This window comes from Bombina bombina, chromosome 3, assembly GCF_027579735.1.
Source record: "Bombina bombina isolate aBomBom1 chromosome 3, aBomBom1.pri, whole genome shotgun sequence".
NCBI classification, from domain to species: domain Eukaryota; kingdom Metazoa; phylum Chordata; class Amphibia; order Anura; family Bombinatoridae; genus Bombina; species Bombina bombina.
The window spans coordinates 241,552,619-241,624,707 of record NC_069501.1 but is presented as its reverse complement, the minus strand read 5'-3'; positions in this window follow the sequence as shown (position 1 = coordinate 241,624,707).

Sequence of the window (72,089 nt, the reverse complement as noted above, 5' to 3'; positions counted from 1 at the left end):
ATTAACCCCTAAAGCTAAGTCTAACCCTAACACTAACACCCCCCTAACTTAAATATAATTTACATCTAACGAAATAAATTAACTCTTATTAAATAAATTAATCCTATTTAAAGCTAAATACTTACCTGTAAAATAAATCCTAATATAGCTACAATATAAATAATAATTATATTATAGCTATTTTAGGATTAATATTTATTTTACAGGCAACTTGGTATTTATTTTAACTAGGTACAATAGCTATTAAATAGTTAAGAACTATTTAATAGTTACCTAGTTAAAATAATTACAAAATTACCTGTAAAATAAATCCTAACCTAAGATATAATTAAACCTAACACTACCCTATCAATAAAATAATTAAATAAACTACCTACAATTACCTACAATTAACCTAACACTACACTATCAATAAATTAAATAAACACAATTGCTACAAATAAATACAATTAAATAAACTAGCTAAAGTACAAAAAATAAAAAAGAACTAAGTTACAGAAAATAAAAAAATATTTACAAACATAAGAAAAATATTACAACAATTTTAAACTAATTACACCTACTCTAAGCCCCCTAATAAAATAACAAAGCCCCCCAAAATAAAAAATTCCCTACCCTATTCTAAATTAAAAAAGTTACAAGCTCTTTTACCTTACCAGCCCTGAACAGGGCCCTTTGCGGGGCATGCCCCAAGAAGTTCAGCTCTTTTGCCTGTAAAAGAAAACATACAATACCCCCCCCCAACATTACAACCCACCACCCACATACCCCTAATCTAACCCAAACCCCCCTTAAATAAACCTAACACTAAGCCCCTGAAGATCTTCCTACCTTGTCTTCACCATACCAGGTTCACCGATCGGTCCTGGCTCCGATATCTTCATCCAACCCAAGCGGGGGCTAGACATCCACTGAAGAAGTCCAGAAGAGGGTCCAAAGTCTTCCTCCTATCCGGCAAGAAGAGGACATCCGGACCGGCAAACATCTTCTCCAAGCGGCATCTTCGATCTTCTTCCATCCGGTGCGGAGCGGGTCCATCTTGAAGCAGGCGACGCGGATCCATCCTCTTCTTCCGATGTCTCCCGACGAATGACGGTTCCTTTAAGGGACGTCATCCAAGATGGCGTCCCTCGAATTCCGATTGGCTGATAGGATTCTATCAGCCAATCGGAATTAAGGTAGGAATTTTCTGATTGGCTGATGGAATCAGCCAATCAGAATCTAGTTCAATCCGATTGGCCGATCCAATCAGCCAATCAGATTGAGCTCGCATTCTATTGGCTGATCGGAACAGCCAATAGAATGCGAGCTCAATCTGATTGGCTGATTGGATCAGCCAATCGGATTGAACTTGATTCTGATTGGCTGATTCCATCAGCCAATCAGAAAATTCCTACCTTAATTCCGATTGGCTGATAGAATCCTATCAGCCAATCGGAATTCGAGGGACGCCATCTTGGATGACGTCCCTTAAAGGAACCGTCATTCGTCGGGAGACATCGGAAGAAGAGGATGGATCCGCGTCGCCTGCTTCAAGATGGACCCGCTCCGCACCGGATGGAAGAAGATCGAAGATGCCGCTTGGAGAAGATGTTTGCCGGTCCGGATGTCCTCTTCTTGCCGGATAGGAGGAAGACTTTGGACCCTCTTCTGGACTTCTTCAGTGGATGTCTAGCCCCCGCTTGGGTTGGATGAAGATATCGGAGCCAGGACCGATCGGTGAACCTGGTATGGTGAAGACAAGGTAGGAAGATCTTCAGGGGCTTAGTGTTAGGTTTATTTAAGGGGGGTTTGGGTTAGATTAGGGGTATGTGGGTGGTGGGTTGTAATGTTGGGGGGGGGGGGTATTGTATGTTTTCTTTTACAGGCAAAAGAGCTGAACTTCTTGGGGCATGCCCCGCAAAGGGCCCTGTTCAGGGCTGGTAAGGTAAAAGAGCTTGTAACTTTTTTAATTTAGAATAGGGTAGGGAATTTTTTTATTTTGGGGGGCTTTGTTATTTTATTAGGGGGCTTAGAGTAGGTGTAATTAGTTTAAAATTGTTGTAATATTTTTCTTATGTTTGTAAATATTTTTTTATTTTCTGTAACTTAGTTCTTTTTTATTTTTTGTACTTTAGCTAGTTTATTTAATTGTATTTATTTGTAGCAATTGTGTTTATTTAATTTATTGATAGTGTAGTGTTAGGTTAATTGTAGGTAATTGTAGGTAGTTTATTTAATTATTTTATTGATAGGGTAGTGTTAGGTTTAATTATATCTTAGGTTAGGATTTATTTTACAGGTAAATTTTTAATTATTTTAACTAGGTAACTATTAAATAGTTCTTAACTATTTAATAGCTATTGTACCTAGTTAAAATAAATACCAAGTTGCCTGTAAAATAAATATTAATCCTAAAATAGCTAAAATATAATTATAATTTATATTGTAGCTATATTAGGGTTTATTTTACAGGTAAGTATTTAGCTTTAAATAGGATTAATTTATTTAATAAGAGTTAATTTATTTCGTTATATGTAAATTATATTTAAGTTAGGGGGGTGTTAGTGTTAGGGTTAGACTTAGCTTTAGGGGTTAATACATTTATTAGAATAGCGGTGAGCTCCGATCGGAAGATTAGGGGTTAATAATTGAAGGTAGGTGTCGGCGATGTTAGGGAGGGCAGATTAGGGGTTAATACCATTTATGAGAGGGTTAGTGAGGCGGATTAGGGGTTAATAACTTTATTATTGTAGCGCTCAGGTCCGCTCGGCAGATTAGGGGTTAATAAGTGTAGGCAGGTGTCGGCGACGTTTTGGGGGGCAGATTAGGGGTTAATAAATATAATATAGGGGTCGGCGATGTTAGGGCAGCAGATTAGGGGTACATAGGGATAACGTAGGTTGCGGCGGTTTACGGAGCGGCAGATTAGGGGTTAAAAAAAAATATGCAGGGGTCAGCGATAGCGGGGGCGGCAGATTAGGGGTTAATAAGTGTAAGGTTAGGGGTGTTTAGACTCAGGGTACATGTTAGAGTGTTAGGTGCAGACGTAGGAAGTGTTTTCCCATAGGAAACAATGGGGCTGCGTTAGGAGCTGAACGCTGCTTTTTTGCAGGTGTTAGGTTTTTTTTCAGCTCAAACAGTCCCATTGTTTCCTATGGGAGAATCGTGCACGAGCACGTTTTTGATGCCGGCCGCGTCCGTAAGCAACTCTGGTATCGAGAGTTGCATTTGCGGTAAAAATGCCCTACGCTCCTTTTTTGGAGCCTAACGCAGCATTTGTTTTAACTCTCGATACCAGAGTTAAATTTATGGTGCGGCCAGAAAAAAGCCCGCGGAGCGTTAACAGCCCTTTTACCGCCGAACTCCAAATCTAGGCCTTAGATTGTTATAAAAAAAAAATCTCCCATAAATGCTTGTAAGAATAATTGAATCATTACATCTTAACAATTATTTAATAAAATATATGTTGACGAATCTGTTGATTACCATATATGGTTGTAAGCAATGGTTAATATAATATTTAAAATATTAGCTTTCAACAATTGTTTAATACTATATATGGTTATTGGTTAGGGACTTCATATCCACCATATATGGTAATGGCAGTGAACAATTGTTGTAATGATTCAATTATTGACTTTCCCATTGTTTATCACTATATATGGTTTTACAACTATTGCTTGTAAATTATGTGTATTTGAACACTCATTAAGAGCACAAAAGACTTGTTACATGTATGCTAGCCTTATTTTATAGTCATAGATTACCAGACAATCACAAAAACATTTGTTAACATGTATTAATAAAAGAAAATCATTTTTCACACTCATGAGTGTTGCACTTATTTATTTCTTTATTTTCATTACATACAGTATACTGTTTAGTTTATATAATATTCATTTAGAAGGAAGTACATTTTATAGAATAAATTAAGGATATATGATGTACTACATCTATTAGAACATTATTTTGGGACATTTATTTCAAGGAACACAATAGTTAAAATGAAATGTGCATATATGCTTTTCAAATTTAAAATAAGTTTTATTTTAAAATATTCTTCAATTTTCAAAATATGTTTGCATGAAATTTTATTACTGTTTAGCATCATATACACATATCCTGTGGATGGCCTCCACAACTTTTAAACAAACACCACACATGTATATAGAGTTACCACCAGTGGCTTATTTAAAGGGACAGTCAAGTCCAAAAAAAACTTTCATGTTTCAAATAGGGCATGTAATTTTAAACAACTTTCCAATGTACTTTAATCACCAATTCTTTGTTCTTTTGGTATTCTTAGTTGAAAGCTAGACCTAAAAAGGCTCATATGATGATTCTAAGCCCTTGAAGGCCGCCTCTAATCACATGCTTTTGTATTTGCTTTTCACAGCGGGGGGGAGCTAATTCATGTAATCCCTATTGATAACATTGTGAGCATGGCCGTGGATTGTGGCAGACACTGCACTAATTGGCTAAAATGAAAGTCAAAAGATAATAAATAAAATGTCATATGATCAGGGGGCTGTCAGAAGATGTTTAGATACAAGCTAATCACAGAGGTAAAAAGTATATTATTATAACTGTGTTGTTTATGCAAAACTGAGGAATGGGTAATAAAGGAATTATCTATCTTTTAAAACAACAAAAATTCTGGTGTTGACTGTCCCTTTAATGAAAAATGTAGTTGTTCTTGAAAACTATAACACAGGGTATGCACAGAATACATGTGAGTGTATGCCACTAATATAGAATTTATTATTGTAATTTCAGATAATACAAAATTTCTATTGCAAATAATAGGACACTTGCACATGTTTAAAGGGACATTAAACACAAAATAAATGCTATATGGAATGATGCAGTCAAAGAAAAGATTAGTCTGAGAATAACATGTAGATTTATTTTTTAAAGTTTCATTACCTGTTTAAATATTGACAAAATAAGTGTAAAGTTTGAATGTCTATAAAGCAATGGGAGCTGCCATGTTGGAACTTAGGTTGCCTTCTCTGCTGTGGCCAATTAGGAACAGTTATAATTAGGTCACTAGAGTGTTCAGCCAATGGCTGTGTGGAATATAACAGTGGCCTGCACTTCCATTTCTAACATAAACTGAAAGCTCACAAAATAAATAATTAAAGTATATTGCAGAGTGTTTTCTGTATTTATGATTTATCATTTTATATTACCATCTCAAAGTGTTTAATGTCCCTTTAATATATTGAAGCATATTTATTTTTATTGATGTTTCAAAGAGGACTACAAAAACTGCTTTACAAACTCCAAATATCAAACAATCAAACATTTTTTTTTTATATATATTTTATTTTTCCAGTACAGTTTACAGTAACAAGTAGTATACAATAAAAACAACTTTTGCAACATATAACAGTAAACATCATCACTACAACCGCACTGGGTTTTATGTTTTTCCTTTTCCCCTCCCTTTGGACCCCTCTAGGTCCCCTTAGCTCTCCTACTCTCTTTACTCTCACTCTCCTCCCACTACTGCTCTAGGTCTGCATAACAAGGAGAAAGATAGGGTAAAAATTGTGTCCTTCCACCAACTTTGGTGTACTCCTTAGCCGATTGTCTCTCTCCTCCTCCTACAATAATATCTCAATGTTCCGTGCTGAGTTCTCCACGGTATTCTCGTACCTTTGAGAGATTGTAACATGTCCTTGACATAACGAAACAGTGCATTTCAACTAGTAGTGATTCCTTGTGTACGTAACTATTAAATCGTAACAATGCCCTCTCCTCCTCCTTACCTCTCTCTCTCTAAAACAACTGAACTTCTCGGTCTCATCTTGAGGCGTCACCCCAAGACCTTCATCTACCCACTCGTCTCATCCTGTTCAGGGTTAAGTAGCTTGTTTAGTCTCTTAGGAGAAAATATTCCACTTCCCACGCAATTGGACGGTCAGAACATATTCAGAGTCTTTAAATGGGTAAATGATCTGTTTTTGGTGCGTGAGGTCTAATCTGTTGATGAGGGGTTCCCACTTAGTCAGAAATTGTTTTGTCCTTCGTGTTATGTCTCCCTGCATGTCAATTTGCTCATATACCATCTGTTTTTGTAATGTTTCTTTGAGTTGTGACAGACTCGGTGAAGTGGCCATCATCCATTGTTTTAGGATGAGTTTCCTAGCTTGTAATATTACGTTGTGAATGAACCGTGTATGGTTTCTTATCTCTGACTGCGAGTATAAAAATACTATCATTTCTACTGTTAGTTTAAGTTTTTCCCCAGTAATGTTCTCGACCCATCTCTGTGTCATGCCCCAGAACCTTGTTAGCCCTGGACACTCCCACATCATATGTAAATAATATTCTGGTTAGATTGTGAACATTTTGGACACAGACCAGAAGTTTTCGGGTTCCATTTTTGGAACATTTAAGGTGTTATATATGTGTTGTGTACTAATTTAGTGTGTGACTCTCGTATTTCATTTGACAGTGAAGCTCTTCTCACTTTCGCAAAGCTCTGTTCGATACATTGTCCTATTACTATCCGTCCAGTCAGTGTGTTCCAAGTGTTATGAAGGTGAGTTTTGATGGCATTGTTGGGTGTAGTTTGAAGAGCGTTATAAGTTTGAGAAATAGAGGTCATCCCCCCTCTTGTCAGTGTTAGTAGTTTATAGATCTCACAATTGGCACTTGGCATGATTCCAGTTCTTAGAAGACTCTGAACATAATGCCTCATCTGTAGATAGGCAAAGTGGTGAGTGTTGGGTATGTTGCAATCATTTTGCAGGTCTCTAAAGGACCTGATTGTGTTCCCATTCTCTGACAGGACCTGCCTGAGTGTCGTCACCCCCCCCACCCCTCCCATTGTTTAAAAGGTTTAGTAGTGAATCCTGCCGGGAAGTCTGGGTTTCCCTGCAGAGGTAGGTAGATAGTGTGTCTATTTGACACACCCATAGCTTTGCAAATCTTCCACAATGCCCTTATGGGGTGGTAGAGGAGGCCTGCACCCCCAGCAATGGTCTCCACTTGTGTGCGCGTCATGTGCGATAACATCTTCAGTGACCATGGTTTGATGATCTCTGTTTCTAGTGCTCTGTTGGTAAACCGGTCCCTGTCTAACAGCCAATCCATTACATATTTAGCCAATGCTGCCCAGTTGTAATGTTCAATGTTTGGGAGTCCAAAGCCTCCCATCACAGGCTGGCATGTCATTTTAAGACAGCTTATTCTGTGCTTTTTCCCCCTCCACAAGAAATGGAGGATGTCTCCATTCAATGTTTTAAGATCTTGCTTGTGTACGAGTTCTGGGAGCATTTGCATTGTGTATAGCAACTTGGGGAATAGTATCATTTTAATTAGCCCTACCCTGCCTGACAAGGTTAGCGGTAAGTTGGTCCAGCTTAACAACATTCGTCTTAAGTCTTTTATGAGTGGTTTAATGTTGGCTCCATACCATTGGTTGGGGTTATTAGTCAGGGTAACGCCTAGGTACTTGAAAGTGTTGGTGATTATTTTGAAATTATCCTGAAGGGGCATGGAGGGGTCATTATTTTGCAACCATAGTAACTCCGATTTATCTTTATTCACCCGATATCCCAAAAATGTCGCTAAACTCCGCTATGATCTGCATTATATTATGGATGTGTCGCCTAGGTTCTCGCGTATACAGGACCATGTAATCGGCAAAGAGAGACAAGTGGATAACCTCTTTGCCTATGTTTAGGCCCACTGTGTCTCTTCTAATTTTGACCTCTAGAGGCTCCAGCACAAGGTCAAAGAGGAGTGGGGAGAGGGGGCACCCCTGTCTCGTGCCTCTCAGAAGTGTGAATGGTTTGGAAGGTGTTCCGTTTATCAGGATTGCTGCCTGGGGTTCATTATAGATAGTGTTTAAGGCTTTCATGAAGGATCCCCGTATACCGAATTTCCCCAAAGTAGTGAATAAGTGGTCCCACAATATCTTATTGAATGCTTTCTCAGCATCGACTAGTATTAGACAGGCTTCCTCAGCGTTTTTGTTTGTATCGTGGTTACCCTGTCCCCAGAAATGTGTAAGCACTAGCTGTAGTTTTCTCATGTTTTTAACTGCAGATTGACCCTTTACAAACCCAGTTTGGTCGTCATGTATTAAAAGGGGAAGTAACCCTGCCAGTCTATTGGCTAAAATTTTAGTAAATAGTTTGTAGTCCGAGTTTAGTAGGGAGATTGGTCTATAAGATGATGTTAATAGCGGGTCTCTGTCCTGTTTGGGGATAACTGTCACATTTGCTTCCATAAACCTGCTAGATAGGTTTGCCCTTCCCTCTAGGATTGTGTTGTATAGCAATGTGAGGGTATCTGAGGCCTCCTCCCTAACCATTTTATAAAATTCCCCTGGTAATCCGTCGGGTCCCGGGGTTTTTTCTAGGGGCAGTGTGTCAATTGCCTGGGTTGGATTGGGGCATTTAATTTTTGAATTTGTTCTTCATCTAGCTGGGGGAGGTGAAGATCTTTCCAAAAGTTGTCTTTTGTCCCTTCATTTATTTCTTGGGAACTGTAGAGACTAGAGTAGTATTCAGAAAATGCTCTATGTATTTCTGAGTCATGTGTGAGAAGTCTATCCTTCTCTCTGATAGCTACAATAGTGTTTGGTTTTCTATCAAGTTTAGTGATTTTTGCTAGTAATTTCCCTGTAAGATTCCCATATCGGTAAAATTTGGCCTGTAGTCTATTTTGGGCATTGATTGAGGTCTGTATTAGGTATGTATCTCTAAGATTCTTAGCCTCCCTAAATTTAACTCTACTCTGCTCTGTCGGGTTTCTTAAATATTGGTTTCTAGCATTTAGGAGCTGTCTTAAAAGTAACTCTCCCCTCAATTTGCGGGTTTTCGTTAGTTTAGCCATGTATGCTGTCACTACCCCTCTCATTACCGCCTTCGCTGACTCCCAGAACAGTGAGACATTATTCAAGTGTTGGATATTTAGTTCCTTGTACACTAACCATTCCCCAACCAAATGTTTGCGTAGGTTTAGATTGTGGTAGAGATCTATGAGCCTGTCTGTGAGGTGCATTAGTGTCTATTTTTAAGGAAACTGGAGCATGGTCCGAAATAGCAATGGGATCTATTCGTACCTCTGTGACTCGGGGGCAGAAATATTTGGTGATTAAAAAATAGTCTATACGGGAAAGTGTTGTTTTAGATGGGTGTAGACAAGTGTAGTCTCTTGCTTCTCGGTTTCTGTCTCTCCAGACATCCGAAAGAGACAAAGCATTCCTGAAATTCTTCAGGATTAATGTTTCTCTCTTCGAGCCTGGCCATAGCTGGTGTCTCTGTGTAGTAAGGTCTGGATTTCGGTATCTATCCACTGGTGTGTGTGGTGCAATATTGTAGTCACCCCCTACTATGATGGGGAACTCTGAGAACTGTATGAGCTGACTCTGTAAATTATTTTTTTTTTTAACCCCTAATCTGCCGACCGCCACCTACGTTATACTTATGTACCCCTAATCTGCTGCCCCTAACACCGCCGACCTCTATATTATATTTATTAACCCCTAACCTGCCCCCCACAACGTCGCCGCCAGCTACCTACAATAATTTACCCCTAATCTGCCGACTGCCACCTACGTTATCCTTATGTACCCCTAATCTGCTGCCCCTAACACCGCCGACCCCTATATTATATTTATTAGCCCCTAATCTGCCCCCCTCAATGTCGCCTCCACCTGCCTAAATTTATTAACCCCTAATCTGCCTAGCGGATCTCACCGCTACTATAATAAAGTTATTAACCCCTAATCCGCCTCACTCCCGCCTCAATAACCCTATAATAAATAGTATTAACCCCTAATCTGCCCTCCCTAACATCGCCGACACCTAACTTCAAACATTAACCCCTAATCTGCCGACTGGAGCTCACCGCTATTCTAATAAATGTATTAACCCCTAAAGCTAAGTCTAACCCTAACACTAACATCCCCCTAAATTAAATATAATTTAAATCTAACAAAATAAATTAACTCTTATTAAATAAATGATTCCTATTTAAAGTTAAATACTTACCTGTAAAATAAATCCTAATATAGCTACAATATAAATTATAATTATATTATAGCTATTTTAGGATTTATATTTATTTTACAGGTAACTTTGTATTTATTTTAACCAGGTACAATAGCTATTAAATAGTTAAGAACTATTTAATAGCTAAAATAGTTAAAATAATTACAAATTTACCTGTAAAATAAATCCTAACCTAAGTTACAATTAAACCTAACACTACACTATCAATAAATAAATTAAATAAAATACCTACAATTACCTACAATTAAACCTAACACTACACTATCAATAAATTAATTAAATACAATATCTACAAATAAATACAAACTAAGTTACAAAAAATAAAAATTTTTTACAAACATCATAAAAATATTACAATTTTAAACTAATTACACCTACTCTAAGCCCCCTAATAAATTAACAAAGATCCCCAAAATAAAAAAATGCCCTACCCTATTCTAAATTACAAAAGTTCAAAGTTCTTTTACCTTACCAGCCCTGAACAGGGCCCTTTGCGGGGCATGCCCCAAAGAATTCAGCTCTTTTGCCTGTAAAAAACCCCACATACAATACCCCCCCCCAACATTACAACCCACCACCCACATACCCCTAATCTAACCCAAACCCCCCTTAAATAAACCTAACACTAAGCCCCTGAAGATCTTCCTACCTTATCTTCACCATACCAGGTTCACCGATCGATCCAGAAGAGCTCCTCCGATGTCTTGATCCAAGCCCAAGCGGGGGGCTGAAGATGTCCATGATCCGGCTGAAGTTTTCATCCAAGCGGGAGCTGAAGAGGTCCATGATCCGGCTGAAGTCTTCATCCAAGCGGGAGCTGAAGAGGTCCATGATCCGGCTGAAGTCTTCATCCAAGCGGGAGCTGAAGAGGTCCATGATCCGGCTGAAGTCTTCTATCAACGGCATCTTCAATCTTCTTTCTTCTGGATCCATGTTCATCCCGCCGACGCGGAACATCCATCTTCACCGACGACTTCCCGACGAATGAAGGTTCCTTTAAGGGACGTCATCCAAGATGGCGTCCCTCGAATTCCGATTGGCTGATAGGATTCTATCAGCCAATCGGAATTAAGGTAGGAAAATTCTGATTGGCTGATGGAATCAGCCAATCAGAATCAAGTTCAATCCGATTGGCTGATCCGATCAGCCAATCAGATTGAGCTCGCATTCTATTGGCTGATCATGGACATCTTCAGCCCCCCGCTTGGGCTTGGATCAAGACATCGGAGGAGCTCTTCTGGATCGATCGGTGAACCTGGTATGGTGAAGATAAGGTAGGAAGATCTTCAGGGGCTTAGTGTTAGGTTTATTTAAGGGGGGTTTGGGTTAGATTAGGGGTATGTGGGTGGTGGGTTGTAATGTTGGGGGGGGGTATTGCATGTGTTTTTTTTACAGGCAAAAGAGCTGAATTCTTTGGGGCATGCACCGCAAAGGGCCCTGTTCAGGGCTGGTAAGGTAAAAGAACTTTGAACTTTTGTAATTTAGAATAGGGTAGGGCATTTTTTTATTTTGGGGGTCTTTGTTATTTTATTAGGGGGCTTAGAGTAGGTGTAATTAGTTTAAAATTGTTGTAATATTTTTATGATGTTTCTAAATATTTTTTTATTTTTTGTAATTTAGTTCTTTTTTATTTTTTGTACTTTAGTTAGTTTATTTCATTGTATTTATTTGTAAGAATTGTATTTAATTTATTTATTGATAGTGTAGTGTTAGGTTTAATTGTAGATAATTATAGGTATTTTATTTAATTAATTTATTGATAGTGTAGTGTTAGGTTTAATTGTAACTTAGGTTAGGATTTATTTTACAGGTAAATTTGTAATTATTTTAACTATTTTAACTATTAAATAGTTCTTAACTATTTAATAGCTATTGTACCTGGTTAAAATAAATACAAAGTTACCTGTAAAATAAATATAAATCCTAAAATAGCTATAATATAATTATAATTTATATTGTAGCTATATTAGGATTTATTTTACATTTAAGTATTTAGCTTTAAATAGGAATAATTTATTTAATAAGAGTTAATTAATTTCGTTAGATTAAAATTATATTTAATTTAGGGGGGGTGTTAGTGTTAGGGTTAGACTTAGCTTTAGGGGTTAATACATTTATTAGAATAGCGGCGAGCTCCGGTCGGCAGATTAGGGGTTAATACTATTTATTATAGGGTTAGTGAGGCGGATTAGGGGTTAATAACTTTATTATAGTAGCGGTGCGGTCCGCTCGGCAGATTAGGGGTTAATAAGTGTAAGCAGGTGGAGGCGACGTTGAGGGGGGCAGATTAGGGGTTAATAAATATAATATAGGGGTCGGCGGTGTTAGGGGCAGCAGATTAGGGGTACATAGCTATAATGTAGGTGGCGGCTGTTTGCGGTCGGCAGATTAGGGGTTAAGTATTGTAGGTAGCTGGCTGCGACGTTGTGGGGGGCAGGTTAGGGGTTAATAAATATAATATAGGGGTCGGCGGTGTTAGGGGCAGCAGATTAGGGGTACATAAGTATAACGTAGGTGGCGGTCGGCAGATTAGGGGTTAAAAAATGTATTCGAGTGTCGGCGATGTGAGGGGACCTCGGTTTAGGGGTACATAGGTAGTTTATGGGTGTTAGTGTACTTTAGAGTACAGTAGTTAAGAGCTTTATGAACCGGCGTTAGCCCCGAAAGCTCTTAACTACTGACTTTTTTCTGCGGCAGGAGTTTTGTCGTTAGAATTCTAACGCTCACTTCAGCCACGACTCTAAATACTGGAGTTAGAAAGATCCCATTGAAAAGATAGGATACGCAAATGACTTAAGGGGATCTGCGGTATGGAAAAGTCGCGGCTGAAAAGTGAGCGTTAGACCCTTTTTTGAGTGGCTCCAAATACTGGCGGTAGCCTAAAACCAGCGTTAGGAGTGTCTAACGCTTGTTTTCACGGCTACCGCCAAACTCCAAATCTAGGCTTAAGTGTTTGCAATGTGGGGGGATGGTGGTTTAGGGGTTAATAGGTAGTTTATGGGTGCTAGTGTACTTTGTAACATTTTTATTATTAGTTTTGTGAAACATTTTTGTTTTGCAAAATCCCTTATTACTGGTCTTTGATAGTGGAATAGATTGTGGCGGTATAAGCTATAACGCTAGCAGAAATGCCGAACCGCACAACCTGTAATACGGGTAAGCTGAATATTCCACACTCAAAAGCCATTTTTTGAGTGCGGAATGGAGAGTCGCGGTATAGGCTAAAATGCTAGCGATATAGCCGTACTGCCGCGACTTGTAATACGGGTAAACTGAATATTCCGCTCGCAAAGGCTAATTTTTCAGCGCTATAGCCGTACTGCAATACTTGTAATCTAGGTGAATATAATTTCTGGTTAAATAGCTCTAAACTAAACAAATTTACCATTTTTTCTCCCTTTAATATGTGTTGCTTTTGTACATTTAATATAGTGGACCCATACTTAAGCTTCACACATTTTGATTAATAGCCTCTACAAAATACCATAGATACAAAAGAAAGTAGAATTGATTTAAATCCATTTGATAAATAACACCCTATCATTTTTTATTTTATTGCTCGCAAAATAAAGGGTTTTTTACACCTGTACCCTGAATGCCGTCCAATATTTAATTTGTGCCTATAATAATTCAACCTGTAAACAAAAATAAATAACATATCATATTTCAATTAGTCTGATGTAGGTATATTAACCCTGGATCAGTTCCCATGACAGCTTGAGATCTTATATGAGTGACTCTATATATTTGTGCCACCAAAACATCAATTGTATATTTTATGTGACAAACAAAACTGGAAAATAATATGATGACATGGTCAGTGCTTTATAATAAAAACAACATTGTTTTTGTTTATGATACAGCACAAAACATTAACTGAACCATTCCGTGTGCATTGTCTGACACAAAGAATTAATTGTAATACCAGTGATAAGAGATCCATGCAAGCTCAATGAATATTAGAAAGACAAAAACCTTTGACTATAAGATTGCAATATGTACATGGTATTATCAACAGCAAAGATAGGATAGAAAAAGGCATGGGGATTCAGCTCCTCTGCAAATGGCTCTTCTCCAAAACCAAGCTTTCCCTCGTCCCTGCCCTAAGCCTCACTAAAACTCTTCCATATACTATTCTCACAAAAGCACTGTTATTTTACCCCATGATATTTATGTCCATACCTTAGTGATTGTATCTCCACATACAAACACATACAGTTATGCATACTTTAGTACATGCACACACAAATACATACTCATAGCAATACAAACATAGGCATATGTATGACTATGCACGCAAACACACAGGCATGCAAACACACACATAAACTTACAAATACACATGCATACACATATACAGACACACATACACACACACACACACACTCACAGACATATGCACATATGCAAACACAGACCCATACATACACAGATAAAGACACACGCACGCACACACACAGACATATACATACACAGATACAGACCCACACATATACTGTACATACATAAAAATACACAGATACAGACACATGCAAACACAGAGACATATGCATGCACACATGAAAACACACAAATATAAATACATAAAAAAACATATATACACAGATACAGACACAAGCACGCACACACACACAGACAGATGCATACATGCAAACACACATATACATACAAATACACATACATACACAGATACAGACACATGCATGCACACACACATACACATACATACAAACAAATACACATACATACACATAAATAGTGATGTCGCAAACAGAAAATTTTCCGTTCGCAAACGGCGAACTTGACCTTCCGCAACTGTTCGCAAACGGGCGAACCGGGCGAACCGCCATTGACTTCAATAGGCAGGCGAATTTTAAAACCCACAGGGACTCTTTCTGACTACAATAGTGATGGAAAAGTTGTTTCAAGGGTACTAACACCTGGACTGTGGCATGCCGGAGGGGGATCCATGGCAAAACTCCCACGTAAAATTACATAGTTGATGCAGAGTCTGGTTTTAATCCATAAAGGGCATAAATCACCTACCATTCCTAAATTGTTTGGAATAACGTGCTTTAAAACATCAGGTATGATGTTGTATCGATCAGGTAGTGTAAGGGTTACACCGCTTCACAGTGACAGACCAAACTCCCCGTTTAATGCACCGCAAACAACCGCAAACAGTCCATTTGCATAACCACGAGATGGATAGATTTGATAGATAAATAGATACATAGATTAGATAGATAGATCAACAGATGCAATATACATTTGATAGATAAAAGATAGATTTGATAGATAAATAGATAGATTTGATAGATAGATAATTTCCCAGACAGAGAATTACAAGACGTGCAGTCTGTGACCCATGGTAAGGTTCCCAGAGGCAGCTGCGGTGCCAGGGGACGTGTATATGGCATGGATTTTAGGAACCGGGAGATGGAAAAAGATGCTTGGTCGGTCCTCCTACTTCAAATTTGGGGCACTGCGCGTGCAATCTACTGTGCCTGACACAAAAAAGCAGACTGATGTTTCACAGTCCAAAAAGTTTTTTTTGTTTTTAAATGAACACTTACACTACTATTAAACAAGATATGAGTGGTGGCACTGGGCAAGTGGGCACAGTATACGCTGTGAGCCTGACACAAAAAAGCAGACTGATGTTTTACAGTCCAAAAAGTTTTTTTTTTTAAATTTACACTACTGTTACACCAGATATGAGTGATGGCACTGGGCAAGTGGGCACAGACAGTATACGATGTGAGCCTGGCACACACGCTGGCCGGCAGGCAACTGCAATTAGCTTACACTAGCAGACTGATGTTTCACAGTCAAAAAAGTTTTTTTTTTAAATTTACACTACTGTTACACCAGATATGAGTGGTGGCACTGGGCAAGTGGGCACAGTATACAATGTGAGCCTGGCACACACGCTGGCAGGCAGGCAGGCAACTCTAATTAGATTACACTAGCAGACTTATGTTTTACAGTCAAAAAAAATTTTTTTTTTTAAATTTACACTACTGTTACACCAGATATGAGTGGTGGCGCTGGGCAAGTGGCTTGGCAGGCAAGCAACTGCAATTAGATTACACAAGCAGACTGATGTTTCACAGTCAAAAAAGTTGTTTTTTTTTAAAATTTACACTACTGTTACACCAGATATGAGGCGGCACTGGGCAAGTGGCTTGGCAGGCAAGCAACTGCAATTAGATTACACAGGAAAAAAAATAAAAAATAAAAAAATGATGTTCTAGCCCTAAAAAGGGCTTTTTGGGGTGCTGTCCTTATAGCAGAGATCAGATGAGTCCTTCAGGACTGTAGTGGACACTGAATACACTAGCCTAGCTATCAATTTCCCTATAAAATCACCAGCAGCTACACTGTCCCTCCTCTCACTAAGAATGCAGCTTCCGAATGAATCTAAAATGGCTGCTGTCCAGGAGCTGGGAGGGTCTGGGAGGGAGTGTCTGCTGCTGATTGGCTGGAATGTCTCTGCAGACTGTGAGATACAGGGTCAAAGTTTACTCAATGATGACGAATAGGGGGCGGATCGAACATCGCATATGTTCTCCCGCCGCCAGGAACTATTCGCCGGCGAACAATTTGCGACATCACTATACATAAACAGGGGGATATTTATCAAAGCCTCAACTATGCTGCATTCGCCGGCACCAATACGCTCGCCTAACATCGTGGCCGCGGACCTGAATACGATCTCCATATTTATAAAAAAAGCCGGCAAAGCCATGCACCAAGTATGGGGCGATGAGCATCGGACTGTTAACTAACAGTCATTGATCTTGCTGCTATTCGGTTTTTTACCAACTTTATTTATACCCTGTCACTAAACGCCGCCACTATCCTAAAATTTTTAACCCCTATCCCGCCGCTCCCAGACCCAGCGGCAACTTTAATAAAGTTATTAACCCCTATCCCGCTGCTCCCCGACACCGCCGCAACCTAAATAAAATTTATTAACCCCTATCCCGCCGCTACCGGACCCCACTAAATAAACGTATTAACCCCTAAACCTCTGGCCTCCCACATCACTACCATTAACTGAACCTATTAACCCCTAAATCGCCAGCCCCCCACATTGTCATAAACTAAATTAAGCTATTAACCCCTAAACCTAACAACCCGCTAACTTTACATTAAAATTACAACATCCCTATATTAAAATAAATTTAAACTTACTTGTAGAATTAAAAGAAAATAATTTTAAAATATTAATTAACCTACCCTAAATATTATACTAAAATTACAATAAACTAGCAATTAAAATAACTATATTACATATTTAAAAACCCTAACCCTACTCAAATTATTTAAATCTACTATTAAAAATGACTAAATTACCAAAAAAAATAAACGCTAAGTTTAACGCTAAGAAAAAGAAAAAAAAACACAGTATCAAAAATAAAAACGATTTACACCTAATCTAATAGCCCTATCAAAATAAAAAAGCCCCCCAAAATAAAAAAAAACCCTGGCCTACAATAAACTACCAATGGCCCTTAAAAGGGCCTTTTGCGGGGCATTGCCCCCAAAGAAATCAGCTCTTTCACCTGTAAAAAAAATACAAACACCCCCCAACAGTAAAACCCACTACCCAACCAACCCCCCCAAATAAAAAGCCTAACTAAAAAACCTAAGCTCCCCATTGCCCTGAAAAGGGCATTTGTATGGGCATTGCCCTTAAAAGGGCATTAACTCTTTTACTTGCCCAGACCCTACTCTAAAAATAAAACCCACCCAAAAAACCCTTAAATAAACCTAACACTAACCCCTGACGATCCACTTACAGTTTTTGAAGTTCCACTTGAAGGATCCATCCAGCCGGCAAGAAGGCTCCATCCATCCAGTGGCCTCTTCCATCTTCATCTATCTGGCGAAGTCTTCATCCATGCGGCCTCTTCTATCTTCATCCATCCGGCGTGGAGCAGGTCCATCCTGAAGACATCCGACGCGGAGCTCCTTTTCAATACGGCCGCCGCCGTAAACTGGAACTTGAATGCAAGTGACGTCATCCAAGATTCCAGGGTATTTGCGGTTGACGGCTTGATAAATATCCCCCACAGACACATTCACACACACAGACAGATGCATGCAAACATGCAAACTCACAAATATACATACATATACATACAAATACACATACATACAAAGAGACAGATGCATGCACGCAAACACACATATAGATACAAACACACATACATACACGGATACACATTCACATATACATACACATGCACGCACACATACTTATGTATACAAGCAAACACACACATATACATACATACAAATACACATACATATACAGACACATGCACACACACATATAAATACAAACACACATACATACACGGATACATACACATGAACACACACACATACATATGCATACATGCAAATACACACATATACATACATACATACAAATACACATACATGCACAGATACAGACACATGCACACACAAACACACAGACATATGCATGCACACATACATACAAATACACATACATACACAGATACAGACGCATGCACACACACACAGATATATGCATACATGCAAGCATACACATAAACATACAAATACACATACATACACAGATACAGGCGCATGCACGCACACACACAGACAAATGCCTACATGCAAACACACATTTACATACATACAAATACACATGCAAACACAGATACAGACACATGCACACACACACATATACATACATACAAATACACAACCATACACAGATACAGACACATGCAAGCACACACACATATATATACATACATACAAATACACAACCATACAAGGATACAGACACATGCACACACACACACATATATATATATATATATATACATACATTCATACATACATACAAAAACACATACATACACCGATACAAACACATGCACGTACACACACACACAGACATACGAATGCACAAATGCAAACACATATATATACATACATACAAATACACAACCATACAAGGATACAGACACATGCACACACACACACATATATATATATATATATATATATATATATATATATACATACATACATTCATACATACATACAAAAACACATACATACACTGATACAAACACATGCACGTACACACACACACAGACATACGAATGCACAAATGCAAACACACACATGTAAATACATACAAATACATATACAAACATTCATGCAGACACAAACACAGTCACAAACACAGACAGACTGCTGCCCATGAAATTTAAAACCTGCTCCAGTCTGCAGTGACAACTTGGTACTACTCTGGGAGTTATAAATAAGACCAAGGGCTATACAGCCCTGCACTCCGGGCTTTAAACCCAGCTCCCCTAGTGCTGCCAATGGTATTTATATCATCATATAGATCTATACAAGCTCAAGGCATTTAACAATTAATAAAAAAAAAAAATGATTGCGAAACTGTAATATGTATATGGTCCTATTGACAACATAAGGTGGCTAAATACCACTGTAAAGATCAGGGTTTTTTTCCCATTCCATAAGAGTTATAACAATGTTTTAAAATTAATTGGAATAGTTTTGAACTAGAAAACTTTATAATAAAGAAATACAGCACAGTGATTAATTGGTATGGGACCTCCAGGTGAGCTCAGTACACAACTTTGGTACACAAATTAAAGCCATACAAATCTTTTAAAATGTGCAGGAAAATAACACTAATTTTTTTAGTAAATTGTCTGTGATAAGTACAAAAATATTAAGCTAATTACATGACTTTTGGAGCATTATTTTACTCACTTGATAAATGGTTCCCAAGACCTCTATTGAGCATGGGTTACTTAGTGTATTTTAGGCATCCTGAAAGTTGTGCTCACAACAGCTTGTATTTCTGGCTGTACAATTCGGCCAAGCTGCCTGCTGCTGACAAAAACCTTGTTTAGAGGATGCCTGTGATCAGGGAAAGAGAAGGAGAAGAGAGGCTGCCTGGGGATACCTCATTATATGATCCCAGCCATATTTAAATCCCCATTACACGCTGAATATGTTTCCAAAGTGATCATAAAATTGCAACCAGTCATTGGCAGCTCTCCAGTGCTAGAGGAAATGCCGGAGAGCTGGTCCAGCTGCCATTTGCTATAACTCTTCTCACCAGATGGAGATTTAATTCACTTAATCAACTCCCATAAATGTATAGACTATCTTAAGAATGATCAGTTCATGCCCTGCACATTACATGTCCAATATACAATGGATAAAGTATAGTCTTGCAAAAGAGTCCTTTTTATTAGCTATTTTAATGTTTTTACAAAGAAAGAGAATTGTATCTTTTAATGAAATAATGGCTGAAATGCGTTAAAGTACCACTGTAGGCAGCGAAATGCAAATTACTGACAAATTCCTAAGTTGATCCATTTTGATGTATTCAGTAAAGACATTTTATTAAGCAACGATATTGCTGCAGTTTTGCACTCACAACCAGACTGACAAATCTAATTAAAGGCCAGATTATGAGTGGAGTGCTAAAACAGTTGCAAGCAATCGATATCGGGTTTATTGTGGATGTTGACTCATGTCGGAAGAAGCGCATGTATTACAAGTTGAAAGTAGCTTTTGAGAGTCAAAAAAGTATTACAAATTTACATTAAAAATTAAATTACAGTTACAAGTCTAATAACACTATCTTAAAAATATATATAAAAAAGGCACAAAAAAGTTATAAGGGCTCAAAGATATGAGTGTTAGGGGAAAAAACAAAGACTGCAAATGTCTTTAACATAGAGATACATACATATATAAATATATTACAGACATATATACATATATAAACACATAATTACATATGTATACATATATAGACATATATATATATATATAGTGCAATTGGAGCCCTTTGCAGTCAAGTAGCTGAAAACATATAAAATCATATTTATGCAATATTCACATTTAAAAAAGTATTTATATATAGATATAGATATATATTTTACCAAAATACCACTATATATATATATATATATATATATATATATATATAAATTGAACATATTCTGCTATGTGAAGAACATTGGAATGTGAAATATTAGGGCTATATTACAAGTGCCGCTGTATTTTTTTTTTCTGCGATCGCAAAAACTCCAGGTTGCGTTCATTTTACAAGTTCCAAAAAAATTATTTTGCGCTAGCATTAACCCGAATAGTGCAAAGAAACTAACAAGTTTTAATGTCAGCATGCGTGTATTCCCCCATAGAAATTAAAAAGGTGGAAAATACCTAACACACAAGATTGTGCAAATGCCGTCGAATTTTTGCATTCTGCATAAAATTCAACGGAGAAAATAAAATTGTTGAAAAAAAAAACCCACCCATCGTGCAAACAACATTGCACATTTACATTAGAAAATGTGAAATATTTACAGTAAATATATAGTTAAAATCCTTATTAAATATGAATATTGCATATATATGTTTTATCATGTTTTCATCTACTTAATGGCAAAGAGCTATAATGCATTTATATATATACTAGTCCTAAAGCCTGTGTACACGGTCCATTTTTTGCAGTACAGCACTCCCACCCCTTGCTCTCTCTCTATATCCCCTCTCTTTTACTCTCTCTTTCTCCCCTCTCATTTGCTCTCTCTCCCCCTCTCTTTTGCTCTCTCTTTCTCCCCTCTCTTTTCCCCCCTCTCTTTTGCTCTCTCTCCCCCCCTCTCTTTTGCTGTCTCTCTCCCTCTTTTGTTGTCTTTCTCCCTCTTTTGCTGTCTCTCTCCCTCTCTTTTGCTCTCTCTCTCCCCCTCCTCTCTTTTGCTGTGTCTCTCCCTATTTTGCTGTCTCTCTCCCTCTTTTGCTCTCTCTCTCCTTCTCCCTCTCTTTTGCTCTCTCTCTCCCCCCTCTCTTTTGCGCTCTCTCTACCTCTCCCTTTTGCGCTCTCTCCCCCCTCTCTTTTGTGCTCTCTCCCCCCTCTCTTTTGCACTCTCTTTCTCCCCTCTCTTTTGCTCTCTCTCTCCCCCCTCTCTTTTGCTCTCTCTTTCTCCCCTCTCTTTTCCCCCTCTCTTTTGCTCTCTCTCTCCCCCCTCTCTTTTGCTCTCTCTTTCCCCCCTCTATTTTGCTCTCTCTCCCCACTCTCTTTTGCTATCTCTCTCTCTCTTTTGTTGTCTTTCTCCCTATTTTGCTGTCTCTCTCCCTCTTTTTCTCTCTCTCTCCCTCTCTTTTGCTCTCTCTCTCCCTCTTTTGCTCTCTCTCTCCCTCTCTTTTGCTCTCTCTCTCCCCCCTCTCTTTTGCACTCTCTCCCCCTCTCCCTTTTGCACTCTCTCCCCCCTCTCTTTTGTGCTCTCTCCCCCTCTCTTTTGCTCTCTCTTTCTCCCCTCTCTTTCTCTCTCTCTCTCTCCCCCCTCTCTTTTGCTCTCTCTTTCTCCCCTCTATTTTCCCCCTCTCTTTTGCTCTCTCTCTCTCCCCCTCTCTTTTGCTCTCTCCCCCCCCCTCTCCCTTTTGCGCTCTCTCCCCCCTCTCTTTTGCGCTCTCTCCCCCCTCTCTTTTGCGCTCTCTCCCCCCTCTCTTTTGAGCTCTCTCGCTCTATTTTGTGCTCTCTCCCACCTATCTTTTGTGCTCTCTCCACCCTCTCTTTTGTGCACTCTCCCCCCTCTCTTTTGCTCACTCTCCCCCCTCTCTTTTGCTCACTCTCCCCCCTCTCTTTTGTGCACTCTCCCCCCTCTCTTTTGCTCACTCTCCCCCCTCTCTTTTGCTCACTCTCCCACCTCTCTTTTGTGCTCTCTCCCCCCTCTCTTTTGTGCTCTCTCCCCCCTCTCCTTTGCTCACTCTCCCCAATCTCTTTTGCTCACTCTCCCCCCTCTCTTTATCCTCCTCTTCTGCTCTCACTATCCCCTTCTTTTTAGAGCTCTCTGTCTTATGATTCACTCACTGTGCACAGCCACACACCCGGCACCTGGCCCCGCCCGCGTCATGCTCGGCCCTGCCCGGACCCGTCCATGTCATGCCCGGCCCTGCCCGGCCACGCCCATGTCACACCCGGGCCCCGTCCACACCACGTCCACCGGCCACTCCACCACACGCGACTCCGGGGGAAGTCATCAAGACAGTTAGAAGGCCAGGTGTGTTTGTCCTCGTGCGCAGTCTCTACTGCGCATGACAGCTTCAGACAAACACACATGGCCTTTTATTATATAGGATATATATATATATATATGTCTGTATATGTATACATGTAAAATAATGTTTTATATGTGTGTATATATGACTGTAAATACATATATACACTAATAAATACATTAATGTATAAGTCCACATATATAAACATATATATATATATATATATATATATATATATATATATATATATACACATCAAAATAACAAGAGTATTGCATTGAGCAATGATACTTTTTTATTGGACTAACTATACATTTATAAGTTGACAAGATTTCGGAAGAGTTCCTTCCTTTATCAAGTCTGAAGCAATACTGACCAATTCAATGGAATTTACAGATTGTATCTTAAAACACAGCATAGCTAAGAAGACAGTGCAGGGAGAGGAGGAGGTGTCGTAAAAATCATGAGGGGGGCTTAGGTAACAGGCAGACAGTGTCCAGTGTAGGAGAACAGACAGGGGAAATATATAGCTATACATAGAGCATATACTGACATAAAGTTATATATCAACATGTATATATGCTGTGTTTTAAGATGCAATCTGTAAATTCCATTGAATTGGTCAGTATTGCTTCAGACTTGATAAAAGAAGGAACTCTTCCGAAAGCTTGTCAACTTATAAATGTATAGTTAGTCCAATAAAAAAGTATCATTGCTCACAACTTGTAATACGAGTGTTGTGTATCACGGCTGTGCTATCCACTGAAAGTATTGGTACACTAAAGGGATGTCAGCCATACTGAATATTCTCTGATAATTCTGTTTTACCATTTACTTGTAATACCAGATTGTGCACTAATCCTAGCGCAGCCCTGCAAATATTGGCAGTGCACCCTGCTCCACTTGAAATCTAGGCCTCAGAGCTCAAGGCCCCTTAATACCACTGGAACTATTAAAGAGGTTTAAGTTTTTAAAAAGCACTATGAATTTTCTTGATTTATACCAGATTACAAGTCCTTCAGCAGGTTGCAGGCATGGGAGTAAATGTTTATGCTACTGCCCAGGGATCAGTTATTTTTGTAAGAAAATAATAAATACAAATTTGGAGAGGATATGAGTAGTGTCTTGCCAAGGCTGGATTGGCCTACCAGGATACCAGGAGATTTCCCGGTGGGCTGCAGTAGCTGGGGCTGGAAAGCTACAATTTAAAGGGGTGATTAATGGATGCAATTGGGCTTTAGAGTGCATATAACAACAATCTGGAACTTTTTTTTTTTAATACAAACTAATACAATACAATTCTGCAACAAAATATTGGGAGAAGGAGTATCCCAGTAATCATCTGAGAAAAATAGGGCGTGCGTATTATACTTAGAGAATGGAAAATAGGGGTGGTCTCCAAATTTTCCAGGGCTGCATTTTATTCCCAGTCCGGCCCTGTGTCTTGCCATAACTTCAGTACCTCTCAAAATGTCTGCCACAACTAAATCCTGTTTCCCAATTCATAGGATGAAAATGCCTTTTTCCCCTCTAATACATTTTTTTTAGAAGCCATTAACTAAACATGCACATTTTCAGTATCTGTATTGTCAATCTAAAGTGAAAATCTCAGTTTTAGCCTGAATAGTTCATATAATCACTAGAGTTAGGGATATTGAATATGAAGAAATCTCTAATCAATCTTAAGCAATGCATGAGCTGTCATGCAGCCAGAAATACACTGTTTTAATATTTTGTTCAGGTTCAAGATATGTCATACTTCATTTTTATTTGTTCAAAGGGATATAAAAAAAAAAAAAAAACTTCTTTGGGACAGATCATACCATTTAAAAAAAAAAAATGTACTTCTAGTATCAAGTTTGTTTTGCTCCCATGATATTCTTTGTTAGAGTGGAAGAATTTTATCCATTTGCAGAGCACTATATGACAGGAAATAGTTCTGCCCTCTAGTGCTCTTGCATATGGATACAATTCTTGCACTACCATCTATTGCTCCAGAAATAGGCCGGCTCCTGACCATAAGTCCCTGCTTTTTAACAAAATATACCAAGAGAACAAATTGATAACAGAAATAAATTAGAAAGTTGTTTAAAATTGCATGTTCTATCTGAATCGTGAAAGGAAAAAATTGGGTTTCATATCCCTTTAAGGTCACTAACCTCAACATGTGTTCTCAGTGGTATTTGCTAAGTATGTTCTACTTATATCTAGTGCCAATATGTTTTTGTATGTTTCTCACCTGCAAAAAGTTCAAACGTATTTATATACTGTATATATTTTAATGTCTATATAAAAAAATAACATAATAACAAATCATTTAACAAATAAATGTAACACATTTAGAAGGGGGTTTTATTGTTTTAAACCTCTTTAATTAAAAAGAAAAAACTTTTTCTAGTGAGCTTCTGTATTGCACAAGGCTGGGTGTAAGAAGTTGTTGCACATTAAATGCTAGATTATGAGTGGCGCACTAACTGTTGGGCACGAGCGATAAGAGGTATACACGTATATGTTTGCATGTGCAAGAGTTTGCGCGCATTTTATGAGTTGAAAGTAAATGTGTTTACTTTAGCGTTTACTTGAGCGCAATTTAATTTAACGAGCATCAGGTTAGCGTGACTAAAGAGCTGGTTAACTGTTACACAAGCCTTACAAGTGGCACAAAACACATCCAAAATACATTGTACAGTACAGTTACACTCATGATAAAAATTATTTAAAGAAATTTTTTTTTGCAATAGCAAAAAAATAAATAAAGATTACCACCTAGATTACGTGTGAGCTCAATCCTACTGGCTGATCCAATCAGCCAATAGGATTGAACTTCAATCCTATTGGCTGATTGGATTAGCCAATAGGATTTTTCCTACCTTAATTCCGATTGGTTGATAGAATCCTATCAGCCAATCGGAATTCAAGGGACGCCATCTTGGATGACGTCATTTAAAGGAACCTTCATTCTTCGTTAGGACGTCGATGGAAGAGGATGGCCCCGCGTCGGCTGGATTGAAGATGGATCCGCTCCGGATGGATGAAGATAGAAGATGCCACCTGGATGAAGACTTCTGCCACTTGGAGGACCTCTTCTTCCCGGATCGGATGAAGAATTCTGCCCCTCTGGAGGTCCACTTGTGCCCAGCTGGGTGAAGACGGCTCAAGGTAGGGTGATCTTCAAGGGGGTAGTGTTAGGTTTTTTTAAGGGGGGATTGGGTGGGTTTTAGAGTAGGGTTGGGTGTGTGGGTGGTGGGTTTTAATGTTGGGTGGGTATTGTATTTTTTTTATAGGTGAAAGAGCTGATTACTTTGGGGCAATTCCCCCCGAAAAGCCAGTTTAAGGGCTAATTGTAATTTAGTGTAGGGTAGAAATTTTATTATTTTGGGGGGCTTTTTTAATTTATTAGGGGGATTAGAATAGGTGTAATTAGTTTAAAATTCTTGTAATTCTTTTTTTTATTTTCTGTAATTTAGTGTTTTGTTTTTTTTTCGTAATTTAGTTTATTTAATTTAATTGTAATTAATTGTAGGTAGTTTAGGTAATTAGTTTAATTATAGTGTAGTGTTAGGTGTAATTGTAATTTAGGTTAGGATTTATTTTACAGGTATATTTGTCTTTATTTTAACTAGGAAGTTATTAAATAGTTAATAACTATTTAATAACTATTGTACCTAGTTAAAATAAATACAAAGTTGCCTGTAAAATAAATATAAATCCTAAATTAGATACAATGTAACTATTAGTTATATTGTAACTAGCTTACGGCTAGATTTGGAGTTTTGTCGGTAACGACCCGCATAGCTAACGCATGCTTTTTTCTGGCCGCACCTTTTAAATAACTCTGGTATTGAGAGTTCACAGAATGGCTGCGTTAGGCTCCAAAAAGGGAGCGTACAGGCATATAGTAACGCCACTGCAACTCTCGATACCAGAGTTGCTTACAGACGCGGCCAGCTTCAAAAACGTGCTCGTGCACGATTCCCCCATAGAAAACAATGGGGCTGTTTGAGCTGAAAAAAAACCTAACACCTGCAAAAAAGCCGCGTTCAGCTTCTAACGCAGCCCCATTGTTTCCTATGGGGAAACACTTCATACGTCTGCACCTAACACTCTAACATGTACCCCGAGTCTAAACACCCCTAACCTTACACTTATTAACCACTATTCTGCCGCCCCAGCTATCGCTGACCCCTGAATTTTTTTTTAACCCCTAATCTGCCGCTCCGTATACCCCCGCCACCTACATTATCCCTATGTACCCCTAATCTGCTACCCCTAAAACCGCCGACCCCTATATTATATTTATTAACCCCTAATCTGCTCCCCACAACGTCGCCTCCACCTGCCTACACTTATTAACCCCTAATCTGCCGAGTGGACCGCACTGCTATTATAATAAAGTTATTAACCCCTAATCTGCCTCACTAACCCTATAATAAATAGTATTAACCCCTAATCTGCCCTCCCTAACATCGCAGACACCTAACTTCAAACATTAACCCCTAATCTGCCGACTGGAGCTCACCGCTATTCTAATAAATGTATTAACCCCTAAAGCTAAGTCTAACCCTAACACTAACACCCCCCTAAGTTAAATATAATTTAAATCTAATGAAATTAATTAACTCTTATTAAATAAATTATTCCTATTTAAAGCTAAATACTTACCTGTAAAATAAACCCTAATATAGCTACAATATAAATTATATTTATATTATAGCTATTTTAGGATTTATATTTATTTTACAGGTAACTTTGTATTTATTTTAACCAGGTACAATAGCTATTAAATAGTTAAGAACTATTTAATAGCTAAAATAGTTAAAATAATTACAAAATTACCTGCAAAAATAAATCCTAACCTAAGTTACAATTAAACCTAACACTACACTATCAATAAATTAATTAAATACAATATCTACAAATAACTACAATGAAATAAACTAACTAAAGTACAAAAAATAAAAAAAAGTTTACAAACAGAAAAATATTACAACAATTTTAAACTAATTACACCTACTCTAAGCCCCCTAATAAAATAACAAAGCCCCCCAAAATAAAATAAATGCCCTACCCTATTCTAAATTACAAATGTTCAAAGCTCTTTTACCTTACCAGCCCTGAACAGGGCCGTTTGCGGGGCATGCCCCAAAGAATTCATCTTTTTTTCCTGTAAAAAAAACACATACAATACCCCCCCCCAACATTACAACCCACCACCCACATACCCCTAATTTAACCCAAACCCCCCTTAAATAAACCTAACACTAAGCCCCTGAAGATCTTCCTACCTTATCTTCACCATACCAGGTTCACCGATCGATCCAGAAGAGCTCCTCCGATGTCTTGATCCAAGCCCAAGCGGGGGGCTGAAGATGTCCATGATCCGGCTGAAGTCTTCATCCAAGCGGGAGCTGAAGAGGTCCATGATCCGGCTGAAGTCTTCTATCAACAACATTTTCCATCTTCTTTCTTCCGGATCCATCTTGCAGACCTCCGACGCAGAACATCCTGCTGGCCCGACGGACTACCGATGAATGAAGGCTCCTTTAAGGGACGTCATCCAAGATGGCGTCCCTCGAATTCTGATTGGCTGATAGAATTCTATCAGCCAATCGGAATTAAGGTAGGAATATTCTGATTGGCTGATGGAATCAGCCAATCAGAATCAAGTTCAATCCGATTTTGTTAGATTTAAATTATATTTAAGTTAGGGGGGTGTTAGTGTTAGGGTTAGACTTAGCTTTAGGGGTTAATACATTTATTAGAATATCGGTGAGCTCCAGTCGGCAGATTAGGGGTTAATGTTTGAAGTTAGGTGTCGGCGATGTTAGGGAGGGCAGATTAGGGGTTAATACTATTTATTATAGGGTTAGTGAGGCGGATTAGGGGTTAATTACTTTATTATAATAGCGGTGCGGTCCGCTCGGCAGATTAGGGGTTAATAAGTGTAGGCAGGTGGAGGCGACGTTGAGGGGGGCAGATTAGGGGTTAATAAATATAATATAGGGGTCGGCGGTGTTAGGGGCAGCAGATTAGGGGTACATAAGTATAACGTAGGTGGCGGTCGGCAGATTAGGGGTTAATTATTGTAGCTAGCTGGCACCGACATTGTGGGGGGCAGGTTAGGGGTTAATAAATATAATATAGGGGTCGGCGGTGTTAGGGGCAGCAGATTAGGGGTACATAAGGATAACGTAGGTGGCGGTCAGAAGATTAGGGGTTAAAAAAATGTAATCGAGTGGCGGCGATATGGGGGGACCTCAGTTTAGGGGTACATAGGTAGTTTATGGGTGTTAGTGTACTTTAGAGCACAGTAGTTAAGAGCTTTATAAACCGGCGTTAGCCCAGAAAGCTCTTAACTACTGACTTTTTTCTGCGGCTGGAGTTTTGTCGTTAGATTTCTAACGCTCACTTCAGCCATGACTCTAAATACCGGAGTTAGAAAGATCCCATTGAAAAGATAGGATACGCAATTTACGTAAGGGGATCTGCGGTATGGAAAAGTCGCGGCTGGAAAGTGAGCGTTAGACCCTTTTCTGACTGACTCCAAATACCGGCGGTAGCCTAAAACCAGCGTTAGGAGCCTCTAACGCTGGTTTTCACGGCTACCGCCAAACTCTAAATTTAGGCCTTAGGGTTTATTTTATAGGTAAGTATTTAGTTTTTATTAGGATTAATTTATTTTATGATGGTAAATTTATTTAGTTTAATTTAAATTATATTTAAGTTAGAGGGGTGTTAGTGTTAGGGTTAGACTTAGGTTTATGGGTTAATAAATTTATAATAGTGGCGGCGACGTTGGCGGCGGCAGATTAGGGGTTAATAAATTTATTATAGTTGCGGCGACATTGGGGGGGCAGACTAGGGGTTAATAAATATAATGTAGGTGTCGGCGATGTTGGGGCAGTAGATTAGGGGTTCATAGGGATAATTTAGGTGGCGGCGGTGTCCGGAGAGGCAGATTAGGGGTTAATAATATAATGCAGGTGTCAGCGATAGCGAGGGCAGCAGATTAGGGGTTAATAAATGTACGATTAGGGGTGTTTAGACTCAGGGTTCATGTTAGGGTGTTAGGTGCAGACATAAAATTCCTATCCCCATAGGAAACAATGGGGCTGCGTTAGAAGCTGGACGCTGCTTTTTTGCAGGTGTTAGGTTTTTTTTCAGCCAGCTCAGCCCCATTGTTTCCTTTGGGGAAATTGTGCATGAGCACGTTTAGCCAGCTCACCGCTGACTTAAGCAACACTGGTATTGAGGTGAGATGTGGAGCTAAATTTTGCTCAACGCTCACCATTTTGCGGCTAATGCCAGGTTTAAAAAAAACCTGTAATACTAGCATTGTCTTAAGGGAGCGGTGGGAAAAAAAGGCCTGTTAGCCCCGCAAGCCTTACCAACAAAAACTCGTAATCTAGCCGTACGACTTGCTAAAGGCTCAGATGATGGTTACCATTTTTTTTGCAATGAAGTATTTTTTAATTAAGGTACGTACGTTGTTTTTTGTAGACCTAATGTTTTTGCACACTTAGGGCTAGATTACGAGCGGAATGATATTCACTAGACTTTTTGCGCTTCGGATACGTCTGTATTACAAGTTGAAAGTAAAAATGTTTTTGCTTGTGCGCTAACCCTACTGCACAAAAAGCTGAAGTTACAATATTGCAATTGTGTTAACATATTCCCCCAAAGAAGTCAATGGAGTGTGAAAACACCCCACTCTCTCACAAACCCGTTTGCATTTTCTCAAATGCGCCAAACTTAAAATCAAGAATATTTTAATACTCTATGGCAGCAGTGTTTTGCAATATTCTTTGTAGCTTTTTTATACAATGTACAAAGTACTAAAGACACGTGCACACCCCTGAGCTCTTATGAGCCTCCCTAGTTTTACTCTTCAATAAAAGATACCAAGAGAAAGAATCAAATATGATAACAGAAGTAAATTGGAAAGTTGTTTAAAATTGTATATTTAATCGGAAATATGAAAGTTTAATTTTGACTTTACTGTCCCTTTAATGCGGGGGCGCTAATTTGTGCTCCACGCGTAATCTATCTCAATATGTGAATATTGTCTATTATTGTGTTTCTGTTGTTTGTGTTATTTTACATAATTTGCTGAATACTAGATGTTTTAAGGAGAAATACTATTTCTGGAGGTAAGAAAATTTTGTATTTGTAGCATAATCATTTTCCTCCGTAAAATGCAGTTTATTTTGAAGACCTATCCTATCAGGTCTGTTTAGTAGAATAACTAAATTGTGATATTATAAAGATATCTATATCTATATATATCTATCTATTTATATCTATCTATCTATTTATCTATCTATCAATCTACTGTATATATATACATATGTGTGGTAAATTGTTTTTTCTCTCTGTTTGCCAAGCAGAATATTTAACATGACTTTTATGTATAAGGTCATGTGAGTGCTGTTAATAGTATTATTTAAGTAAATTAACAAACTGGCCTCTAATAAGCTGTGATTGACTGAAGGTAACCTGGGCTTGTGCTCTTTTAAAGCCCAGTGTCACCATTATAAAAGGGTTTTAAAGTACATGATAAATAGCTAGTCTTTTATTCAACAAATATATCAGTGCATGTTTCCCCCAGGAGGCAGTAAAGCTTATATATCAACATCTCCTTGCTGCAAAACTGGGTGAGTTCATTCACCGTAATGTAGAACATTACACAAGCTTACAGACATGTCTGATATTAGTTCCTCCCTAGTCATTTGCACTTTCTTCAGAAAAAAAAAAAAAAAAAGTTGGTTAATAAAGGATCTCTAGAGAGTAAACTCTACGGCAGTTAATTACAGTCTCTTTTTAGTATGGTTTGAAGCCTTTTCTCAATAGCTTTAGAAGATTCCATACCAGTAAAATAAAATGAGAATTAATTATTCCAAAATCCATTAAATGTTTCACTGAATAAAGTTATTCATTAATTTGCTAATGGAAATGTTTTTATTTAGCATCTATAATAGGACAGCTTGCTATCACATTGATTAAATATAAGGGCGAGCATTTTATTAGATTTTTTTGCTACAATTTGAACATGATACCTGGAACAGGGGCCTGTTACATATCACACCAGTGTTTCCATCTTTTTTTCTGTAATGCAACACACTTCAGTGACTTTCGCAAAATATTCAGCTGACTCAGTTCTTCATAAACAACACATTTGCATACAATTACTGTAGTCAAAATCTTATTAGAGAAATTTGCAACATAGTTATAGGATGAATATGCATTAAGCCAAACAAGAATAAAATATGTCAGTGTTGCAAATCTGCACTCACTATTCTTATCTAAATTATAGTCCTTAAATAATGTCACATGTAATATTCGCTCAGCCCTTCCTTACCACCGATTTTCATGTGTTTAATTAACAATGAATTAGATCCTGTAAGAATCAAGGCATGAGATTGCAGATCTGGATTTTTTTCTGTTTCTGATACCTTAAATGGATATTTCGGATTTTTTTTATATACAAATCCTCTATGTGTATGTACATCTGTATGTTGTTTTTGTGATTATAATTAAAAGTTCAAGTTCACAAACACATGGGTATGATGATTAATATAACAAACTGATTTAGTCATTTAGAAACACTTGCACTTACATATAGGTACTACTGATGATACTATATAGCTGGTATCAGAAATATAAAGATCTGGGTGGCGTTGAAATGATGATGTCCTATATATATATATATAGTATAAGTATTAACCTTCAGAGATGCCTTTTGCATTTATGTTGCTTTTTCATAACTTTTATCTTCCCGGTAAAAGATAGGACACCCTGCAGGAGATATGTGTTACACTTTTGTGTAATTTCAGGTGTTATCAGCAGGACCACCCTTAGATTTTTCCAGTGTCTTGGGCAATAAAAATGTATGGGGCCCCTCAGCCCAGCCCCCCTATTCCCCTCCCCCTGCATGCCCTTCCCACTGTATGGCTCAACTCTGTTTCAACATTCAGTGTGTCCTATACAAAGAATAACAGTATTTGTTAAACCTCCTTCAAATATGAACACTTCTTCCTAAACTAATGACAGGATGAAACATGCACCTTCTCATACCCCCAACCCCTGATGATGGTGTGTAGATCCTCAAAGTTCAGGGCCCCGGGCTGGTGCCCCTCTCACCTTGTCAAAAGCGCAGGCCTGGTGACCAGCTAAGATGGGTACAATATAAATATAATAAACTATGAATGATTTTTTTTATCATTGACCAAAAGTATGTAAGGCACCCTACAGACCAGAAGTTGGTTTTGGTGTTGGTTTACTTGATTTCCAGCTATAACAATTTTTTCCATCACCTTCATATCCAGGGGAGCTGTCCTTCTAATAAGGGATATTATAGGCACTAAATGTATATACATACAAATGAAAGCAACTAAATTAAATTGGAGTTGCTACAAAGAGGATATGCATGCATGTACACAACTGATACCAAAATATCCATTGCTCATGTGCTTATGGAATGAAAGAACAAAAATTTACTGGTTGACTGCTACAAAAGTGTGACAAAGTATATATTTTTAAAATGTATTTTCAGGGTGCATAATTAAAATATAGTACAAGATCTATTTAAACTGTAAGAATAAATTTGCCTTGTTTGTATAATTTACATGGATTACATCATCATAATGTTTTCTTATTGATTCTGAATCTGTAAGCCTTCTAGTATGTGGATGGTCCAGTATTTTTTACAACAAATTGTTTCTATAGGGTTTGCCATGTAATTACTGTAATTTCCTTATATTATTTGCCGTTATATGTTTTATACATGTACGGGTCAAATACTTCTAAAGATGTGGAGCACTGAATGGCAATAAATGCCCCATATGCAAGAGTCTCATATCTAGAGAAATATTATTCCCTTTAAAGACCATATACTACATGTATAACAGATATATTTTGATACTATATAGATTACTTCATTTTCATCTGGAGAAGTGTAATAAGTGACATTGTTTAGTTTGCTGAAATCTAAATTATATCAATATTTAGCTGTTTCCTTCCTGCCACATGCATAATGAAATAATTGATTTTTGGGTTGATGCCTCAGACTTAAGATATTGATACACAGACTTATAGGAAAGCTATATTATATGATATGCTTTTTTTCATCCATCATCTTTGCATCTTTGACACCTCGTCAAGTCTTTTACAAGGGGTGAAAATATTAATTTGTGGTATGTTTGTTCTGTATCCATTTATCAACAGAGGGCTTTGCATCTGAGGCAATGCTTGTTGACTAAAGGGGATCCTACTTCAAATAGTAATAATATGAAGACACTTTGAAATTGGATTGTAACAAGTCGCTGTCTACCAGGAATATGGAGAAAATGAAGAAACATGGCAGCTAAATGACTCAATATACCTAATCACTGCTAAATTGGTTTATATGCAGGTATTTCACTTAACTGATGTCATTTTATGACATGTGGGAAATTAACTATTTGCAATCAGAAATGAAAATATATCTATTCATCTACCCACCCATTATCTATCTATCTATCTATCTATCTATCTATCTATCTGTCTGTCTGTCTGCCTGTCTATCAGTCAATCTGTCTGTCAGCAACGATCAGCCTTAGAAAAATATGTAGAACCAATTTTACAACTATGGGCTTCATAAGAAGTGGCGTGCTAAATAATATTTTTGTTCATGTGCAAACACCATTGAAAGTAAGCTTTAAATGCGAGCGGGTTAGCGGGCATATTAAAAGATGAAAGTAAATTGTTTGCGCATGAGCAAAACACAATGCACGCTAACAGCTGGACTTCAGATTGTGACCGTGCTAACAATCAATGGAGCATGATTTAAAAAAAAAAAATGCTCGTACTCTAATATTATAGTGCATAAGACCTACAGCACTAAACCCAAAGGTAGTTATGAATATTTCACTTTCTAATGTCCTTCACATAGAAGGAAATGTTCTTTATATTTTTAAATATATATTTCTATATATCTGATGTGTTTTTTTCTAAATACATATCCATACCTATATATCTACATGAATATGTGCAGGTATAGATATATACAGATATTTATAGTAAAATATAGTTCTATATAGTTTTATATAAAGCCAGAGCACCTGGTGAAATGCATTGATGTTTTGACAGTGTGTAGTTCCAACACCCTGAGGACAAAAGACAAGTGTTTCAGAAAGAAAGGAAGAAGCATTCCCTATCTGAATCCGGAATAATCTCTACCCAGAAAAGAATCGAAGGTCTGAAGTGAAGAACCGTCTCTTGCATACAGAAGTACTAAAGTACAGGACACAATAGACTTCAGGATCCACCAGCTAACTTGTGCAAGTTATGAAAATACGGACCCGGTAGAATTGTGATGTCATCATTGGATGACTGTACCGCCGGCGTGTGTGTGAGTGATCCGAGAATCCAGAAAACGCTGCAGCAGGTAAGGTAACCGACGAGGCAGACACCTCTTTTCCCCAGGCACTTACAGGAACCACTAAAGAGCAACTGTGAATTGATCATGGAAGGAATAATCTGAAAGCCACAGAGGCCACACAAAAAAGCGATACTCAAAACACAGTAAGAACATCTGATAACCAATGCAATACCACTTTCTCCAATAGGATAATACATTTAAAGGTTAGAAACCGACTTCAAGATTGAAAGTAGCACTTTACGAAAACCCAATTACATGAAGCTGCTTATTACGGGATTGGAGTGTAAATAAACACTGATCTTTTTACGATATAGACACAAGCTTATGTATTGAAAAGAGACATTGTTACCACACAAATACAATTACACTCTCAGAATCTGGATACAAACTTATATATTGAACAGAGACATTGTTACAATAGTATTACATCATCAAAGGTTATGATTCATATAATGAAGCTGTGATTCTGATTAACAAATATCCTGGTCATCAACACGCTCATAGTAATGCTTCTTAGATGGTTTCACATGTATAATTAACATCAAGCTTTCTAACCAGCATTCTGTGTTGCTTTTTTTTAATTTTTATGATTATTTTTTTTGTGATTTTTCATGCTGTTTTGTTTTTTAAATATTCCCTTTTTTCTAAACAGCCTTTTTTAGTGTTGCAACACTGGTTTAATGATTTTTTAAGATCATTTGAGAGATTTTATACTAAATGGTTTAATTATCTGGTCATTTATTTAATGTATTTATATTTTCTGAATTGTATTGTTTTTTGGCTAAAGGGTAATATTTCCGCTTTGTGTTAGATATTAGTAATGAATATTTAGATATTTTTTTTTAACATTGCTTTATAGGTAGAAATATATACTGCCCTCTAAATTCATTGACACCTCCATTGATTTTTAACCCCTAGTGCTTTTTGTTAGCGCCTCGCCCCACTCATTTTGTTTTTGTTTTAATAATCCTATCTAGGAAGGAGATAGTTTGAAGAAAGGCATAGGAGTTATTAAATCCAGCTCCCCAATACTAACATTTACTACCCTGGAACTCACATGCACACATTTACATAACACATAAAAAAATCTTGTACAATCTGCTGGCCAGCATGTAGAGACTCTGGGGCCGATTCATCAAGGGCCAAATGGCCCCTGATGCCCCTGTTTCTGTAAACAGTAGTTATGAAGCAGCGGTCTCATGAGGATGTTCCTTAACTGGTCCACCGCCTCTGAGGCGGCAGACATCAATCTGCCCGATCGGGTTGATTGACACCCCCTGCTAGCGGCTGATTGGCAGCGAATCTGCAGGGGGCGGCATTGCACAAGCAGTACACTAGAACTGCTTGTGCAATGTTAAATGTTGACAGCGTACGCTGTCGGCATTCAGCGATGTCTAGAGGACATGATACGCTACAGCGTATCATATCCATTAGACTTTGATAAATCGGCCCCTAATAGTATATTACATGAAAATTAGCCTAAGCGGTTAGCACATCTATTAAGTAAAACATACTCAGTGATCATAAAATAGTGTGCATAAACAGAAAAACCGGCACAACAATACAGCAAACATTCAATGTATCAACAGGTCCCAAAGTTGCAACATAAAAGTTCATAAGCTTCTAGGTTCAAATACCAGACAACATGATATCAATTGCAATTACAGGAAAAGTATTAGAAATTAGCTATATGTAGCATTTCCCAATTGCTTATAACTTTGAGGTTTCCAGAAATGGTATGCGAGACTGCAATGTCTTTACTATTAGAAAGGGGATATTCCAGGAAGACAGTCAATAGGGCCTTTTTAGAGGTTAAAAGACTTGACAGAGACGCTCTTTTACAAAGCCCAGGGAGAATTGATAGATTCAAATCTCAGGAGGAAAGACCCTGTTTTGTGACTACTTTCAGCCCACAGTTTGATGAAATCTGTAAAATAGTTAATAAGCACCTATCAATTGTCACAGGAGAGGACAGCCTTAAGCACTATGTGTCAAGAGGTTGTAGTTTTATTTCCAAAAGGGGTACCACACTAGGCAACATTTTATCTCCCTCCATGATACAAAATAAAAGAACAAGAATAAGTAGATGGTTAACTTCTAAAGGTCACTATAAGTGCCATTTCTCACAATGTATAGCCTGTAGCCACATGAGACCAACCAAACAATTCCAATCATATGTGACTCAAAGAGTCTTTGATTTAAGTGAATGTACCAATTGTCGCACATAGGCCTAGATTTAGAGTTTTGTCGGTAACGACCCGCGTAGCTAACACTGGCTTTTTTCTGGCCGCACCTTTTAAATACCTCTGGTATTGAGAGTTCACAAAATGGCTGCGTTAGGCTCCAAAAAGGGAGCGTACAGGCATATTTAACGCCACTGCAACTCTCGATACCAGAGTTGCTTACGGACACGGCCAGCTTAAAAAATGTGCTCATGCACGATTCCCCCATAGAAAACAATGGGGCTGTTTGAGCTGAAAAAAAACCTAACACCTGCAAAAAAGCCGCGTTCAGCTCCTAACGCAGCTCCATTGTTTCCTATGGGGAAACACTTCCTACGTCTGAACCTAACACTCTAACATGTACCCCGAGTCTAAACACCCATAACCTTACACTTATTAACCCCTATTCTTCCGCCCCCGCTATCACTGACCCCTGCATATTATTATTAACCCCTAATCTGCCGCTCCGTAAACCGCCGATACTTACATTATCCCTATGTACCACTAATCTGCAGCCCCTAACACCGCCGACCCCTATATTATATTTATTAACCCCTAATCTGCTCCCCACAACGTCGCCTCCACCTGCCTACACTTATTAACCCCTAATCTGCCGAGCGGACCGCACCGCTATTATAATAAAGTTATTAACCCCTAATCCACCTTACTAACCCTATAATAAATAGTATTAACCCCTAATCTGCCCTCCCTAACATCGCCGACACCTAACTTCAAACATTAACCCCTAATCTGCCGACTGGAGCTCACCGCTATTCTAATAAATGTATTAACCCCTAAAGCTAAGTCTAACCCTAACACTAACACCCCCCTAAGTTAAATATAATGTAAATCTAATGAAATTAATTAACTCTTATTAAATAAATTATTCCTATTTAAAGCTACATACTTACCTGTAAAATAAACCCTAATATAGCTACAATATAAATTATATTTATATTATAGCTATTTTAGGATTTATATTTATTTTACAGGTAACTTTGTATTTATTTTAACCAGGTACAATAGCTATTAAATAGTTAAGAACTATTTAATAGCTAAAATAGTTAAAATAATTATAAAATTACCTGTAAAATAAATCCTAACCTAAATTACAATTAAACCTAACACTACACTATCAATAAATTAATTAAATAAACTACCTACAATTACCTACAATTAAACCTAACACTACACTATCAATAAATTAATTAAATACAATATCTACAAATAAATACAATGAAATAAACTAACTAAAGTACAAAAAATAAAAAAGAACAAAGTTACAAAAAATAATCCGATCCGATCAGCCAATCAGATTGAGCTCACATTCTATTGGCTGTTCCGATCATTTTTTTTTTATTTTGGGGGTCTTTGTTATTTTATTAGGGGGCTTAGAGTAGGTGTAATTAGTTTAAAATTGTTGTAATATTTTTCTGATGTTTGTAAATATTTTTTTATTTTTTGTAACAGTTCTTTTTTATTTTTTGTACTTTAGTTAGTTTATTTCATTGTAGTTATTTGTAGATATTGTATTTAATTAATTTATTGATAGTGTAGTGATAGGTTTAATTGTAGATAATTGTAGGTAGTTTATTTAATTTATTTATTGATAGTGTAGTGTTAGGTTTAATTGTAACTTAGGTTAGGATTTATTTTACAGGTAATTTTGTAATTATTTTAACTATTTTAGCTATTAAATAGTTCTTAACTATTTAATAGCTATTGTACCTGGTTAAAATAAATACAAAGTTACCTGTAAAATAAATATAAATCCTAAAATAGCTATAATATAAATATAATTTATATTGTAGCTATATTAGGATTTATTTTACAGGTAAGTATTTAGATTTAAATAGGAATAATTTATTTAATAAGAGTTAATTAATTTCGTTAGATTTAAATTATATTTAAATTAGGGGGGTGTTAGTGTTAGGGTTAGACTTAGCTTTAGGGGTTAATACATTTATTAGAATAGCGGTGAGCTCCAGTCGGCAGATTAGGGGTTAATGTTTGAAGTTAGGTGTCGGCGATGTTAGGGAGGGCAGATTAGGGGTTAATACTATTTATTATAGGGTTAGTGAGGCGGATTAGGGGTTAATAACTTTATTATAATAGCGGTGCGGTCCGCTCGGCAGATTTGGGGTTAATAAGTGTAGGCAGGTGGAGGCGACGTTGTGGGGGGCAGATTAGGGGTTAATAAATATAATATAGGGGTCGGCGGTGTTCGGGGCAGCAGATTAGGGGTACATAAGTATAACGTAGGTGGCGGTCGGCAGATTAGGGGTTAATTATTGTAGGTAGCTGGCGGCGACGTTGTGGGGGGCAGGTTAGGGGTTAATAAATATAATATAGGGGTCGGCGGTGTTAGGGGCAGCAGATTAGGGGTACATAAGGATAAAGTAGGTGGCGGTCGGCAGATTAAGGGTTAAAAAAAATTAATCGAGTGGCGGCGGGGACCTCGGTTTAGGGGTACATAGGTAGTTTATGGGTGTTAGTGTACTTTAGAGCACAGTAGTTAAGAGCTTTTTGAACCGGCGTTAGCCCAGAAAGCTCTTAACTACTGACTTTTTTCTGCGGCTGGAGTTTTGTCGTTAGATTTCAGACACGACTCTAAATACCGGAGTTAGAAAGATCCCATTGAAAAGATAGGATACGTAATTGACTTAAGGGGATCTGCGGTATGGAAAAGTCGCGGCTGAAAAGTGAGCGTTAGACCCTTTCCTGACTGACTCCAAATACCGGCGGTAGCCTAAAACCAGCGTTAGGAGCCTCTAACGCTGGTTTTCACGGCTACCGCCAAACTCTAAATCTAGGCCTAAGTTTGTAATCTACCTTGCAGAGTGTTCCCAGTGCAAATTACAGTACGTGGGGTGTACCTCAAGAGAGGCACGCTCACGTATTAGGGAACACCTTAATAATATAGAGCAAGGAGTAGACTGTTCAGACCTTGTGCGCCACTTCATACTGATGCATGATAAGAATGTTACCACCTTTAACTGGTGTGTTATTGAACGCATACAAAATGGTCCCAGGGGTGGGGATAAGACAGCCAAAATGTTTTATAGGGAAGCCTTCTGGATATTTCTTCTCAGAACCAGAAGACCACAAGGTTTTAATATTAGTGGAGACCTAATCAATTTCTGGAAAAAATATGATTTATGGAGCTCTTATAGTTGTTTAAAATGCACAATTGTTTATCTAACTATCCCCTAATAGTTGTAATATTGGTTATAAGATGTATAGACATGTTAAAATAAGCAACATGTAGCTATGATGATAAACATCTAGATATAATTTCCAATATGCACATAAATTTGTGGAATATAAGTATTGGGTAAGATATAACAAATGTAAAAGCTGAATACAACTAATGAGTTAAAAGCACAATTTGAACTAGCTTCTCTATTGTATACATAACAAGTAATCAGACAAGCCTGTTTGAAATAGTTAACTAAGCCACAGTGTTTTTTTAATTAAGAGTAATTGCAGTGACTATATATGAAGTGTAAGGTCACTGATTGGGCATCTACAATTAAGGCATACTAGCCGAAACGCGTCAGATGCATGGCTGACAGCACTGCCGGTGTGCAGTTTTAACTACTGTATAAGTTGTTCCTATGAAGGTTAAATAAAGGTTTTTCTTACCATAAATTGAGGCTCGCTGGCTTTTCTTCAAGTTCTGAATGTCTTTACTTTGTTAGGTGTCAAGAAATTTACTGCTATTCTAGACAAGCATCAAAACAGATAGACCGTGTTCTTTCTCTTTTGATGCTTGTGTAGCATAGCTTTGGTACCTGTTGATACATTGAATGTTTGCTGTATTGTTGTGCCGGTTTTTCTGTTTATGCACACTATTTTACAATCACTGAGTATGTTTTACTTAATAGATGTGCTAACCACTTAGACTAATTTTCATGTAATATACTATTAGTCTCTACATGCTGGCCAGCAGATTGTACAAGAATTGTTTATGTGTTATGTAAATGTGTGCATATGAGTTCCACACATGATGCATCTTTTTAAATAAATTTGATTCTAAAAAGAGTGCTGAATCCCCTCACATTATATAGGATTTTCCAAAGTCCTATGATTTCTTTTCTTTTTCTTTTTTTGACTTAATACAATTTTGAGGGTCTGCACCACTATTAATTATAGATCCTAATAAATAGAGAATCTGAATGGAAGTGTTAATTCTGATAAGATAAACTTTATCTCTCTCCTACCTTTATTAATTAATTAATTATATATATATATATATATATATATATATATATGATAGATGATAGATAGATAGATAGATAGATAGATAGATAGAATAATGCATTGGTGTTAGTGGAGGAGGAAGAAAATATATACATTTATTGGTGTCCATGGGCTGGTATCACTTAATTACAGTGCCCAGGTCCAGTCCTATCTGCTTCTTGTCCTACACTGGCCTCCCACTGAACTGCCGCTATATGTGCGCAGTGCACTCTTACAGGCCTGCCTGGGATTTCTAATGTGTGGAGGGGCAGGCCTTACACAGCTTAGAGTGTGGGCATTTCAGGTTGTGGCCCACCAGGAGGTCTGTCAAGGCCCGGTATTGTGCTGTGGCCAGGTCTTAGAGCATTTCATTATTGTACTATTGCTTGCTTAGAACTATGTTTTTAATAGAAGTAAACTGAAAAGTTTGTTAAACTTGAATGTTTTATCTGCACTAATTTATGTAATTTTGATTTTATGTCCCTTTATTATAGACACACAGTAGTATACCTATAGTTTAGGTTTGTAAGTGCTTTCCATTATGAATTCAATTTTTCAGATACTCATATCTTTGGACTTGTATGATGTATCTGAAATGTTGGCAGTTGGATTGGGAATGGAAAGTTCAGCTTTAATATGTGATTATATGGCATGCCTGATTTACTGAAGTTATTAATGAAAAATTCACACTGTGATTGTGCATTGCTCCTTTTAAAGTGTGAGCATACAGGGGACAGAAGTAGTTGAATGCACTCCAATAACAAAAAAGTACTCTATTCCCATATATACTCTATTCCCATATAAACTCTATTCACATATAAAAAACATAATTTATGTAAGAATTTACATGATAAATTCATTTCTTTCATATTGGCAAGAGGCCATGAGCTAGTGACATATGGGATATACAATCCTACCAGGAGGGGCAAAGTTTCCCAAAAATCAAAATGCCTATAAATACACCCCTCACCACACCCATAATTCAGTTTAATGAATAGCCAAGAAGTGGGGTGATAAAGAAAGGAGTAAAAAGCATCAACAAAGGAATTTGGAAATAATGGTGCTTTATACAAAAAAATCATAACTACCATAAAAAGGGTGGGCCTCATGGACTCTTGCCAATATGAAAGAAATGAATTTATCAGGTAAATTCTTACATAAATTATGTTTTCATGTAATTGGCAAGAGTCCATGAGCTAGTGACTTATGGGATATCAATACCCAAGATGTGGAACTCCACTCAAGAGTCACTAGAGAGGGAGGGATAAAAATATATAACAGCCATTTTCCGCTGGAAAAAAAAATCCACAACCCAAAATAAAAGTTATTCTCATAATGAAAAGAAAATCTTAAACATCAGCAGAAGAATCAAACTGAAACAGCTGCCTGAAGAACTTTTCTAACAAAGACTTCTTCTGAAGAAGCAAATACATCAAAATGGTAGAATTTAGTAAATGTATGCAAAGAGGACCAAGTTGCTGCTTTGCAAATCTGATCAACTGAAGCTTCATTCTTAAAAGCCCACAAAGTGGAGACTGATCTAGTAGAATGAGCTGTAATTCTCTGAGGCGGGGCCTGACCCGACTCCAAATAAGCTTGATGAATCAAAAGCTTTAACAAAGAAGCCAAGGAAATAGCAGAGGCCTTCTGACCTTTCCTAGGACCAGAAAATATAACAAATAGACTAGAAGTCTTCCTGAAATCTTTAGTAGCTTCAACATAATATTTCAAAGCTCTCACCACATTCAAAGAATGTAAGGATCTTTCCAAAGAATTCTTAGGATTAGGACACAAGGAAGGGACAACAATTTCTCTACTAATGTTGTTAGAATTCACAACTTTAGGTAAAAATTTAAATGAAGTCTACAAAACCGCCTTATCCTGATGAAAAAAATCAGAAAAGGAGATTCACAAGAAAGAGAAGATAGTTCAGAAACTCTTCTTGCAGAAGAGATGGCCAAAAGGAACAACACTTTCCAAGAAAGTAGTTTAATGTCCAAAGAATGCATAGGCTCAAACGGAGGATCCTGCAACGCCTTCAAAACCAAATTAAGACTTCAAGGAGGAGAAATTGATTTAATGACGGGCTTAATACAGACTAAAGCCTGTACGAACTAAAGCCTGTTTTTTATTATCTTGTCTAGGTATTTTACGTTCGCCCTGTGGTTCTTATGTATGCTATTATATCCCGAATGAAATGTAACTTAAGATAAGACATGGATTGTCTTTTGTATTTATGATCCCAAGAAGGACCTGGTTTGGTTCTAATGTATGAGTATAAATGTTACATTTATTCATTTTACTTGTTTTTGAACAACCGGAATGATTAATTTATTATAAATGTTATAAGAATATCTGTTTAAGTTGTTTGTGCATTTGGAAATTAATAAAAAGTATAATGAAAAAAATAAATAAATTAAAAGCCTGTACAAAACAGTGAATATCAGGAAGTTTAGCAATCTTTCTGTGAAATAAAACTGAAAGAGCAGAGATTTGTCCCTTCAATGAACTTGCAGACAAACCCTTATCAAAAACCATCCTGAAGAAACTGTAAAATTCTAGGAATTCTAAAAGAATGCCAAGATAATTTATGAAAAGAACACCATGAAATGTAGGTCTTCCAAACTCGATAATAAATCTTTCTAGAAACAGATTTACAAGCTTGTAACATAGTATTAATCACTGAGTCAGAGAAACCTCTATGACTTAGTACTAACAGTTCAATTTCCATACCTTCCAATTTAATGATTTGAGATCCTGATGGAAAAACGGACCTTGAGTGTAATGCCTGGTAGGAAACTGCTTATGGTTTATGTGAAAACCGTAGCAAGCTAAGTACAAAGATACTGGTATGGGATCTCAAATGCTGAATTACTAGTTTCTATATCAACAGTAGAGTGAATGTTAGTTTGTATCACAAGATGATATCAGGTTGCCAGTACTGAGGAATTGGCAACATATATCTTATGTGAATTGATATTAAGGTAGCTGGTAGGAAAATGCATCAAAGCTATAGGCAAAACTGTTAATAGAGTAGGGCGAGTTAATATCAGTAACTTAGATATGTCCTGCTATGGTTGTGATCAGATGTCTGTACTGAGAATCAATGTTATCTGCTTAATGAGTTATGTGCAGAATAGTTGATGACAGTCACTGAGTTCAGAGTGGGTGAGGTTATATTCTGGTTAATTGTATGCTGTATTTACCTTTAGTTGGAGGTTGAAATCCATACACTCATCTCTGCTGTTGTGACAGATGAATCTGTATGCTGAGAGTGCTTTCCTGTGCCGTTCAATACAACGGTGTACAGAGCTGTTCGATCCGACCCCTGTTACGTCACAGGGGGTGTGGCTCTGCTCCGGTCTCCATTTGTGTCATGGAGTTGCGGTTGTTTGATGAATAGCTGAGAGTTGCGGCCTCGTTAAAGGTTGGTGTATAGTGAAGGGTGGTACCGGGTTTAGGACTTGATGAGTGCCGTCGCTGGAGGAATGTTTAGAACTCTGTAATTTAATCCTAGTAAGGTTATATAGCAGAACTTCTGTGACAAACTGTCTGATCCGAAACAGGTATCCGGTAACAGTTTCCAGATGCATGAGAAGCCTAGTTTCACTTCACTGTAATGGGGTCAGTCGTTTTGTAGCTTCAAAGGTAAAAGGAAGCAGAGAGCACTTCTACTGCTCTGTAGGTTGCTGACAAATTGCTAAGCACCTGGTTACAGGTGCAGTGGGAATTTATAGTGTGAGTAGGAGGAGACAGCTTAAAGGGACAGTCCTGACATCACCCCCTCCTCAAACAAGTGGTTCCACCACTTGAGGTCTGGGTCGATCTGGGTATCGGCGATGATAAAGCAAGACGAGTCTGGGTGCATGAAGATTAAAGGAAGGTTCCCAAGAGTCTTCCTCATTGGAGAAACCCTTCCAATGAACCAAATATTCGAGCTGTCCCTTGTGGAATCTGGAGTCTAGTAGGCTGTGGACTTCATATTCTTCAGTAGCTGGGTGTACTGGAGTAGGAGGAAGAACAGGGGTGGTATCTCTCATTTGTCTTGCAGGTTTTAACAAAGACACATGAAACGTGGGATGAACACGCATGGTAGAAGGAAGTTCCAATGTCACAGCGTTAGGGTTAACAACCCTGAGGATAGGAAATGGTCCTAGGTATAGTTTCCCTAATTTTTTCGAGGGAATTTGTAAACAAAGGTTTTTTGTGGATAACCAGACATAGTCTCCTATGGCGTAGGTTGGTGTTGTACACCACCTTAGGTTGTACTGGTGTCTTTGTGATTCTTAAGATTGTTGTATATTGTGACAAAGTGTTGAGAAAGTCTCCTTTAATGAGTTGGTATATTCATCTACCAATGGTGATATTGAGACTGATGTAGCTGAAAAGTAAATGTTGGGTGGTATCCATAATTGGCGTAAAACGGTGTCATCTTTGTGCTGGAGTTAACTGAGTCATTATAAGCAAACTCTGCTAAGGGTAGTAATTTTAACCAATCAGTTTGGTGTTGGGTACAGAAACAACGGATGTATTGTTCGAGCCATTGGTTAACCCGTTCTGTTTGGCCATTTGTCTGAGGGTGTAATGATGTGCTATAGCGATGGTTAACTTGTAGGAGATGGCACTACTGCTTCCAAAACTTAGAGGTAAATTGGGTACCACGATCTGATGTTAAAATTGGTGGTACTCCGTGTAATCGAACGATATGCTGTAGGAACAAGTCTGCTGTCTCAGAAGATGTTGGCAGTTTTGGATAAGGAATAAAGTGTGCCATCTTACTGAAGAGATCGACAACTACTAGTATAGTGTTATACTTGTCCGATTTAAGAAGTTCAACGATGAAGTCAAGACCAACATGCTGCCAAGGCTTCTGTTGAATTTGGATAGGCATGAGATACCCGTATGGTCGGTTGGACTCATTTTTTGATGTGGCACATACCGTACAGCCTAGTATGTAGTCACTAATTGTTTTCTTCATGTGTGGCCACCAGAAGCTTCTGGAAATCTTTTCGTGGGTTTGGTGAATCCCCTGATATCCAGCCGCTGGTGTGTCATGGTAGTTGTTCAATAGACAGGTTCGTAGAGTAGGGGGTATATATAGTTTCTTGTCACGGTAGTACAACCCGTCTGGGTGTCTTTGTAGGTTGAATTGTCTGATGTCCTTTTCGTCTATGGATACCTTCTCTAGAGAGGTAGACAAAGATGAGGTGAGACCTATGATGCGATCTGCGGGGATGGTAGGTCTGACTTCAGAAGAGGTATCAGGGCATAAATCCTTATGGGACAGGGCATCGGCTTTGCCATTCAGTTTTGCCGGTCTGTAAGTGATGGTGAAATTAAACCTGGTGAAATATAGACTCCAACAAGCCTGGCGAGAGGAAAGGGTCTTGCTGTTTTGCAAGTACTCCAAATTTTTGTGATCCGTAATTATCTGTATGGGTAATTCCGTGCCTTCTAGGAGGTGTCTCCAGTGTTCCAGAGATCTTCTTATTGCCAATAGCTCTTTCTCCCCGATGGGGTAGTTAGTTTCTGCTGGGGACATGGCCTTAGAGAAGTATGCAATAGGATGTATAGGTGTTGAAGAAGTAAGACGTTGTGAGAGAATGGCTCCGATTCCATAATCAGAGGAATCCACTTCGAGGATATAAGGCAAAGTGGGATCTGGATAGTGTAGTATAGGTGCAGTCATGAACCGGGTTTTGAGGAGATCAAAGGCATTCTGTGCATCTGCATTCCAAGTGAATGAACAGGAAGTACCTGTTAGGTGAGTAAGAGGTTTTGCTACAAGGGAGAAGTTCCTAATGAACTTTCGATAGTAGTTGGCGAAACCTAAGAAACGTTGTAATTCCTTCTTATTCCTAGGTTGTCGCCATTCCTTTACGGTTTGAACCTTTGTATTCTCCATCTTGATTCCTTCAGGACTTATGTAGTAACCCAGGAAGGAGAGGTGGGTGGTGTGAAACAGGCACTTTTCAGGTTTTGCGTAAAGGTGATGTTTTCTAAGTCTTCCTAACACTGTACGAACGTGGTTAATGTGTTCTTGTAGACTGTTAGAGTATATAAGAATATCATCAAGATATATAACCATGCAGATGTCAAGCAGGTCCATGAAGATATCATTGACGAAGTGTTGAAATGTGGCAGGGGCAATGCATAGCCCAAACGGCATAACAAGGTACTCATATAGCCCGTACCTGGTCCTGAAGGCTGTGAGCCACTCATCTCCCTCCCGAATCCTGACCAGGTTGTAGGCTCCGCGTAAATCTAGCTTGGTGTATATCTTTGCTTGGTATACTCTCTCAATGAGTTCGGGTATGAGGGGCAGCGGGTATCGTTTTTTTATGGTCTTCTTATTTAGCTCACGGTAGTTGATAATGGGTCTTAAAGAAAGGTCTTTGTTTCTAACAAAAAATATGCCTGCTCCTGCAGGTGACGTCGATGGTCTAATGAATCCTTTCTTTAAATTGTCTTCAAGATAAGTCTTCAAATGATCCAGTTCGGGTTTACTGAGTGGGTATAAATGTCCAAATGGTATACTGGCTCCAGGCTGTAGTTCAATAGGACAATCATACTGTCTTTGTGGGGGTAATGCTTCTGCCTGTTTCTTTCTGAAGACATCGACATAATCTGAATACTCTAAGGGTAACTCATGTAAGTGCTCTGTGACATGAAGAAGAACTTTTTGGTCTGCATAACAGGCTTTCTGACAGTAGGATGAATTTAGATCTACTTTGAGTTCTTTCCAGCATATCGTAGGTTGGTGGAGTTGTAGCCAAGTCAGACCTAAAACTACTGGAAAAAGAGTGGATGGTATAATGTCTAGTGTGTGACCAGATGGGGTTTGTACCCTAAGAGGAATCGTTTGGTGTGTAATAGGGCCTGTTTTGATTTCTGTACCATCAATAAGACGAATGTAGACTGGTTTCTGTTGGATCCATGGGGCTAAGCAATATGTAATGCCTGGTAGGAAACTGCTTATGGTTTATGTAAAAACCGTAGCAAGCTGAGTACAAAGATACTGGTATGGGATCTCAAATGCTGAATTACTAGTTTCTATATCAACTGTAGAGTGAATGTTAGTTTGTATCACAAAATGATATCAGGTTGCCAGTACTGAGGAATTGCCAACATATATCTTATGTGAATTGATATTAGGGTAGCTGGTAGGAAAATGCAGCAAAGCTATAGGCAATACTGTTTTAATAGAGTAGGGCGAGTTAATATCAGTAACTTAGATATGTCCTGCTATGGTTGTGATCAGATGTCTGTACTGAGAATCAATGTTATCTGCTTAATGAGTTATGTGCAGAATAGTTGATGACAGTCACTGAGTTCAGAGTGGGTGAGGTTATATTCCGGTTATTTGTATGCTGTATTTAACTTTAGTTGGAGGTTGAAATCCATACACTCATCTCTGCTGTTGTGACAGATGAATCTGTATGCTGAGAGTGCTTTCCTGTGCCGTTCAATACAACGGTGTACAGAGCTGTTCAATCTGACCCCTGTTACGTCACAGGGGGTATGGCTCCGCTCCGGTGTCCGTTTGTGTCATGGAGTTGCGGTTGTTTGATGAATAGCTGAGAGTTGCGGCCTCATTAAAGGTTGGTGTATAGTGAAGGGTGGTACCGGGTTTAGGACTTGATGAGTGCCGTGCAGTTTGCTGGAGGAATGTTTAGAACTCTGTAATTTAATCCTAGTAAGGTTATATAGCAGAACTTCTGTGACAAACTGTCTGATCCGAAACAGGTATCCGGTAACAGTTTCCAGATGCATGAGAAGCCTAGTTTCACTTCACTGTAATGGGGTCAGTCGTTCCGTAGCTTCAAAGGTAAAAGGAAGCATAGAGCACTTCTGCTGCTCTGTAGGTTGCTGATAAATTGCTAAGCACCTGGTTACAGGTGCAGTGGGAATTTATAGTGTGAGTAGGAGGAGACAGCTTAAAGGGACACTCCTGACATTGAGACAGTAGGTCTGGCCTTAACGGAAGTGGCCAAGGTTGGCAACTGGACATCCGAACAAGATCCGCATACCACAACCTGTGTGGCCATGCTAGAGCCACCAGCAACACAAACGATTGTTCCATGAGGATTTTGGATATCACTCTTGGAAGAAGAACTAGAGGCAGAAAAATGTAAGCAGGATGATAACACCAAGGAAGTGTCAGCGCATCCACCACTTCCGCCTGAACATCCCTGGACCTGAACAGGTATCTGGGAAGTTTCTTGTTTAGATGAGAGGCCATGAGATCTTTCTCTGAGAGACCCCACATCTGAACAATCTGAGAAAACACATCTGGATGGAGAAACCACTCCCCTGGATGTAAAGTCTGACGGCTGAGATAATCCGCCTCCCAATTGTCTACACCTGGGATATGCACCACAGAGATTAGACAGGAGCTGGATTCCGCCCAAGCAAGTATCCGAGATACTTCTTTCATAGCTTGGGGACTGTGAGTCCCACCCTGATGATTGACAAATGCCACAGTTGTGATATTGTCTGTCTGAAAGCAAATGAATGGTTCTCTCTTCAACAGAGGCCAAAACTGAAGAGCTCTGAGAATTGCACAGAGTTCTAAAATATTGATTGGTAATCTCTCCTCTTGAGATTTCCAAACCCCTTGTGCTGTCAGAGATCCCCAAACAGCCCCCCAACCTGAAAGACTTGCATCTGTAGTGATCACAGTCCAGGTTGGCCGAACAAAGGAAGCCCCTTGAACTAAATGCTGGTTATTTAACCTCCACATCAGAGAGTGTTGAACATTGGGATTTAAGTAACGAAAACGGTTAGAAGCCTTAGATTTACCCTTTCCTCCAGTAACAGTTGAAATAATAGAATCCAACTGAGAGCCAAATAAATTATTATCTTGTAAAGAAAGAGATAATAATCTAGACTTAGATGTCATATCAGCATTCCAAGATTTAAGCCATAAAGCTCTTCTAGCTAAAATAGCTAAAGACATGGATCTAACATCAATTTTGATAATATCAAAAATGGCATCACAAATAAAATGATTAGCATGTTGCAGTAAGCGAACAATGCTAGACATGTCAGAATCCAATTTTTGTTGCGCTAAATTCTCCAACCAAAAAGTTGATGCAACCGCAACATCAACCAAAGAAATTGCAGGCCTGAGAAGATGACCTGAATATAAATAGGCTTTCCTTAGATAGGATTCAAGTTTCATATCTAAAGGATCTTTAAAAGAAGTACTATCTTCCATAGGAATAGTGGTACGTTTAGCAAGAGTAGAAATAGCCCCATCAACTTTGGGGATCTTTTCCCAAAACTCTATAGAAATTTCTGGTAAAGGATACAATTTTTTAAACCTTGAAGAAGGAATAAAAGGAGTACCTGACTTATTCCATTCCTTAGAAATCATATCAGAAATAGCATCAGGAATAGGAAAAACCTCTGGAGTAACCACAGGAGGTTTAAAAACAGCATTTAAATGTTTACTAGTCTTAATGTCAAGAGGACTAGCTTTCCCAATATCCAAAGTAATTAACACTTCTTTTAACAAAGAATGAATATACTCTATTTTAAACAACTAAGTAGATTTGTCAGTGTCAATATCTGAGGAGGGATCTTCTGAATTAGATAGATCCTCATCAGAGGAGGATACATCATTATGTTGTTGGTCATTTGAAACTTCATCAACTTTATGAGAAGTTTTAAAAGACCTTTTACGTTTATTAGAAGGTGGAAATGCAGACAAAACCTTCTGAATAGAATCAGTAACAAATTCTTTAAAATTCATAGGTATATCATGTACATTAGATGTTAAAGGAACTGCAACTGGCAATGTACTATTACTGATGGATACATTCTCTGCATGAAAAAGTTTATCATGACAACTATTACAAATTACATTTGGAGATATAATTTCCACAATCTTACAACAAATGCACTTAGCTTTGGTAGAACCGATGTCAGGCAGCAAAGTTCCAACAGATACTTCTGAGGCAGGATCAGATTGAGACATCTTGCAAAATGTAAAAGAAAAAACAACATATAAAGCAAAATTATCAATTTCCTTATATGACAGTTCCAGGAATGGGAAAAAATGCATAGCCCTCTCACATAGAAAAAGGCAAGAGGCAAACAGCAATGGGGTATAAAACTAATGAAAAAAATAAAAATAAAAAATTGGCGCCAACAATATCCGGAAATGACACACTTGCGTCACTAATGACACAACCGTGTAAGGCTTCCGCGTCAACTACGACACCGGAAATGACGAACTTCCATCAACGGACATACTTTTAATTCTCACGCCAAGAATGACGTAATAAAGTCTAGCATTTGGCGCACCTGCCGGCCTAATGCTGCCCGCAATTTGTAAGAAAAAAATATTCAATTTGAAAAAAAGACTAAACCCCAGGTAAGAAAAAAATATTTCTTAATATGTTTATTTCCCAAATATGAAACTGACAGTCTGCACAAGGAAATACATGAACCTGACTCATGGCAAATAAAAGTACAATACATATATTTAGAACTTTATATAAATGCATAAAGTGCCAGACCATAGCTGGGGTGTCTTAAGTAATAAAAACATACTTACTAAAAAAGACACCCATCTACATATAGCAGATAGCCAAACCAGTACTGAAACAGTTATCAGTAGAGGTAATAGTATATGAGAGTATATCATCGATCTGAAAAGGGAGGTAGGAGATGAATCTCTATGACCGATAACAGAGAACCTATGAAATAGACCCCCGTTAGGAAAATCATTGCATTCAATAGGTGATACTCTCTTCACGTCCCTCTGACATTCGCTGTACTCTGAGAGGAATCGGGCTTCAAAAAAGCTGAGAAGCGCATATCAACGTAGAAATCTTAGCACAAACTTACTTCACCACCTCTATAGGATGCAAAGTTTGTAAAACTGAATTGTGGGTGTGTTGAGGGGTGTATTTATAGGCATTTTGAGGTTTGGGAAATTTTGCCCATCCTGGTAGGATTGTATATCCAATACGTCACTAGCTCATGGACTCTTGCCAATTACATGAAAGAAATGTTTATTCAGTCATACAATAACTTATTGAGATTGGGTATACTTATCAAGTGCCCATGCTTACTAGCTGGTGCTTCTTCATATGTATGCAGCACAAATAATTGGATATGTTGTTCAAAATGATGTGTACGTGGGAGATTTGAATATTTCTATTGTCCTGGCTAATTGAAGTTACTCTTTTATGTTGAAAACTTTAAATTATTTGAACAAAACATGTTTATTTCGAAAACAGACTCATATAAAATAAGCAATGTTTCAAGCTAGATGTCCTTATTCCTATATGTTGGGTGTGTAGAATCCAATATCCAAAAACCACCTTTACATTTAACTTAAAAGGATTCACCAGCTTGTATGTTAGTCTGTTATTACTCTTTTTTTGGGGAGGGGGGGCCAAAACATTCTGCACCAGGGCCCTCTGTTCATTAGGTCCACCACTGAACACACAATACAAAAGACAATACAATAGAACTTACTTTCAGTTTGAAATGAGCAGTAGAATATTTTCTTGCAAATTTCAAAGTTAATCCAATTTTCCCTCCCCCCTTTATCATGTGACAGCTATCAGCCAATCACAGAATGCACATAGGTATATTCTGTGCACTTTTGCATATGCTTAGTAGGAGCTGAATAGAAACAGTATGTGCACGCTTTGATAATAGAAGTATATTGGAAAGTTGCTGTTTTTTTTAAATTGCACACTTTATCTGAATCATAAATCTTTCATTTTGATTTCAGTTACCCTGTAAGACAATAAAGTTTATACTTTGGGCTATGGATGTCTAATTGTAACTGCCAAATGAATCCTGTTTGTACTTTAACCAAGTAAAGTCTCCATTACCTCTATCAATATGTTTTGAATCCAAATCTGTCACAATCTGATTTTGTTCGTGTTACATTTGGTCTCATATTCTTTGCAGTTTTGCAGCATTGTATTGTATAATGTGTAACATTTTTAGTAGTGCTTCATGTTTGGTTGCACGGTACTGTAAATAGATGCGCACTTCAGCGCCTGTCTATATAATAGATTCTGACCCAGACGCAGATGTTTTCGTTCCCCTGAGCATCGTCGTTATGAGAAACTGGCCACAATATTAGCAGCTGTTGAGTGCCAGATGAAAATGACAGTGAGTTGTCCTGTTGAGAAAAGCTTTGGTGCTGAATGAGAACTGGCACCAGTCATGGAAAGATCTGGTGCCCTAATAAGCTGGCCAGAGCACTGTGATTATGTTGCTCTGAATGAACTTTACAAGAGACAAGCAGAAAAGACTGATTTGACAGTAGCCTAATGGGAAGATAATTTGCACAGCTTGAATTAAAGGATAGCAGCTGACCAGTCCTGTCATTTTCTACTCTTGGAGCAAAGGAAAATTAGTTAAGATTTGTTATCATTAGAACTCTTGATAGCTGTGCATTGTTTTAACCACTGCAGTCTTAAAAATCTTTATTTTGTCAAAAGACACATATTTTGTTATTTTTGTTAAAGGGATATTAAACTCAAAATATAATACAGTGTAAAGGCCTAGATTACAAGAATAGCGCAAAAATATTAGCACTGTAGTGAGTGAATATTGCTCAAAAGGTAATCAAGGTAACAGAATATGCACACGTTCCCTGATATCCTCTAGGAGGCGCTATATAGGGCAAATGATCAAATATAAAAAGTGTTAGTATACATAGATGTCAAAATTAAAGGAAGAAAAAATGCACAAAACAAAAAATTATGTAAATTATAAATATCTCCAAGTGCGAAAGTGTGGAATATTACCACCAAATTAAGTCAGCGTCAGGATAAAGTCCAGATAATATCAGCTGGCTGTAAATTCTCCAGAATCAGGATAAGTTAGTTTGATGTTCAAGGTGTCACAGAGGCAGCTCTCTAACGACATCCAATGGAAGGCAATCTGTTAGAAAAGAACAATAGAAAGAGGCGCCAATGGTGCAGATCAATGGTGGATCTTAGAAACTTCTGACAAGAGACAAACACAGGGTACTCACTTGTATAAAAGGCAATCAGTTATGCCTATAAGACAATAAAAGCTTGAAAAAGCAGAGAAACAATGCAACGCGTTTCTCAGTAAAACTGTTTTATCAGTTTCATCACTGATGAAACAGTTTTACTGAGAAACGCGTCGCATTTTTTCTCTGCTTTTCCAAGCTTTTATTGGCACAAACATGAGTTGTGTATTTTATAACTTTTTATAATAAATTTGTTTTTAACTTTACCAACTCCATGTGTCGTGTATAGCTTGGTGCTACGCTACTATCAGGGCAAGAATCCCTGACCCCAGCATCCTGCTCTTATACCCTGCTGGCATATTCATTGGGTCTGATGATCCCCTGCACTCTGGAGTTATCCTTGATCAGCTAGCTGGACTGCTGCAGAAATATTGCTCGAGAGCAATCAATAGCACTTGTATTTTTGTGCTCATATTACAAGTCCAAATTCTTTTTTTATTGCTTGATTGATGGTCTACAGCACACTAACATTTTAATGTCAGATAGGGTGTGTGCACTAAATGCCTCACATGATAGACTTCTTTGGGAGTGTGCAGCAAAGTTTATGTTGATGTCATTGCTCAAGCACTAAGTTAAAGGTGTGCTTTGCCAAGGCTGTGCAAGTAGTGGAGTTCTGTTTTGTGCAATACTAATAATAATTATAATTGTTTACAGTAGTATTTTGGATTGTGCTAATATGCATCACTTAACCCCTTAAGGACCGGGCATTTCAGACAAAAACTTCCCCAAAAGACAAGAGCATTTTTAGCATTTTTGCCATCACTACATTTAAACATAAATAGACCCTTTTTTAATATTTACCTATCAAAACTATATATTTTTAGCAGACAACCCAAAGTATTGATCTAGGCCCATTTTAATATATTTCACGCTACCATTTCACCGCTAAATACGATTAAATAAAAAAAATTGCTAAATTTTTCACAATCACTGAAATTATTTACAAACAGCTTGTGCAATCATGGCACAAATGGTTGTAAATGCTTCTCTGGGATCCCCTTTGTTTAAAAATAATAGACATATATGGCTATGGCATTGCTTTTTGGTAAATAGAAGGCCGCTAAATGCAGCTGCGCACCACACTTGTATTATGCCCAGCAGTGAAGGGGTTAATTAGGTAGCTTGTAGGGTTAATTTTAGCTTTAGTGTAGAGATCAGCCTCCCACTTGACACATCCCACCCCCTGATCCCTCTGCCAGTATAAAAATATATATTTTTTTTTTATTATATATTTTTTGCAGCTTTCTAACCATCCCCCTCTACCTATTTGCCACCATCTTGGGTACTGGCAGCTGTCTGCCAGTACCCAGTTTGCTGCAAATAAGGCAAAGCAATGTTTTAAAATTTAATTCCCCCTTTTTTTCTGTAGTGTAGCTGCCCACCCTCAATAACCTACCCCCTCCCCCTCCCAGATCAATTCCCTCAACAAGTCCCACAGAGGATACCCTTTATTGCCTCTCTTCCCTCCTTCCCCCTCACTGTGACTCAGCACCTGCACTTTTTTTTCTTGAACGGCTGTTGCATGGCGCAGCAGTCCCACTTGTCCCGCCCACCTACCGCCCCCTACAGCAATGGGCCACCCACCCGCCTCCCTCCTTACCTTCCCTCCCACCCACCAACGAACGGAACCACCACTGTCCGATCTCTGTATTGGCATTTCTACAAATCTATTTCTGCAGTGTCCCACTCGTGGGGCATGCAGAAATAACACAATCTCGCTATTTTGAGAGAGATTGCGGTAGAGAGAAGCCCAGGACTGCAGTGACGTACAGGGTACGTCGCTGGTCCTTAAGGGCATAACGACCAGCGTAGTACAAGGTACAGCGCTGGTCGTTAAGGGGTTAAGGATCATGAAACACAATTTTGCTTCTTTCTCTTGGTATCCTTTGTTGAAAAGCATATCTATATAGACTTGGAGGTTGGATATAGCTGCTGATTGGTGGCTGAACTTGTATGCCCATTTTCATTGGCTTACAAATGTGTGCAGCTAGCTCCCAGGAGTCCATTGCTGATTCTTCAATAAAGAATACCAAGCAAATAAAGCAAAATTGATAACAGAAGTAAATTGGAAAGTTGTTTAAAAATGTATAATCTATCGGAATCATAAAAAAATGTGTTTTATGTCCCTATAGCGTTCTACTGTAATACTTGTGCAATAAACAATCTAATAGTGTTCCCTGAGCTATCCATTAAAAGTATAGGGCCCAGTAAAAAAGTTTGCAGCCTTTTTAAGATGTTCTTGTCACAATGTTTATCCATCCACTTATAATACCAGATTGTGATTTATTCTTAGTCTTAGGTAGAGCATATGGTTATTGCATGCGCTCCACTTGTTATCTAGTCCAAAATATGTCTAGTATTTATTTTTACTTTTCCTGCAATATAATATAATTTTTTTACTTATTTGTAATGCAGTGTTTAATTGATAATTATTATTATAATTTATTTGTATTGTCCTGCAAAATTCAGTAGTGCTGTATACAGAGATATACAATGAAAGGGTTTGTAATAAGATACAAAAACAAAACAGACTATACAGATCTAGTACAGGAGGGCCCTGCTCCGGAGAGCTTACAGTCTACAGGTTGAGGGTGCAGAGACATAAGGTTTGGGGTAGCTCGTCATGTGGATTGCAGTTGAAGCAGTGAGTCAAGGCAGTTCAAGAATAATTTTGGTTAGGATGAAAAACAGAGAATAGATGGAAAGCCTCTCTGAATGTGTTTTCAAGGAGGATCTGAGGCTTTACAAAGTTGGAGACCGTCTTATGGAGTGGGTAGAGAGTTCCACAGGACAGAAACAGCATGTGAGAAGTCTTGGAGGTGAGAGAGAGACGTAGAGATAATAGGAGTTCAAAGACGTAGGTCAGAGGTTGATCGAAGAGGACTGGTCGGGGAATATTGGGAGATGAGAGAGGAAATATAGGGTCAGATTATGAGTGGCACTCTAACAGTTACACGTGAGCAAAAATGGGTTTATCGTGCGTGTGTCGGATGTAGGGCTCATATTAGAAATTGAAAGTAAACGCGATTTCTTGAGCGCAATTGAAGTTAATAAGTGCCGAAAATGCACATTCTCAGAGTTCTGGGTCACTGTTTCGCAAAGCTAAAAAGTGTCACAAAACACATAAGAAATACATTGAAAAGTACAGTTGGAACTAACACTGTCTAATAAAAATTATTTAAAAAAAATATTGCACAAAAAAAGTTATAAAGGCTCAAAGATTTGAGGTCCCAGGTGTAAGAAAAAAAAGACAGGCAAAGGGCTTTAGCATAGAGTTACATACATATACATGGCTAAATATTTATGTGTACAGTATATATATATATATATATATACATATATATATATATATATATATATATATATATATATATATATATACATACATATATATATATACATATATATATATACATATATATATATATATATATATATATACATACATATATATATATATATACATACATATATATATATATATATATATATATATATATATATATATATATACATATATATATATATATATATATATATATATATATATACATAGATATATACAGTCATGGGCAAAAATATTGTCACCCTTGCATTTCTGCCAGATAATTCACCACTTCTCCCAGAAAATTGTTAAATGTTTAGGCATTCTCATGTTTATGTCTTTTGTTTGTATTGGTCTGACACAAAAAAGTGGAGGAAAAAAGGCAAGATCTGACACATTCCACGCAAAACTCCAAAAATGGACTGGACAAAATTATTGTCACCTTCTCAAAATTGTAAGAAATAATTGCATTCCAAGTTTGTGATGCTCCTGTATTTTGTAATTAAACTCACATGTATCAATTAACAGGTGCTGACAATATAGAAATCACACCGGCAACCAGTTAAAATGGTGAAAAATGTACTCAACCTTTCTCGTGTCTGTCTCTGTGTGCCACACTGAGCATGGAGAAGAGAAAGAGCAGCGAAGAATTGTCTGAGGATTTGAGAATAATAATAATAATAATAATAATAAAAAAAAAAAAAGCATGGACCATCTCAATGTTACAAGTCATTAAGAGATCTTAATGTTCCTGTGTCCACTGTGCCCAACATTGTAAAGAAATTTACAGCCCATGGCACTGTAGCTAATCTCCCTGGACGTTGACGAAAGAGAAAAAATGATCAAAGATTGCAACAAAGGATTGTTCGAATGGTGGATAAAAAACCTTGATCAACTTCCAGACAAATTTAAGCTGACCTTCAGGCACAGGGTACAAATGCGTCATCTCGCACTATACGTCTTCATCTAAATGAAAAGGGACGCTATGGTAGGGGACCCAGGAGGATCCCACTGCTGACAGAGAAACATAAAAAACCTAGATTGGAGTTTGCCAAAACTTACATGAGGAAGCCAAAATCATTTTGGGAGAATGTGCTGTAGACAAACTAAACAAAATTACAGCTTTTGGTAAAGCCCGTCATTCTACTGTTTTCAGGAAAAGAAATTAGGCTTTTAAAGAAAACATTACAGTCAAACACGGTGGAAGTTCACTGATATTTTGGGGTTGCTTTGCTGCTTCAGGCACTGGATGTCTTGACTGTGTGCATGGCATTATAAAATCTGAAGACTACCAAATAATTCAGTGGTGCAATGTAGGGCCCAGTGTCAGAAAGTTGAGTCTCTGTAGGAGGTCATGGGTCTAAAAGCAGGACAATAATCCAAAGTATATGTCAAAAAGCACCCAGAAATGGTTTAAGACAAAGCGCTGGAGAGTACTGAACTGGCCAGCAATGAGTCGAGATCTCAATTCCATAGAGCACCTGTGAAGAGATCTCAAAACAGCAGTAGGGGAAAGGAACACTTCCAATCTGAGAGACCAGAAGCAGTTGGTTAAAGAAGATCCAAAATTCAAGTAGAAAGGTGTAAGAAACTCATTGATGGTTACAGGAAGTGATTGATTTCAGTTATTTTTTTCCAAGGTGTGTGCTACCAAATATTAAATTGAGGGTGCCAATATTTTGTCCAGTCCATTTTTTGCTATGTGAAGAACATTGGAATGTGAAATATTAATATTTTTATGTCGGGTTAGCGCACTTGAGAATATGCGATCGGATTTGCGCACGAGCAGGGTCTTAGGCTTTTTTTTTCTTCTTTTTTTTTTGCTCCATTGACTTCTATGGGGGAATACTTTTTTCTAAGTTTGGCTTTTTACCCGCATTGTGTTAGCACATGAACAAAAACTTTTTACTTTCAACTTGTTATATGAGTGCTACCTGAAGCGCACAAAGACCTTATTTCTAGCAGTGTTAGCGTGCGAGAGGGAGCATTAAATACTAATCCACTTGTAATCTGGCCCATAGTTGGGAGTGAGGCTGTTGAGTGCTTTGTAATTTAGGGTTAATATTTTAAATTGTTTTTTGGAGTGTATGGGTAGCCAGTGTGAAACAGCTTATGTAGATGAGGTGGATGAGTCTAGCTGAAGCATTCATAATAGATTGAATGGGGAGAGGCTGTGTTTTGGAAGGCCATTTAGAAGTAGATTGCAGTAGTCAATGCGTGACAAAATTAGGGAATTAATTATTATTTTTGTATTTTTCTGAGTAAGGAAAGGACAAATTCTGGAAATGCTGCATAGGTGTGCATGGCAGGATTTGGTGAGTGCTTGTATATGTGAGTTCAGAGTCAATTGTGTCCTCAAGATAGCAGACCTGGGGTGAGGTGTTGAGAACAGAGTCTCCAACTGTCAGAAAAATGTCAGGTGTTGGATGTATCAAAAAGGAGGGAACAAGAATCAGCTCAGTTTTAGACAGATTGAGTTGAAGGTAGTGCGAGGACATCAAAGAGAAAATTGTAAAGATGCAGTTAGTAATCTGGTTGGGTAAAGAGGGAGAGATATCAGGAGAGAAACGATAGATTAGGGTATCATCAGTATATAAGTGGTACTGGAACCCAAAGGAGAATATATGTTTTCTAAGTGAGGATGTCTAGAAAGAGTAAAGCAAGGGACCCAAGACAGAGCCTTGTGGAACTTCAACTAGAGGCCAAGGATCCGAGCATATTCTGCTAAAGGAAACTGAAAACAAGCAGTTTGAGAGATACGAAGCAAACCAAGAGATGGCTGTGCCTTGGATGCCAAATGAATGTAGGATTTTTAGGAGGAGAGGATGGTCAACTGTGTCAAAAGCAGCAGAAGATGCAATATATGTCATCTTATCTTCATCAAAGTCACAAGTATAGACAAACGCAATGTAAGCGAACAACACACAAACAATTATAATCTTTCATCTCTTTATTGAACACATCCCATTAAACATTCACAGTGCTGTGGAAAAAGTAAGGAAACACTTGGATTTAATAGCTATTTGATCATCCTTTGGCAGCATTAGCTTCAACCCAGTGTTTCCAGGAGCTGCAGATTAGACCTGCACAACATTCAGGATGAATTTTGGACCACTCTTCCTTACAGAACTGCTTCAGCTCAGGCATATTCTTAGGATGGGCTGGTATTACAAGTTGAAAGTAAAAATCTATTGTGCTCGCACTAACCCGATAAGCGCAAAAAGCCCATCTTACACTAACGCACGCTCAATAGCCTACCCCCCCCCCAAAAGTGTCAATTGAGAACAAAAAGTGTGGGGGGGGGGGGGGGAAATTAACACCCTACTCAGGCAAACCCGATCACCATAAGCCCCTACTCTGATAACCCCTAAACTGCCACATAGCCCACCGCAAAGTTCCCACAACACTATTAACTCCTAAACCGCCAGCCCCCAAATGCATAGTAAAACACCACACTATTAACCCCTAAATTGCAAAATAACCCACTAATATATAATCCCCCTATCCTAACACCCGTTAAGTTAACCCAAAATAGACTAACCTTTTTGGTTGGTTATTTTTTTTAATGTTAGTGTTTGTTTGTTTTGTAATGTTAGGGTGTGTTTTTTTTTTATAACTAATTTTTTATTTTTTGGTAATGGTAGTTTTTTTTTCTAACACCTTACCACTTGTAATATGTATTTGAGCTTTTACACTCCTCATGATAGCGCTCCACTTGTAATCTGGCCCAATGTAAGAAAAATGTAGATCAAATTAAACACTAGGGAAGATGCTCTGCCAAATACCTGACTTATCAGTAGACTAGACAGTACATCAATAAGATAAATTCTGTCTATTCAGACAGAGGGAACCCTAGCTTTATTCATCACTTGTATTTTGTTGGGCGGGACTAAAGGAAACAATGCCATTCAAGTATTGTGTTTAGTAATTAAAGGAAACAGTATCCAATTTGAAAATCCACCTGGATTCTAATTGAAGGTTTTTTTTTTATCTCTGTCCCCATCTTTCTTAGGGGGTGGCACATAATCTATAATCATGGTTTTAAGCAGGGAAACAGTGTGTCCCTTTTCCAAAAACAATGTCTGGCCACCAGTTGGTCAGAGGTGCCATCCTTAATATCAGATCTTATTCATGTAATACAAACCACACACACAGATGATAATACACACAATGGGGCTGATTTATCATGTGTCTGGCGGACATGATCCACTGTAGTGATCATGTCCACCAGACATCAATAAATGCTGACAGCATACGCTGTTGGCATTTATCATTGCACAAGCAGTTCTGGTGAACTGCTTGTGCAAAGCCGCGCCCTGCAGATTCGTGGCCGCTAGCAGGGGGTGTCAATCAATCCGATTGTATGCGATCGTGTACGAGTTAAGGAGCAGCGGTCTTAAGACCGCTGCTTCTTAACTCCTGTTTCCGGCAAGCCTGAAGGCTCGTGCGGAAACAGATGTATTTGGCCCCATTCGGGCCATGATAAATCGGCCCCAATGTGTTTGATGGTACATGGCACATGATGTTTAATTCAAAACTTTTTATTTATGTGTGGATGGTTAAAAGTCTTCCCAGGTATAAGACTGTTACACATGGTACAACTGGTACATCTTTAGCATCCAGGTTTTTGTAATGGTAGCCATGTCCTTTGTATCTCAGATATAGGTAGTTCAGGATGCATAAGTTGGTCCCTTAAACTAGTAACTCTTCAAAAGCACACTAGTGGCAGGTCAAAGTCTTTAAATGGTATTGAATAATTAGACTGCAAGATGTACCAGTGTTTGTGTAGAATGGATCTCACTGCACTCTTATCTTGACTGTATGTAGTAGTAAAGGTCAAATGTCTATTTGGTACTTGAGTTGTTCTTGGGTGTATCTCAAAAACCTAGTCTAGTTTCTTTCAGATTTTTAGCACTATAGCCCTTCTGTAGGAACTGATGTTTCATTTCATTTAACTGCGTCTGCATATATTCCTTTTCTGTGTTATTACATAATACACGTTGGAACTGTGATTTTAGGATTGCCCACAGTAGAGCAGGAGGATGGCAGCTTCAACCATGTAATATGGAGTTTCTATCAGTATATTTATGGAAAAGAGTTGTGCCCAATGTTTTGTTTGCTTTAATGATTCTGATATCCAGGAAATCTATTTGCTCCCTTGAATGATGTATTTAAAATTTCAAAAGACAAGGCGTTAAATTTAGTTGATAGAACCAATCCAATAGAGACTGTTTATCCCCATGCCAGATAAGTGAAATATCATCAATGTACCGACAGTAAGCAATTATCTGTGTCACTTGGAATACTGTACGTTGAAATTCTGCAATATATAATTTAGCATATGAGGGCGCAACATTTTACCCCATAGCCGTACCTACTGTTTGCAAGTAATAGTGTTTTTGAAACTTAAAATAATTCAGACTTAAGCATAGTCGTAATAGTTCCAAAATTTTGTCCAGCGGGGGACCCACATAAGGGTATTTTTGCTATTGGGAAGCTATTCCCACCAAACCTTCAGCATGGGGTATCACAGTGTAGAGGCATGTTACATCAAGAGTGACCAAAATATCATCCTTGGTAATATCCATTAAATATGAAAGTTTTGATATTAACTGTCCAGAGTCTCTTAGAAAAGATGACATATTCAAAAGTAAAGGTTGTAGGATGGAATCCACATACTGGGCTAGTGGCTGTAATAAGGAACACCTTGCAGAGACTATTAGTCAGTCCGGCAGGTGTTGCAAATCTTTATGAATTTTAGGTAATGTGTATATAATGGGTACAGCCTGGTGGGGTACAGTTAAAAAGTCCCTCACTTCCTTTTTAATATGGTCTAAGTCGAAGAATAGGCGAGCAGTTTGATCAATCTGTTCCTTGAAAATTAGGGTAGGGTCAGTTTTGAGTTGTTTGTATGTTGTTGTGTCTGCAAATTGGCCCCAAATCTCTTGTTGATAATCAGTCTAGTTAGGCCCCACAATGGCTCCCCCCTTGTCTACTTTGCAAATCACAATATCGTGATAATTAGTTAAGGAGATTATTGCCTCCTTTTCTAATTTGGTCAAGTTGTTATGTATTCTATCTTTATTCAATATAATTGACTCTTGTAGCTCTTTAGTGACCAGTAGCATATATGTCTTGATTATATGATTATTGGATGGAGGGTCAAAAGTACTTTTTAGCCTGAACATGCTAAATCCTGTGTCAGACTGGTCTTTAAAGAATTCTTTTAGTTTAAGAGTCCGATGGAATGATGGAATCTATTAAGATCAACTTGTAAGTCAAAATGATTAGATGTTGTAGTAGGGACAAATCTTAAACCCCTATTTAAAATACTTCCCTCCATATCAGTAAGTGTAAGTGTGCACTTCAGTTGATCACAATGTTGTCTATCTGCATCTTGGGGGTCTGTGTTGAGTGTTGCCCCCTCTGAATGTGCCATAGCTGTCCTATTACAATATTGACCATTATACCATGCTACTGATAAGGCTACTGATATAACGTAGTTTTTATTCTGCGTTATAATGTTATTGCTAATATATTGCCAATTTAAGTTTGCTGTACTTATGTGTTCCCGGCAATCCACACATGCTATATACAACTGTTAGCTGATATAGACATGTGATTAAATCACCCTAAGATTATTCAGCTGCTCTGGCTCACAAATTGTTCCCCATATTTAAGGATATAAGAATATTCAATGCATATATCTCTGCATGGTCTTTGATCTTTGTTTATTTTTATTAATTTTTTTTGTGAATGACACTTATTATGTTGTCATGGTAACATGGGGAATCTGGGTATTATGTGATACGCTGCGCCGTAAGTATGCCAACACAGCGTAGACACATGGGGTATCTTATTTGTTTGATTATGGTTTAGTTATTATAAATAGCACTGTATTTTGTGTATTTGGCTATCTGAAGAAGGGGCTAACTACCCTGAAATGTCACGGAATAAAAATTATTTTTTATCAAATAAAGCTAGTGCCACCTCCCACTTACATGTTATTGTGGGTTTTTGGAGATTATTTGGATCAGGTTGGACACCCTGGTCTTCAATACTGCAAGTGAGAGTGCTCTATCTAATATATATATATATATATATATATATATATATATATATATATATATATATTAAAGTCCACAATAAAGCGTACACTCACCCAAATATGTCACCTGCCAGGGTGCCAACAATTAGATGCAGCAAAGTGAAGGAGGCACTCACTGGTCTTTTCAAAAATGTGGTTTTAATCCATCTCACATTTTGTAAAAGACCGGTGAGTGCCTCTTTCACTTTACTACTATATATATATACTGTATATATGCGTGTCTATGCATGTGTATATGAGTAAGATCTGTATTAATGTATGTTATACATATATACACATCTAAAAATATAAATACATATCTATGCACACACACACACACACACATATATACATATGTATATGTATATATTTATATAATATAGCCCTTTCCATTCAAATACCTTGTCATACCGTTCAACTGTTATAACTTTTTTTATATTAATATTTATAGATCAATAATTTATATTAGATAGTGTATATATCAGTGTGATACTTTATTTTAATGTATTTATGTTGTGTTTGGTTCAACTTTCTGTTTAGCCTTAACTCTTTATGCATGGTCTTAAGTCACGCTAAGTCGTTTAACTTGTAATATGAGCACAAGTTAGGGCGGCGTGATATTGCAAAATCTCACCTGCGCTAACGATAGTCCGAAAGCAAAAAGCCTTTTCTGGAGCAAATCGTTGTCATACAAGAAAACAGCTTACTGGACAAGAAGAATGATGTGGGTGGAGCTTGATGGCCACTTTTGGCTGCTAACGATGATTATTTAAAAGTTTCATGTACTTCTTACATGTACTTCGTACAAGAATGTAGATGTGGAACCTCATGCAAGATGCTTGTCCGGTAAGTAACAATAAGTAATAAGAATAATAACTGGGTCTAGACTGTCCCTTTAAAGTGATACTGAACCCAAATTTTTTCTTCTTCCATGATAGAGTATGCAATTTTAAGCAACTTTCTAATTTACTCCTGTTATCAATTTTTCTTCATTCTCTTGGTATCTTTATTTGAAACAGCAGGAATTTAAGCTTACGAGCCAGCCCATCATTGTTTCAGCACCTGGGTAGTGCTTGCTGATTGGTGGCTAAAATGTAGCAACCAATCAGCAAGCGCTATCCAGGGTTCTGAACCAAAAATGGGCTGGCTTACATGCCTGCTTTTTCAAATAAAGATACCAAGTGAGCGAAGAAAAATTAATAATAGGAGTAAATTAGAAAAATGCTTAAAATTGTAAGCATTATCTGAATCTTGAAAGAAACATTTCGGGTTCAGTATCCCTTTAAGTAAAAGCTCTTTAAAGTGAAAGTAGCAGGATTTGTTATTAACACTTAGGCCTAGATTTGGAGTTCGGCGGTAAAAGGGCTGTTAACGCTCCGCGGGCTTTTTTCTGGTCGCACCATAAATTTAACTCTGGTATCGAGAGTTCAAACAAATGCTGCGTTAGGCTCCAAAAAAGGAGCGTAGAGCATTTTTACCGCAAATGCAACTCTCGATACCAGAGCTGCTTACGGACGCGGCCGGCATCAAAAACGTGCTCGTGCACGATTCTCCCATAGGAAACAATGGGACTGTTTGAGCTGAAAAAAAACCTAACACCTGCAAAAAAGCAGCGTTCAGCTCCTAACGCAGCCCCATTGTTTCCTATGGGGAAACACTTCCTACGTCTGCACCTAACACTCTAACATGTACCCCGAGTCTAAACACCCCTAGCCTTACACTTATTAACCCCTAATCTGCCGCCCCCGCTATCGCTGACCCCTGCATTACACTTTTAACCCCTAATCTGCCGCTCCGTAAAACGCTGCCACCTACGTTATCCCTATGTACCCCTAATCTGCTGCCCTAACATCGCCGACCCCTATATTATATTTATTAACCCCTAATCTGCCCCCCACACCGCCGCCACTCGATTAAAATTTTTAACCCCTAATCTGCCGACCGCCACCTACGTTATATTTATGTACCCCTAATCTGCTGCCCCTAACCCCGCCGACCCCTGTATTATATTTATTCACCCCTAACCTGCCCCCCACAACGTCGCCGCCAGCTACTTACAATAATTAACCCCTAATCTTCCGACCGCAAATCGCCGCCACCTACGTTATCCCTATGTACCCCTAATCTGCTGCCCCTAACACCGCCGACCCCTATATTATATTTATTAACCCCTAATCTGCCCCCCTCAACGTCGCCGACACCTGCCTACACTTATTAACCCCTAATCTGCCGAGCGGACCTGAGCGCTACTATAATAAAGTTATTAACCCCTAATCTGCCTCACTAACCCTATCATAAATAGTATTAACCCCTAATCTGCCCTCCCTAACATCGCCGACACCTACCTTCAATTATTAACCCCTAAACTTCCGATCGGAGCTCACCGCTATTCTAATAAATGGATTAACCCCTAAAGCTAAGTCTAACCCTAACACTAACACCCCCCTAAGTTAAATATAATTTTTATCTAACGAAATAAATTAACTCTTATTAAATAACTTATTCCTATTTAAAGCTAAATACTTACCTGTAAAATAAATCCTAATATAGCTACAATATAAATTATAATTATATTATAGCTATTTTAGGATTAATATTTATTTTACAGGCAACTTTGTAATTATTTTAACCAGGTACAATAGCTATTAAATAGTTAAGAACTATTTAATAGTTACCTAGTTAAAATAATAACAAATTTACCTGTAAAATAAATCCTAACCTAAGTTATAATTAAACCTAACACTACCCTATCAATAAAATAATTAAATAAACTACCTACAATTACCTACAATTAACCTAACACTACACTATCAATAAATTAATTAAACACAATTGCTACAAATAAATACAATTAAATAAACTAGCTAAAGTACAAAAAATAAAAAAGAACTAAGTTACAGAAAATAAAAAAATATTTACAAACATAAGAAAAATATTACAACAATTTTAAACTAATTACACCTACTCTAAGCCCCCTAATAAAATAACAAAGCCCCCCAAAATAAAAAATTCCCTACCCTATTCTAAATTAAAAAAGTTACAAGCTCTTTTACCTTACCAGCCCTGAACAGGGCCCTTTGCGGGGCATGCCCCAAGAATTTCAGCTCTTTTGCCTGTAAAAGAATAAATACAATACCCCCCCCCCAACATTACAACCCACCACCCACATACCCCTAATCTAACCCAAACCCCCCTTAAATAAACCTAACACTAAGCCCCTGAAGATCTTCCTACCTTGTCTTCACCATCCAGGTATCACCGATCCGTCCTGGCTCCAAGATCTTCATCCAACCCAAGCGGGGGTTGGCGATCCATAATCCGGTGCTCCAAAGTCTTCCTCCTATCCGGCAAGAAGAGGACATCCGGACCGGCAAACATCTTCTCCAAGCGGCATCTTCGATCTTCTTCCATCCGGTGCGGAGCGGGTCCATCTTGAAGCAGGCGACGCGGATCCATCCTCTTCTTCCGATGTCTCCCGACTAATGACGGTTCCTTTAAGGGACGTCATCCAAGATGGCGTCCCTCGAATTCCGATTGGCTGATAGGATTCTATCAGCCAATCGGAATTAAGGTAGGAATTTTCTGATTGGCTGATGGAATCAGCCTATCAGAATCAAGTTCAATCCGATTGGCCGATCCCATCAGCCAATCAGATTGAGCTCGCATTCTATTGGCTGATCGGAACAGCCAATAGAATGCGAGCTCAATCTGATTGGCTGATTGGATCAGCCAATCGGATTGAACTTGATTCTGATTGGCTGATTCCATCAGCCAATCAGAAAATTCCTACCTTAATTCCGATTGGCTGATAGAATCCTATCAGCCAATCGGAATTCGAGGGACGCCATCTTGGATGACGTCCCTTAAAGGAACCGTCATTAGTCGGGAGACATCGGAAGAAGAGGATGGATCCGCGTCGCCTGCTTCAAGATGGACCCGCTCCGCACCGGATGGAAGAAGATCGAAGATGCCGCTTGGAGAAGATGTTTGCCGGTCCGGATGTCCTCTTCTTGCCGGATAGGAGGAAGACTTTGGAGCACCGGATTATGGATCGCCAACCCCCGCTTGGGTTGGATGAAGATCTTGGAGCCAGGACGGATCGGTGATACCTGGATGGTGAAGACAAGGTAGGAAGATCTTCAGGGGCTTAGTGTTAGGTTTATTTAAGGGGGGTTTGGGTTAGATTAGGGGTATGTGGGTGGTGGGTTGTAATGTTGGGGGGGGGGGTATTGTATTTATTCTTTTACAGGCAAAAGAGCTGAAATTCTTGGGGCATGCCCCGCAAAGGGCCCTGTTCAGGGCTGGTAAGGTAAAAGAGCTTGTAACTTTTTTAATTTAGAATAGGGTAGGGAATTTTTTATTTTGGGGGGCTTTGTTATTTTATTAGGGGGCTTAGAGTAGGTGTAATTAGTTTAAAATTGTTGTAATATTTTTCTTATGTTTGTAAATATTTTTTTATTTACTGTAACTTAGTTCTTTTTTATTTTTTGTACTTTAGCTAGTTTATTTAATTGTATTTATTTGTAGCAATTGTGTTTAATTAATTTATTGATAGTGTAGTGTTAGGTTAATTGTAGGTAATTGTAGGTAGTTTATTTAATTATTTTATTGATAGGGTAGTGTTAGGTTTAATTATAACTTAGGTTAGGATTTATTTTACAGGTAAATTTGTTATTATTTTAACTAGGTAACTATTAAATAGTTCTTAACTATTTAATAGCTATTGTACCTGGTTAAAATAATTACAAAGTTGCCTGTAAAATAAATATTAATCCTAAAATAGCTATAATATAATTATAATTTATATTGTAGCTATATTAGGATTTATTTTACAGGTAAGTATTTAGCTTTAAATAGGAATAAGTTATTTAATAAGAGTTAATTTATTTCGTTAGATAAAAATTATATTTAACTTAGGGGGGTGTTAGTGTTAGGGTTAGACTTAGCTTTAGGGGTTAATCCATTTATTAGAATAGCGGTGAGCTCCGATCGGAAGTTTAGGGGTTAATAATTGAAGGTAGGTGTCGGCGATGTTAGGGAGGGCAGATTAGGGGTTAATACTATTTATGATAGGGTTAGTGAGGCGGATTAGGGGTTAATAACTTTATTATAGTAGCGCTCAGGTCCGCTCGGCAGATTAGGGGTTAATAAGTGTAGGCAGGTGTCGGCGACGTTGAGGGGGGCAGATTAGGGGTTAATAAATATAATATAGGGGTCGGCGGTGTTAGGGGCAGCAGATTAGGGGTACATAGGGATAACGTAGGTGGCGGCGATTTGCGGTCGGAAGATTAGGGGTTAATTATTGTAAGTAGCTGGCGGCGACGTTGTGGGGGGCAGGTTAGGGGTGAATAAATATAATACAGGGGTCGGCGGGGTTAGGGGCAGCAGATTAGGGGTACATAAATATAACGTAGGTGGCGGTCGGCAGATTAGTGGTTAAAAATTTTAATCGAGTGGCGGCGGTGTGGGGGGACCTCGGTTTAGGGGTACATAGGTAGTTTATGGGTGTTAGTGTACTTTAGGGTACAGTAGTTAAGAGCTTTATAAACCGGCGTTAGCCAGAAAGCTCTTAACTCCTGCTATTTTCAGGCGGCTGGAATCTTGTCGTTAGAGCTCTAACGCTCACTGCAGAAACGACTCTAAATACCAGCGTTAGAAAGATCCCATTGAAAAGATAGGCTACGCAAATGGCGTAGGGGGATCTGCGGTATGGAAAAGTCGCGGCTGAAAAGTGAGCGTTAGACCCTTTAATCACTGACTCCAAATACCAGCGGGCGCCCAAAACCAGCGTTAGGAGCCTCTAACGCTGGTTTTGACGGCTACCGCCGAACTCTAAATCTAGGCCTTAGGCATCTATAGCTCAGTGGCTGACAGATACAAATGCTGGTTTATTCAAGACAGAAATACACATTTTTATTAAAGTACATGGTACTGGAATATTTACCATGTATCCTTTATCTTTATTTTGTCATTTAAAATAGTTTTGCCTGGTGTTGTATCTCCCCTTTACTGAATATTTTGATAATTACTGGATATAGAAAAGTTATGTAAACGAGAATGTTTAGATGAAATCACACTCCTAGTGGGTGGTGGGATATTTTAGCTTTCTAAAATAGTTTGAGGGACCTCACAGTACTGAAAAGACTGCTTGGATAATCTCACCAGATTGGAGAACTTCAGATTATCAGTCCCTAAGTATTGGTCTCACTTTGTATAGAGAAATAAGATAAGCACGGCCTTTTAAAATAATATCCTTAAAGTAACAGTAAAGTCCCAATTAGACGTTCAAGATTCAGACAGAACATACAATTTTATACAACTTTCCAATTTACTTCTATTATTTAATTTTCTTCCTTCTCTTGTTATCCTTTTCTGAAAGGCTTATCTAGGAAAGCTCAGGAGCAGCAAAGAACCTAGGTTCTAGCTGCTGATTGGTGGCTGCATATACATATACCGATTGTGATTGGGTCACCTATGTGTTCAGTAAGAAACTAGTAGTGCATTGCTGCTCCTTCAATAAATGATACCAAGAGAATGAAGCAAATTTGATGATAGAAGTAAACTGTAAAGTTGGTAAAATTATATGTTCTACCTAAATCATGAAAGAAAATGTTTGGGTTTCATGTCCCTTTTAAG